At 42.4% G+C, this 72,089-nt stretch overlaps 1 protein-coding gene across 1 annotated transcript; it reads right to left on the bottom strand.

Moving 5' to 3' along the window:
* Nucleotides 1-25,134: 25,134 nt before the first annotated feature.
* LOC139406759 (myosin light chain kinase 3-like) lies at nucleotides 25,135-44,992 on the bottom strand. The gene is made up of 15 exons (XM_071149764.1): nucleotides 44,127-44,992; nucleotides 38,301-38,394; nucleotides 37,681-38,011; nucleotides 37,311-37,537; nucleotides 35,368-35,473; nucleotides 33,828-33,921; nucleotides 33,103-33,212; nucleotides 31,083-31,224; nucleotides 30,256-30,326; nucleotides 30,008-30,136; nucleotides 29,641-29,793; nucleotides 29,437-29,515; nucleotides 29,223-29,273; nucleotides 28,974-29,126; nucleotides 25,135-28,086 (listed from the first exon to the last, which is right to left on the bottom strand). The coding sequence occupies exons 1-14, from the start codon at nucleotides 44,781-44,783 to the stop codon at nucleotides 29,061-29,063; spliced, it is 2,310 nt and encodes a 769-aa protein (XP_071005865.1). The 5' UTR covers nucleotides 44,784-44,992; the 3' UTR covers nucleotides 25,135-28,086; nucleotides 28,974-29,060.
* Between the last annotated feature and the right edge of the window lie 27,097 nt (nucleotides 44,993-72,089).

Below are 72,089 nucleotides of genomic sequence, written 5' to 3'. Positions count from 1 at the left end.
TTTCGGAGGACGCATGGCTTTCGACCTTCGTCTCTCCCGAGCCCGTACGGGAGTTGTAGCGATGAGACAATATACTAAAAATTGGATACCACAAAATTGGGGAGAAAAAGGGGTAACATTTTTTTTTAACATTAAAAAAATATATAGTTTGGAGGCAGTTAATTGTAGAGAAATTTATATTCAATTTTCTGGCAAGAGCTCTGGTGGACATTCCTGCAGTCAGCAAACCAATTGCACGCTTCCTTGAGACTGTGGCATTGTGTTGTCTGTTGAGCAGACTTTTACTGTCCCCAGCATAAGGTGTTATGATCATGCTGTTTAATCAGCTTCTTGATATGCCACACCTGTCAGGTGGATGGATTATTTTAGCAAAGGAGAAATGCATTTGAGAGAAATAAGCTTTTTTGTGCGTATGGAAAATGTCTGTGATCTTTTTTTTCAGCTCATGAAACATGGGACCAACACTTTACATGTTCCATTTATATTTTTGTTCAGTGTATATAGATTCCACAAAGCCTGGTCTCGGCTCCACGCCATTGGTGAAGTTCATCATAAACTTCCTTCACCATGGAATGGAGTTTGGTCCTCTAGCTGTTAACACGACTAACCACCGAGCCACGGAGATTTGATGAAAAATGTCTGTATGAACATCAAACACTGCTTTTTATTGCTGACCAGCCAATGTCACTAATGTGCATTGTACAAAAAGCTGAGAGTTTTTTGATGTGGGTACGCAGACCTGCAATCAACTGCGGCCCCTCATGATGAGTTCAGATTTTTTGTGGCCCCCACGCCCATCAAAGTTGCCCATCCCTGTTATAGATTGATATCCACTGATCTCCGAATGCCTGTAGAGAGAAACCTGCTGGTGACTACACACACACGTATGCACACACACAAACACAAACACTTATGGTGACTGTTCCCTAAAGGAGAGCCAAGTGTGTAGCTATGGCCAGTCATCTCACAGGGGATAGCAGCATGTGTGTGTGGCTAAAGTGCATGGATAGATGTAGGCCTACTCTAAATGAGCCAATGAAAACCAATAGAGCCCAACATTACAACAACCCACTCTGGGAAGAATAGTAATGCACTGGAAATAATGCAAGTCAGTAAACGTCTTTGTGTGTGTGTGTGTGTGTGTGTGTGTGTGTGTGTGTGTGTGTGTGTGTGTGTGTGTGTGTGTGTGTGTGTGTGTGTGTGTGTGTGTGTGTGTGTGTGTGTGTGTGTGTGTGTGTAATGTGTCCGGTGATCAAATCCTGTAACAGTGTGTTCCCGGATGCGGCCACAGATTCAGAAACCTTGGCAATAGTAAATCCGTCTGACGACCTATCAGTTATGGGACACTTCATGTTTTGTGGATAGTACTTAAATGCGAGCTCCATTGTTGACAGGCTGATCAGATGAAATTTCAACCACAGAGCTTGATCCTTACAAAAAAAGATTGCAGTTTTGAAACTGCAATAAAAGTAACTGCACTCTGGCTGCAATCTGTTTTCATAAGGGGATTCAATAGCAGTCTCATGGGCTGATAAATCAGGATGCTGCATTGGTGCCTGTTTCATGAGCAAAGTTTCTTGCAAGCATATGATCTCTCAAAGTGCCTCATAGGCTGATGCATATGATCCAGCTCTGCGGCATGCTATTGAATCTGCTCAGCCTGTCAGGAATGGAGCTCACCCACTCTGTAAATTGTAATATTATCCACAAAACAAGAAATGTCTCTTGTAATTATACACATATCAGTTAAGCAAGCTAACAACCAGCATACATAATTTGCTAGCTTGCTAGCTAACTAGTTAGCTAGCTAACAAGAATAGCTAGCCAAGTTAGCATGTTAAGCAGCCCTGCAGTTGCGCTGTTCATGAGATTTGCTCTGGTCTTGTGGTCGGCATGCAGCCTAGGAGGCAGGACTATGTCATGCCTCATTCAGGGCTGAAATACCCCACAAGCGTAAAAAGGTGATGCTATAACTTTCCACCAATATGAAGTTAAGGTTTAGCCTCTCTGGATTGGCTCCAAACAGAACCTTTTTTCTTATTTATTGAGTCCTGTTGGATCTCCAGATAGATCTCATCCCAAGGCAGAATCAGCCTTGGAGGGGCGATCAGGAGCGATTACGAGCAACGGAGGAGAGATCACAGAGGATATGTGCACGGATTCTTAGTTTTATGATTCTTATTCCTGGCATTCCAACAACTCTGTCTCCCTTGTGTGACCACTATTGAATGCAGTCTGTGGAACGGAGGGAGGGGGAGAGGATAGGAGCAGTGTGCAGTGTAGAACTCCAACAAAGAGTTAAGGAGAGAGGTTGTAGGTTGCACATCAAATAGGTTGGGGGTGTATCAAAACACAGTGTTGTTTTCCTAGCAAGACCAGTTAAAGAGAGCAGCGTAGTGGAGTAATACCCTAAACCAAAATAAAGGCCCATTTTACTGCTGACTAGAGAAGAGGGGGGGGGGGGCTGAATCAGGCCTTTTAAGTCCTCACCTTCCTCCCCCTCCCTGTCCTGATACTAAGACAGCCAGCAGAGAACAGAGCACAGAGTGGTCCCCCAGCTCTTTGACTCCTGCAGCTCAACCAACCACAGTAAGCGGATCCTGAGGCCACCACAAGACAAGCAGCCTAACGTATCTGCCCAGTCACTATTTTTTAACGGTAGTTGGCCTGGCGATTTATGGTATCCCCTCTACCTATCACCACACTGGTGTTAGAGAGCCACCCCCTGAGTCTGAGATGGTATATCCAGATGGTATATTCCTGTATGGAAATTCAACAGCAGGGACTAAGGGCCTCAGCATTCTACTGCTTTGTTAGGGGGGAGATATATCAAAGAGAAAGAAGGGCAAAATGTATAACACTGGAGAGAGGGAGGGGGAAGAGGGAGAGGGAGAGAGACAGTGGGGGGGAAGAGAGCCAAGGGAGAATGCCACAGGAGTAATCTGGTGTTCCGAGCAGAGGGTGGCATGTGAGAGGTTGGAAATTACTTTTCAATATCAGGGAATGGTTAATGGGATGGCTCTGTCTCCAGGGAGGGCTTCTATAAAGGAATATCTGGGCCAGATGACATGTTAGTTTGTTCTCTCTCTCTCTCTCTCTCTCTCTCTCTGCTAATAACCCATCCGCAACTACCCGACTATATGTGAGACCCACACCCGACCTTAACCAATAAATATAGAAAATGTGCTGTAGGCTACAGTCAGAGAAGACATAACCATTTTTGGGGGGTGCCTAATTTAGATATTCTGCTTATAATATCCAACATCTTGCCCTAGGGCCTTCGACTCTACAAGGTGCCAAAAGTGTTCCACAGGGATGCAGGCCCATGTTGACTTCAATGCTTTCCACAGTTGTGTCAAGTTGACTGGATGTACACTACAGTTCAAAAGTTTGAGGTCACTTAGAAATGTCTTTGTTTCTGAAAGAAAGCACATTTTTTTGTCCATTAAAATAACATCAAATTGATCATAAATACAGTGTAGACATTGTTAATGTTGTAAATGACTATTGTAGCTGGAAATGGCAGATTTTTTATGGAATATCTACATAGGAGTACAAAGGCCCATAATCAGCAAACATCACTCCTGTGTTCCAATGGCACATTGTGTTAGCTAATCCAAGTTTATCATTTAAAAGGCTAATTGATCATTAGAAAACCATTTTGCAATTATGTTAGCGCAGCTGAAAACTGTTGTACTGATTAAAGAATCAATAAAACTGGCCTTCTTTAGACTTGTTGAGTATCTGGAGAATCAGCATTTGTGGGTTCGATTACAGGCTCAAGATGGCCAGAAACAAAAAACTTTATTTTGAAACTCGTCAGCCTATTCTTGTTCTTAGAAAGGAATGCTATTCCATGCGAGAAATTGCCAAGAAACTGAATATCTCGTACAACGCTGTGTACTACTCCCTTCACAGAACAGGGCAAACTGGCTCTAACCAGAGGTTCTTTCACGGAGCAAAGATCTTTAAAGATTTTCTGTGCAAAATGTCCAAATTACATACATTTGACTGATTGTAAGGGAGTGTGTAATTGGCATGCTGACTGCAGGAATGTCCACCGGAGCTGTTGCCAGAGAATTTGATGTTTAGATAATTTGGCAGTATTTCCAACCGGCCTCACACGTGTATGGTATTGTGCGGGCGAATGGATTGCTGATGTCAACGTTGAGAACAGAATGTCCCATTGTGGTGGTGCGGTTATGGTATAGGCAGGTAGGCAGGCAGGCAGGCATAACTTAGGGATAGTGGCATGTGTCAAGATCACAGATTTTAGAGAAACAAAAAATGTTGGTACATATAAAAGTGTCTTATATCGGCTGAAAGCTTAATTTCTTGTTAATATAACTGCACTGTCCAATTTACAGTAGCTATTAGTGCAAAATAATGCCATACTATTGTTTGAGGAGAGCTCAAAACAACAAAACACTTTTTTCAACGCAATAGGTTTGATAAATTCACCTCTGAAGGTGAAATGTGAACTTACACTCTGAAATCTTGCTCTGATTTATCTTCCAAAGGGTCCGAGAGATAACATGAAGTGTCATTTTGTTAGATAAAATCCTTTCTCATATCCTAAAAAGGTCCATATAGCATGCATGATCGATTTTGTATTTCCACTCGTTCAATTTGCAAAGAAAGGAATCTGTGAAAATCGAACCCTAAACGTTGTTTCAACCAGTCAAATCATGTTTGTATTTATTCCTCAGAGATCCTAGAATGTAACCAGACTTCACTATATCATTAAGGGTGTAGTATATCCTATAGGACACCAAATTTGGTCAGAGAGCGATGCCTTCATGGCACGCCGATGACGTGGGCGGTCTTCACCTGATTGATTGTAACTTTGTCAAATAAGCACCAATCGGGGTCAAACAAAGCTAGCTAGATAGCAAATGAGCCGGGCTTTATGGGAGTATCGGGAAACCCCGTGTCTGTCACAATATGTAGCCTCTAACCTTGTGCGACAGCAAGCCTTTCCTTTTGGACAAAAATTGAGAGTTATGAAGTTATGAAAACTGAGTATTTTACAAATGTTGAACTAATAATATGGCTACCTATACTGGAAAAGCTAAATCAAAGTCCAAGTTTACAGATTTGACTAAATTCTTCCAGAAAAATGTAATGTGAATGTAAATGTCTCCTTCACGATTTGCCCAAATGTACCTAGGTCACACTAAATGTCATGCAGTTTGCCCATACTTCAAGTTATCCGTCTGAAACGTTGCACATACACTGCTGCCATCTTGCGGACACCATCAGAATTGCAACCAGAGTGATGGCTAAATTTGGGATTTCAAAGATGGTGGTGGAAAAACAATTGTTGTATTTTTCTTTGTATTTTCTTCAACCAGATATATTGTGTTATATTCTCCAACATTTAATTCGCATTTCCACAAACTTCTAAATGTTTCCTTTCAAATGGTACCAAGAATATGCATGTCCTTGCTTCAGGGCCTGAGCTACAGGCAGTTAGATTTGGGTATGTCATTATAGGTGAAAATTGAAAAAAGAGGGCTATCCCTAAGATATGGACAATGAACATAATTGCATGTTATCGATGTCAATTTGAATGCACAGAGATACTGTGATGAGATTCTGAGGCCCATTGGCGTGCCATTCATCGGCCGTTCATTATATTTCAGCATGATAATGCACAGCCCCATGCCGCAAGGACATGTCGCTGACCCTGTACACAATTCCGGGATGCAGAAAAAGTCCCAGTTCTTCAATGGCCTACATACTCACCAGACATGTCACCCATTGAGCAGGTTTGGGATGCTCTGGATCAACATGAAAGACAGCGTGTTCCAGTTCCAGCCAATATCAAGCAACTTTCCACAGGCATTGAAGAGGAGTGGGACAACATAACCATTCCAACTCTATACAAAGGATAAGATATATATATCTGTACTCCCAGGCATGTGAAATCAATAGATTAGGGCCTAATGAATTTATTTCAATTGAAAGATTTCCTTATATGAACTGTAACTTAGTAAAATATTTTTTATATATATATTGCATTTATATTTTTGTCAGAAAAGAACACATTGATAATATCATAAACCATTCCTCCTTCACCACTTTGTAGGAGTTTTAAGAACATACATTCAAGCCATATGGAATCAAAGGCTTCTTGAAAGTTTATAAAAAAGTAAAATATTTCACCTTTGTGTTTTTTGAACAAGGTGTCTAGGGTACATACAGTGGGGCAAAAAAAGTATTTAGTCAGCCACCAATTGTGCAAGTTCTCCCACTTAAAATGATGAGAGAGGCCTGTCATTTTAATCATAGGTACACTTTAACTATGACAGACAAAATGAGAAAAGAAAATCCAGAAAATCACATTGTAGGATTTTTTATGAATATATTTGCAAATTATGGTGGAAAATAAGTATTTGGTCAATAACAAAAGTTTATCTCAATAATTTGTTCTATACCCTTTGTTGGCAATGACAGGGGTCAAACGTTTTCTGTTGCTGTTATTTTGGCCCATTCCTCCATGCAGATCTCCTCTAGAGCAGTGATGTTTTGGGGCTGTTGCTGGGAAACACGGACTTTCAACTCCCTCCAAAGTATGTTCCATGGGGTTGAGATCTGGAGACTGGCTAGGCCACTCCAGGACCTTGAAATGCTTCTTACGAAGTCACTCCTTCGTTGCCCGGGCGGTGTGTTTGGGATCATTGTCATGCTGAAAGACCCAGCCACGTTTCATCTTCAATGCCCTTGGTGATGGAAGGAGGTTTTCACTCAAAATCTCACGATACATGGCCCCATTCATTCTTTCCTTTACACGGATCAGTCGTCCTGGTCCCTTTGCAGAAAAACAGCCCCAAAGCATGATGTTTCCACCCCATGCTTCACAGTAGGTATGGTGTTCTTTGGATGCAACTCAGCATTTTTTGTCCTCCAAACACGACTAGTAGAGTTTTTACCAAAAAGTTATATTTTGGTTTCATCTGACCATATGACATTCTCCCAATCTTCTTCTGGATCATCCAAATGCTATCTAGCAAACTTCAGACGGGCCTGGACATGTACTGGCTTAAGCACGGGGACACGTCTGGCACTGCAGGATTTGAGTCCCTGGCGGCGTAGTGTGTTACTGATGGTAGGCTTTGTTACTTTGGTCCCAGCTCTCTGCAGGTCATTCACTAGGTCCCCCCGTGTGGTCCTGGGATTTTTGCTGACTGTTCTTGTAATCATTTTGACCCCATGGGGTGAGATCTTGCGTGGAGCCCCAGATCGAGGGAGATTATCAGTGGTCTTGTATGTCTTCCATTTCCTAATAATTGCTCCCACAGTTGATTTCTTCAAACCAAGCTGCTTACCTATTGCAGATTCAGTCTTCCCAGCCTGGTGCAGGTCTACAATTTTCTTTCTGGTGTCCTTTGACAGCTCTTTGGTCTTGGCCATAGTGGAGTTTGGAGTGTGACTGTTTGAGGTTGTGGACAGGTGTCTTTTATACAGATAACACGTTCAAACAGGTGCCATTAATACAGGTAACGAGTGGAGGACAGAGGAGCCTTTTAAAGAAGAAGTTACAGGTCTGTGAGAGCCAGAAATCTTGCTTGTTTGTAGGTGACCAAATATTTATTTTCCACCATAATTTGCAAATAAATTCATTAAAAATCCTACAATGTGATTTAACCCTGGATTTTTTTAAATAATTTTGTCTGTCATAGTTGAAGTGTACCTATGATGAAAATTACAGGCCTCTCTCATATTTTTAAGTGGGAGAACTTGCACAATTGGTGGCTGACTAAATACTTTTTTGCCCCACTGTATACAGTTCCAGTCAAAAGTTTGAACATACCTACTCATTCCGGGGCTTTCTACATTGTAGAATAATATTGAAGACATCAAAACAATGAAATAACACAAATGGAATCATGTAGTAACCCAAAAAGTATTAAACAAATCAAAATATATTTAACATTTTAGATTCTTCCAAGTAGCCACCCTTTGTCTTGATGACAGCTTTGCACGCTCTTGGCATTCTCTCAGCCAGCTTCATGAGGTAGTCACTTGGAATGCACTTAATTTAACTAGTGTGCCTTGTTAAAAGTTAATTTGCTGAATTTCTTTCCTTCTTAATCAGTGTGAGCCAATCAGTTGTGTTGTGACAAGGTAGGGGTGGTATACAGAAGATAGCCCTATTTTGTAAAAGACCAAGTCCATATTATGGCAGGAACATTTCAAATAAGCAAAGAGAAATGATAGTCCATCATTAATTTAAGACATGAAGGTCAGTCAATGCAGAAAATTTCAAGAACTTTGAAAGTTTCTTCAAGTGCAGTTGCAAATACCATCAAGCGCTATGATGAAATTGTCTCTCATGTGGACCGCCATAGGAAAGGAAGAGTTACCTCTGCTGCAGAGGATAAGTTCATAAGAGCTACCAGCCTCAGAAATTGCAGCCCAAATAAACTCTTCACAGAGTTCAGACATCAACTGTTCAGGGGAGACTGTGTGAATCAGGCCTTCATTGTCAAATTGCTGCAAAGAAACCACCACTAAATGACACCTATAAGAAGAATAGATGTGCTTGGGCCAAGAAACACGAGCAATGGACATTAGACTGGTGAAAATCTGTCCTTTGGTCTGATGAGTCCAAATGTGATATTTTTGGTTCCAACCTCCATGGCTTTGTGAGACGCAGAGTATGTGAACGGATGATCTCTGCATGTGCAATTGGGTCCTGAACTTTCTGACGGGCCGCCCCCAGGTGGTGAAGGTAGGAAACAACATCTCCACTTCGCTGACCCTCAACACTGGGGCCCCACAAGGGTGCGTGCTCAGCCTCCTCCTATGTTCCCTGTTCACCCACGACTGCATGGCCATTCAATCCTCCAACTCAAGCATCAAGTTTGCAGACGACACAACAGTAGTGGGCTTGATTACCAACGGCAAGACAGCCTACAGGGAGGAGGTGAGGGCACTCGGAGTGTGGTGGTCAGGAAAACAACCTCTCACTCAACGTCAACAAAACAAAGGAGATGATCATAGAGACTTCAGGAAACAGCAGAGGAAGCACCCCACTATCCACATCGAAGCGACAGCAGTAGAGAAGGTGGAAAGTTTTAAGTTCTACGGCGTACACATCACAGACAAACTGAAATGGTCCTCTCACACAGACAGTGTGGTGAAGAAGGCGCAGCAGCACCTCTTCAACCTCAGGAGGCTGAAGAAATTTGTCTTGACAAACTTTTACAGATGCACAATTGTGAGAATCCTGTCGGGCTGTATCACAGCCTGGTTATCGGAAACTGCACTGCCCTCAACCGCAAGGCTATCCAGAGGGTGGTGCGGTCTGCACAACGCATCACCGGGGGAAAACTACCTGCCCTCCATGACGCCTACAGCACCCGATGTCACAGGAAAGCCAAAAAGATCATCAAGGACATCAACCACCCGAGCCACTGCTTGTTCACACCACTACCATCCAGAAGGTGAGGTCAGTACAGGTGTGTCAAAGCTGGGACTGAGAGACTGAAAAACAGCTTCTACCTCAAGGCCATCATACTTTTAAACAGTAATCAGTAACTCCGAGAGGCTGCTGCCTACATTGAGACTCAATCACTGGCCACTTTAATAAATGGATCACTAGTCACTTTATACAATGCACTCTATGTAATGGCACTTTAATAATGTTTACATATCTTACATTACTCATATCACATGTATGTACTGTATTTTATACCATCTATTGCACATTGCCTATGCGTTTCGGAGGACGCATGGCTTTCGACCTTCGTCTCTCCCGAGCCCGTACGGGTGTTGTAGCGATGAGACAATATACTAAAAATTGGATACCACAAAATTGGGGAGAAAAAGGGGTAACATTTTTTTTTAACATTAAAAAAATATATAGTTTGGAGGCAGTTAATTGTAGAGACATTTACATTCAATTTTCTGGCAAGAGCTCTGGTGGACATTCCTGCAGTCAGCAAACCAATTGCACGCTTCCTTGAGACTGTGGCATTGTGTTGTGTGACAAAACTGCGCATTTTTGAGCAGACTTTTACTGTCCCCAGCACAAGGTGTTATGATCATGCTGTTTAATCAGCTTCTTGATATGCCACACCTGTCAGGTGGATGGATTATTTTAGCAAAGGAGAAATGCATTTGAGAGAAATATGCTTTTTTGTGCGTATGGAAAATGTCTGTGATCTTTTTTTTCAGCTCATGAAACATGGGACCAACACTTTACATGTTCCATTTATATTTTTGTTCAGTGTATATAGATTCCACAAAGCCTGGTCTCGGCTCCACGCCATTGGTGAAGTTCATCATAAACTTCCTTCACCATGGAATGGAGTTTGGTCCTCTAGCTGTTAACACGACTAACCACCGAGCCACGGAGATTTGATTAAAAATGTCTGTATGAACATCAAACACTGCTTTTTATTGCTGACCAGCCAATGTCACTAATGTGCATTGTACAAAAAGCTGAGAGTTTTTTGATGTGGGTACGCAGACCTGCAATCAACTGCGGCCCCTCATGATGAGTTCAGATTTTTTGTGGCCCCCACGCCCATCAAAGTTGCCCATCCCTGTTATAGATTGATATCCACTGATCTCCGAATGCCTGTAGAGAGAAACCTGCTGGTGACTACACACACACGTATGCACACACACAAACACAAACACTTATGGTGACTGTTCCCTAAAGGAGAGCCAAGTGTGTAGCTATGGCCAGTCATCTCACAGGGGATGGCAGCATGTGTGTGTGGCTAAAGTGCATGGATAGATGTAGGCCTACTCTAAATGAGCCAATGAAAACCAATAGAGCCCAACATTACAACAACCCACTCTGGGAAGAATAGTAATGCACTGGAAATAATGCAAGTCAGTAAACGTCTTTGTGTGTGTGTGTGTGTGTGTGTGTGTGTGTGTGTGTGTGTGTGTGTGTGTGTGTGTGTGTGTGTGTGTGTGTGTGTGTGTGTGTGTGTGTGTGTGTGTGTAATGTGTCCGGTGATCAAATCCTGTAACAGTGTGTTCCCGGATGCGGCCACAGATTCAGAAACCTTGGCAATAGTAAATCCGTCTGACGACCCTCTTCTCGGCAAACCGTCTGGCATAACAATAGTTCCCGGCAGCGTTGAGCATGAGCAAACATCTGGTCAGTTACGGAAACTACCCAGTAAGGGCCAGGCACGGCAATATTGACACAGTGCTTTATTGATCGAGATCAGGTATTCCCAAAATGGGGTACCCCCAAGGGGTGCACGCAATGCCGTCGGGGGTACGAGCAATTCCGTCGGGGGTACGCCAAATAAAAATGTGATTCTCATTTGTTTTTTTTTATTTGTACTTTTTTCACATTTCCAAACGGCTATACATTTGGGTGAGTTTTTTTCTCGCCTGAGTAGCGTCGTTTCACTGGCAAAAAAAATATTAAACTATCTAGTGTTCAGGGAAATAACAGCACAATGTCAAATACAGGTAGCCTCGTCAAATAATGAACATCCAATCAAATTAACCGTTATTCTCTCACGGGAATTTCACTAAGTAGCCAAATGTAGCTGCTGCTCATGTTGGTATCTATACTGATGGAGCAAAAGCCATGACATGGAGTCATAGTGGAGTGGTAACGCGCGTGCAAGCAGTTGCTCCCGACGCCACTTGGGTACACTGCAGCATCCACCAAGAGTCCCTTGCTGCCAAGGGAAAGCCAGACAGCTTGAAAGACGTTTTGGACACTACAGTGAAAATGGTTAACTTTGTTAAAGCAAGGGCTTTTAACTCTCGTGTATATGTACTATGCAATGATATTGGCAGCTACCATGTAACACTTTTACAGCATACAGAAGTGCGCTGGTTATCAAGGGGCAAAGTATTGACACGTTTTTTTTAAATTGAGAGACAAGCTTAAAGTTTTCTTTCCTGACCATAATTTTCACTTGTCTGACCGCTTGCATGATGACAAGTTTCTCACACGACTGGCCTCTCTGGCTGATGTTTTTTCTCCCCTGTATGATCGTAATAAACTATTTCAGGGACTCTCTGCAACTATATTCAACGTGCGGGACAAAATTGAGGCTATGATTAAGAAGTTGGAGCTCCTCTCTGTCTGCATTAACAAGGACAACACACAGGTCTTTCCATCATTGTATGATTGTTTTGTGTGCAAATGAACTCAAGCTTACGGACAATGTTAAATGTGATATAGTAAAGCACCTGAGTGAGTTGGGTGCGCAATTACGCAGGTACTTTCCCGAAACGGACGACACAAACAACTGGATTCGTTATCCCATTCATGCCCTGTCCACTTACCGATATCTGAACAAGAGAGCCTCATCGAAATTGCAACAAGTGATTCTGTGAAAATTTTATTTAATCAGAAGCCACTGCCAGATTTCTGGAGTGGGCTGTGCTCAGAGTATCCTGCCTTGGCACATCACGCTGATAAGAAACTGATGCCCTTTGAAATCACGTACCTATATGAGATGAAAACTAAATATAGGCACTGACTGTGTGTGGAAAATGATTTGAGACTGAGACTCCAACACAACCCAACATTGCAGAGTTATGTGTATCCTTTCCTCACACCCTTCCCATTAACCTGTGGTGAGTTATTCACAATTTTTGATGAACAAATAGGGTTTTATATGTAAGATGGTTAAATAAAGAGCAAAATGATTGATTATTATAATTTGTGCCCTGGTCCTATAAGAGGTCTTTGTCATTTCCCACGAGCCGGGTTGTGACCAAAACTCACACTCCTGCTTATGTTTAATAAATGTATAAATGTACAGTGTGTGTGTGGCAGGCTTACAATTATTGCAAAAAAACAACAGTTGAGAGTACGCTGACTCTGGTGCTAGAGGGGGTACGCAGATGGAGGTTGAATGTTTGAAGGGGTACGGGACTATAAAAAGTTTGGGAACCACTGATCTAGATCAACACATTCAGAACACATCTAAAGGACAGCAGACGACTGAGTCAACATTGTCTTAACACGGTTCAGATAAGTATTTTTAGCTGAGTGTTTCACCTGTTGTGTACTGCTTAGATTTGGAGTCAATTCCCTTTCAATTCAAGGTCCAGGGTTTTCCATTCAGGCTTCTTATCAAGCACTGAGTGTGAAATATACAGGCTTCTTATCAAGCACTGAGTGTGAAATATACAGGCTTCTTATCAAGCACTGAGTGTGAAATATACAGGCTTCTTATCAAGCACTGAGTGTGAAATATACAGGCTTCTTATCAAGCACTGAGTGTGAAATATACAGGCTTCTTATCAAGCACTGAGTGTGAAATATACAGGCTTCTTATCAAGCACTGAGTGTGAAATATGAGTGTGAAATACACACACACACACACACACACACACACACACACACAGCCTTCAGAAAGTATTCACAACCCTTGACTTTTTCCACATTTTGTTGTGTTACAGCCTACATTTTAAATTGATTACATTTAGCATTTGTGTCACTGGCCTACACACAATAATGTCAAAATGTAATTATGCTTTTAGAAATGTTTAGAAATTAATTCAAAATGAAAAGCTGAAATGTCTGCAGGAAATAAGTAGGGCCTATACTACCCCTTTGTTATGGCAGGCCTAAATAAGTTCAGGAGTATACGTTTGCTTAACAAGTCACATACTAAGTGTCATGGACTCACTCTGTGTGCAATAATAGTGTTTAACGTCATTTTTGAATGACTGCATCATCTCTGTACCCCACACATACAATTATCTGTAAGATCCCTCAGTCAAGCAGTGAATTTCAAGTACAGATTCAACCACAAACACCAGGTTTTCCAATGCCTCGCAAAGAAGGGCACTATTAGCAGATGCTTAAAAGTAAAAAAGATGACATTAAATATCCCTTTGAGCATGGTGAAGTTATTAATTCCACTTTGGATGGTGTATAAATATACCAAGTCGCAACAAAGTTACAGGCATCCTTCCTAACTCAGTTACCAGAGAGGAAGGAAGCGGCTCAGGGATTTCACCATGAGGCCAATGGTGACTTTCAGTATCAGAGTTTAATGGCTCAGATAACTGAGGATGGATCAACAAAATTGTAGTTACCTCCACAATACTAATTGACAGAGTGAAAAGAAGGAAGCCTGCACACAATACACATATTCCAAAACACGCATCCTGTTTGCAATAAGCCACTAAAGTAAACTGCAAAAGATGTGGCAAAGAAATGAACTTTATGTCCTGAATACAAAGTGTTATGTTCGGGGAAAACACAACACATCACTGAGTACCACTCTTCCTATTTTCAAGCATGATGGTGGCTGCATCATGGGTATGCTTGTCATTGGCAAGGACTAGGGAGTTTGTTTTTTTATATATATAAAAAGAGACGAAATAGAGCTAAGCACAGGCAAAATCCTGGATGAAAACCTGGTTCAATCTGCTTTCCAACAGACACTGGGAGACTAATTCACATTTCAGCAGGTCAATAACCTAAAACACAGTGGTGGAAAAAGTGCACTATTGTCATACCCAGTAAAAAAACTACTTGAGTAAAAGTCCAAAAGTATTTGGTTTTAAAAATACTTAAGTGTCAAAGGTAAATGCAATTGCTAAAATATCAAATGTAAAAGTATAAATAATTTCAAATTCCTTATATTAAGCAAGCCAGATGTTACAATTGTATTGTTTTTTGTTAGCTTGCAGATAGCTAGGGGCACACTCCAACACTAAGTTACAAAGCATTTGTGTTAATGAGTCCACCAGATCTGAGGCAGTAGGGATGATCAGGGATGTTCTCTTGATAAGTGGGTGAATTGGACCATTTTCCTGTCCTGCTAAGCAATCAAAATGTAACAAGTACTTTGGGTGTCAGGGGAAATACATGGAGTGAAAAGTACTTTTATTTTCTTTAGGAATGTAGTGAAGTAAAAGTAGTTAAATATAGAAATAGTAAAGTACAGATACCCCCAAAAAAATACAACAGTAGTACTTTAAATTATTTTTACACCACTGCTAAAAAACAATGCCAAATATGCACTAGAGTTGCTTACCAAGACGACATTAAATGTTCCTGAGTGTCCTAGTTGACTTACATCGGCTTGAAAATCTATGGCCAGACTTGAACATGGCTGTCTAGCAATGATCAACAACCAACATCTTTATCCTCCTCGTAGGGACATTTATTTTGCAGCACAGACTAATCCCATGAGACCATTTCTGCATTCCAAATGGAACCTTATTACCTGCATACGGGATTCTACAGAAGTTATGCAAATTGGAGGTTGTAAAAAAAAGCATCAGCACACGTCTTGCAGTATGTCAGATAGACGTATCTACTTCTCACACACTTTGCTTGTATTGTATCCTTGAAATATTTACCTGAACTCCTTACCACCCCACTAAATACGGGCAATAGGTTACATCACCTCATTCTGCATCAGAAAGTAGGCTGGCCCTCTCTTCTTGTAGATCAACGCACTGCTCTCTTTTTTGTTTATAAGGCCCTCTTGTGCAAACTTGCCTCATACCTTACTTGATTGTTAAATTGCAGACATGCGAGTCAACAGACCTTATCACAGGGAAGGCTACAGTGCCTTGCGAAAGTATTCGGCCCTCTTGAACTTTGCGACCTTTTGCCACATTTCAGGCTTCAAACATAAAGATATAAAACTGTAATTTGTTGTGAAGAATCAACAACAAGTGGGACACAATCATGAAGTGGAACAACGTTTATTGCATATTTCAAAATTTTTTAACAAATCAAAAACTTAAAAATTGGGCGTGCAAAATTATTCAGCCCCCTTAAGTTAATACTTTGTAGCGCCACCTTTTGCTGCGATTACAGCTGTAAGTCGCTTGGGGTATGTCTCTATCAGTTTTGCACATCGAGAGACTGACATTTTTTCCCATTCCTCCTTGCAAAACAGCTCGAGCTCAGTGAGGTTGGATGGAGAGCATTTGTGAACAGCAATTTTCAGTTCTTTCCACAGATTCTCGATTGGATTCAGGTCTGGGCTTTGACTTGGCCATTCCAACACCTGGATATGTTTATTTTTGAACCATTCCATTGTAGATTTTGCTTTATGTTTTGGATCATTGTCTTTTTGGAAGACAAATCTCCGTCCCAGTCTCAGGTCTTTTGCAGACTCCATCAGGTTTTCTTCCAGAATGGTCCTGTATTTGGCTCCATCCATCTTTCCATCAATTTTAACCATCTTCCCTGTCCCTGCTGAAGAAAAGCAGGCCCAAACCATGATGCTGCCACCACCATGTTTGACAGTGGGGATGGTGTGTTCAGCTGTGTTGCTTTTACGCCAAACCTAACGTTTTGCATTGTTGCCAAAAAGTTCAATTTTGGTTTCATCTGACCAGAGCACCTTCTTCCACATGTTTGGTGTGTCTCCCAGGTTGCTTGTGGCAAACTTTAAACAACACTTTTTATGCATATCTTTAAGAAATAGCTTTCTTCTTGCCACTCTTCCATAAAGGCCAGATTTGTGCAATATATGACTGATTGTTGTCCTATGGACAGAGTCTCCCACCTCAGCTGTAGATCTCTGCAGTTCATCCAGAGTGATCATGGGCCTCTTGGCTGCATCTCTGATCAGTCTTCTCCTTGTATGAGCTGAAAGTTTAGACGGACGGCCAGGTCTTGGTAGATTTGCAGTGTTCTGATACTCCTTCCATTTCAATATTATCGCTTGCACAGTGCTCCTTGGGATGTTTAAAGCTTGGGAAATCTTTTTGTATCCAAATCCGGCTTTAAACTTCTTCACAACAGTATCTCGGACCTGCCTGGTGTGTTCCTTGTTCTTCATGATGCTCTCTGCGCTTTTAACGGACCTCTGAGACTATCACAGTACAGGTGCATTTATACGGAGACTTGATTACACACAGGTGGATTGTATTTATCATCATTAGTCATTTAGGTCAACATTGGATCATTCAGAGATCCTCACTGAACTTCTGGAGAGAGTTTGCTGCACTGAAAGTAAAGGGGCTGAATAATTTTGCACGCCCAATTTTTCAGTTTTTGATTTGTTAAAAAAGTTTGAAATATCCAATAAATGTCATTCCACTTCATGATTGTGTCCCACTTGTTGTTGATTCTTCACAAAAAAATACAGTTTTATATCTTTATGTTTGAAGCCTGAAATGTGGAATAAGGTCGCAAAGTTCAAGGGGGCCGAATACTTTCGCAAGGCACTGTATCTCTGGAGATCCCTTCCATCTCCACTGAGTTAGGTAGATTTGCTTTAATTCCACCTCACATGTGGAATGAACTCCAAAGCACTCCAACATTTGAGAAATTGATGCCCCTAGGGCAGGGGTATTCAACTATTATCCTATAAGGTCTGGAACCTGCTAGTTTTGTGTTCTACCTGATAAGTTTCCCATTTAATTGGAACATTTGGGGTGACAGAAAATACCTTACAGGGCAATCAAATACACTGAGCAAATATCATATCCCTTATTCATCTGAGTAAAATGTGACCTTGTCTGAAAACGTGACCTTGTCTGAAAAACGTCCAAAATGATAACCTATTTAGTGCACTGCTCTGGTCAAAAGTACCACATAGGGAATAGGGTGCAACAGTTTGCAGGATGCAACCTCAGTCTGTCGGTAATATTATGAAAGCGCTCACTCTGACTTCCCCGAGTGCATTGCACAGCGTGATGACCGATAAAATTCCATTACACCTAAATGTAAACAGCGTCTCATTGGCTTTCCAAATAAAAACCACCTGCCTGGGGTCCTGAGAACAACAGACGCTGTCCATCCACCCTTTCCGATCAAAAGGGAAAAGCTTAGAGCATTCATTTTTCCTGTGGTTTGATCTTTTCATCTCACTTCCTGCCTGTGTGTGTCTCACTGTGTGTGGCTAGGTATGTGAACCTCACTGTGTGTGTTTCATTGTATATCTGTTGGTATGTGAGTCTCACTGTGTGTGTGTCTTGCTGAGGAGAGGAGAGAAGCCCTTAACACCCTTACACCCTTGTGTGTGTGTGTGTGTGTGTGTGTGTGTGTGTGTGTGTGTGTGTGTGTGTGTGTGTGTGTGTGTGTGTGTGTGTGTGTGTGTGTGTGTGTGTGTGTGTGTGTGTGTGTGTGCGTGTGCGCGTGCATGTTTGTTTGTGTTTGTAACTGTGTTGGCCACCCAAGTCTTCAGGCAGATAACCGCCCTCAGCTTCCTAACCGCCCTCAGCTGCTAAAATATTTACAACCCTCACCTCATATCAGACATATGATAAACTACCACGTATACTCACATTTTCAGCTCAAATCAATTCATGCTAACTTTAATGAACAAAATATCAATAATTCTAGTGCTAAAAATGCTGCACAAGAGGGGGTGCTGCTATTGGTAATGACATGTGACAAGCACGCCCATGTTCTGTGGTGGTCTCTCTCTGTCTCCTTCAGAGAGAATCCCCATGCTCTCTGTTTGTTGTGTTAAGCTCCAGCAAGTCCAGCTGGTTTTGATTCCACTCTCTAAGATCGCAGAGTGAAAGAGTGTGTGTGCACGTGCGTGTGTGTGGGGGTAGAGGATCTCTCTTTTTCTCTCGGGTCTCAAATGTAGTTTCTCACCAATTTGGCGTTGGGCCCCTGACAAGTGCTGGGTGTGGGTGTTCTGGGCGGCTGTCACACAGATATCCAGTAAGCCCTGCCCCCTAAAGCCTCAGACTCCTGGGGGCCGATGAGAGAAGAGAGATGAGAGGGGAGGGGAGTAGATATGTGCTGTACTGACATGAATGCGCAATACCCCACTGTGCACTCCACACCATTTCAGCATGGAAATGTGGGTCATATTTGGTAGAGGCGTTGATCAATGAGATTTCATGTTTTATTCATTGTCACATACAGTGACAGTGCAGTAAAATGTGTTATTTTACAGGGTCAGCCATAGTAGTACGGCGCCCCTCGAGCAAATGAGGGTTAAGTGGCTTGCTCAAGGGCACATTGATCGATTTTTCACCTTTTTATTCACCCACTAAAAAAGACAGCGAGAGGAATGTTGAATTTTTTGGTTTAGTTGTCATCAACACGTGTTGTCACTGCGCTTTCAACCAATACACTTTGATTTTGTTTTGATTTAAAAGCTTAGCAAAGGCCTAGATCAGATCAAGAGTTAACAGACGATAGCCGACACCCGCATAGCTGGTACTTTGGTGGTGTGGGAGGTGTAACAGCTGTCAAATCAGAGCGGCTGCTCGTGTGGTCATTGCCATAAAGCCACGCCCGCCCCAATCCCAGCCACTTGTGTTAAAAGTTCCGAATGAGAAAGTGTAGGCTATATAGAAATAATGATGCTCAAATTGGAAGTCATTAAACAAAATAATGAGGATTTCTGTCAGGCTAATCGGGGGTGTAGATTGATGTAGATCTGTTCGAACTTGCAAATAAAATCAAACAAAATCAAATTGTATTTGTATTTGTCAGAAATACAACAGTGAAATGCTTACTTACAAGCCCTTAACCAACAATGCAGTTTTAAGAAAGAATAAGCGTTGGGACAGTATTTACTGTAAAAAAATTTACTGTAAAGAAACTGTAAAGAAACTGTAAACAATCAATTTAAATTTAAATTTAAAAAATATTTTTTTTGGGAAAAATAACAAAAAACTAGAGCGCAACAATAAAATAATAGTAACGAGGCTATATACAGGGGGTACCGTTACAGAGTCAATGTGCGGGGGCACAGGTTAGTCGAGGTAATTGAGGTAATATGTACATGTAAGTAGAGGTAGAGTAACTATGCATAGTGTTTGGACCATGACAGTTTGTTGGTGATGTGGAAACCAAGGAACTTAAAACTCTCAACCTGCTCCACTACAGCCCCATCGATGGGAGTGCTCGGTCCACCTTTTCCTGTAGTCCACAATCATTTCCTTTGTCTTGATCACGTTGAGGTCTCTGACCTCCTCCCATTAGGCTGTCTCATCGTTGTCGGTGATCAGGCCTACTACCACTGTTGTGTCATCTGCAAACTTAATGATGGTGTTGGATTAGTGCTTGGCCACGCAGTCAAGGGTGAACAGGGAGTACAGGGAGGGACTGTGCACACACCCCCGAGGGGACCCCGTGTTGAGGATCAGCGTGGCAGATGTGTTGTTACATACCCTTACCACCTGGGGGCGGCCCGTCAGGAAGTCCAGGATCCAGTTGCAAAGAGAAGTGTTTAATCCCAGGGTCCTTAGTTTATTGATGAGCTTTGAGGGCACTATGGTGTTGAACGCTGAACTGTAGTCAATTAATACATTCTCACGTAGATGTTCTTTTTGTCCAGGTGGGAAAGGGCAGTGTGGAGTGCAATAGAGATTGCATCATCTGTGGATCTGTTAGGACGGTATGCAAATTGCAGTTGGTCTAGGGTTTCTGGGATAATGATAATGATAATGGTGTAAATAAGGCTGCATGGGATTTCTCTTAATACGACTCTGTGCAGCCAATGCCAATGTCTACATTAGGTATAACGCTGGCAGACTCTCTAAAGCAGTTCCACCTCAGACACCATCAAATCAACCGTTATTCGGGTGTCGGGTTAGCACGGATCTGATACAATCTAGCCCAAAGTTCAAATGAGAAGACAATGTCAGATATTTTGTATTTATACAACAACGTAATGCTATCGCTGTACTTCATCTAATAGCACAACAAAACCCGGATTGCAGTTGAGATCACATGAAAAGTACATAGTGCAAGTGATCAATTCTGTTTGAGATTCTGGGCATATTATAATAGAAATGGTGGTGATCTCTTTTGCATTCTATCTCGAACATGCATACTTTATATGATAACATAAGAAGACATTACAGTTACAGTAACCTCAAAATGTGAGTGTGTCACTATTTCCAAGGTTGAATAAATACTGTTACATTAGTTTGCAAGATAGCCTTCATGTTAGGCAATTTACTGTATATCACAAGTAGTAATTCATTGTGTTTGGTTGAGAACACAACCAACAATCTAAATGTAGAAAATAAGACAAAATCAAATGAAACTTCCTTTAAAGTGAATTTAAAGCTTGATTTGATTTAGTATTATTCTTGAACTTAGATTTTTGGTTGAGATGATGATGTGAATCCAACATACCAGACTGGGTCATTGGCACAGATGGAACTATCCAAGCAGAAGATGCATCTCCTTCAAATGTTGACATTTGGTTGTATTGACAACCAAACACAATTCAACACCCAGTTTGTCTACAAAAAATAATAACTAATATGATGGATTGGCATCATATATATATATTTTTCTTCTTCCATCAATCTACACACAATACACCACAATGACAAAGCAAAAACTGGTGATTTTTTTGTTTTTGCTACAAGCTTGGCACACCATGCGTTATAACTGTTTATGCTTTGTCATTATGGGGTATTGTGTGTAGATTGATGAAAAAAAATAAAAAATCGAATCCATTTTAGGACAAGGCTGTATCGTAACAAATGTGGAAAAAGTCAAAGGGTCTGAATACTTTCAGAATGCACCGTATGAGTTGTTGTTGGTGGTAACATTTCATTTGGTCCGTTAAACCGACCCTTTGGAATGACTTCAATAGCAACAGTGAATGTTATTACTATACTATTATTATAGAGTAGTCAGTCACAAATTTCAAAGCTAAGCAAGGCTTGGCTAAAACCTTGGCTGGGAAATCAAATGAATAGCTCTAGAAAGATCAACTCTGCAGTAGGCATTGCTGCCCAGCCTATTGTTTCTTTTTCTGATATTGTATGTAACGTTGAAAATCTGACTTTGTTTCAAAGGTACAAATTGAACATACACCTTACTGCTATTAACCCATACAACACATTGAATCACATTTTCCCCGCAAGACATGTAAAAACAGATCGCACCATAGACAGTTAGTGAGTTTCACGTTTGGGGAAGCTTACAATTTATCCCACTATTTCAACCTATCTGCGTGCCAGTTACGATTATTTTTATATGCCTATGTCCATGGAACACTCATTTCAATATTAGCGTTTTCTTTTCTCTAAAGCATTATTGTCTCGTGTAGGTAGTAGGCCTATAACTTCTCTCCTCATCTAAGTAAAATACATAGGCCTAAAGCTGACAAATTAAAAACAGTATAAAATATTCTGACGAAAATGCAGGTTCCTTCAATCACATTAATCTCTCTAAACCCCTTTCTATCGGCAACATTATATCAATTTAGCAGATTGGGGTGCTCACGCGCTCCCTCGACTGTATCAGGGCTGAGAAACCAGACACATGCGCATCAATTTACTTTAGGGGAAGCCAGAATCCGAACAGTGCGCTGTGCACCCGCCAACTTTCCTTTCCAATTCGCAAAGGTCCGAAACCAAAGATCCTTATGTTATGACGAGATTGTTTCTATTTCCACCCTAACAATGCGAGTCATTGTCCCAAAGCCAGGTGACAAGTTTAGGTCTGCATATTATGCCCATAGAAACACATTGGGTTTATTCAGGACAGAATTTGGCGAGAGTGAGAGCTCTAGATTCGCCTCTTCCTCTTTGCTGAAACTGTGGAGAAAAACAGCGCCCCTCTGTCTTACCATATGTAACCCATGTATCTGACGCTTTCTGTCCAGATAAAGTATGACATGCCATACTCCTTTTGTCCAGACAGCATCAGATACATGGTCTACACATACGGGAGGCGCTGTTTCGCTCACTCGGATGATTTATCTGAGATTGATGCGTCTTTCTCTCGGTGCGCACCTCGGTCAAATGATCAATATTTCATTATTTTATTTGGACAAGCAAGGAGGTATGGTAGGGCGGGCCAGGCCCCCTAAGGACAGCCCCCCCCCCCCCCCCCCCCCCCACTACTGTACAAACCGACAATCGGTTTGGTGATTTTTCTCCTTGCCTGTCAGGAGTGACTCCTACCTGGCTGACCTCACGGAAAGTAATGCACACCAGGTGAAACGCAGTGAGAAAGAAGGAGGCAGAAAGAAAAAAAGAACAGAGGACAAAAGAAAGGAGTGGTGGTTCTTTTGTCCTACAGACCCTGGAACTAAATGTGAGTGTAGGTACAACATGTGATTTCTTTGGCTTCTCCTGAGTCCTCTTCTCACCCTGAAGCAGCTGCTGTGTGTAAAGCCCCGCTATATCAGGCTGGACACTCATTATACATTAATAAACACATCAGGTAGATTTCATTAAAATCAATTAGAGTTCATTTGTTTATGTTTCAAGGGTGACTGGTTTCGTTTTTGATGTCGGTAGAAATGGATCAGATTCCACAGTTTAGCTATAGGCATATTGGAACCTCTCACACTGCTGGTTGACCACAGGGTGACCGACCAGCTCTGTTCTATTCTTTGACCTACCAAATATACACACACACTCTCTCTCTCTCGCTCTCTCTACATGATCAAAACGCCCCCATCAATCCGGCCATCCCTTCAGAGTTTATTTGTTCAGGTGAGCGTAGTGAAGTGAATATATTGGCTTCTCAGTTGGAGGGCCTAATTACGTCTAGAACCTGCTGCTTTCATCTTGCTCTGCGTGACACGCATATCCCGCCGCCGCATCGCTCAGGGCCTGGTTTTAAGGTAAATACCTGGAGGCAGGGCACAAGGAGCACTAGCAGCACACCCATGGTAAGAAGTCAGGTCCTGTGGTCTAATCATGAGCCCACCACAGGCATCAAGCAGAGGTTAGACCTGTAGGTTTGTTGTATAGGATCGTGTACTGTAGGCCTAATAGAAAGATATAGTCTAGCCACCATCTCACTTTTGTCCTATTGGACCAGCATCAGGTCTGACCAGCCAAGACATTTACCCCTTAGGCCAGGTTTTCCCAAACTCGGTCCTGGGGCCCCCTTGGGTGCACGTTTTGGTTTTTGTCCTAGCACTACACAGATGTGACAAATAACCAGCTTCTCATCAAGCTTTGAATATTTGAACCAGCTGCGTAGTGCTAGGGCAAAAAAAACTAAACGTGTACCCAGGAGTGGCCCCGGGACCGAGTTTGGGAAACTATATGTTTCACAATGATTACGTCTGTTGGGTGAATAAAAAAAGGTACATCTAAATAGGCATTGAAGAAGTAGTGTTAATGGTTTTGTTATAGCCCCTATCCAGAGAATATGTATAGGGTCCATAAACAGCCCATCCAACTACCTCATCCCCATACTGTATTTATTTATTTATCTTGCTCCTTTGCACCCCAGTCTCTCTACTTGCACATTAATATTCTGCACATCTGCCATTCCAGTGTTTAATTGCTATATTGTAATTACTTCTCCACCATGGCCTATTTATTGCCTTACCTCCCTTGTCTTACCTCATTTGCACTCACTGTATATATACTTTTATTTTTTCTACTGTATTATTGACTGTATGTTTGTTTATTCCAGGTGTAACTCTGTTGTTGTATGTGTCGAACTGCTGTGCTTTATCTTGACCAGGTCGCAGTTGTAAATGAGAACTTGTTCTCAACTAGCCTACCTGGTTAAATAAAGGTGAAATAAAATACCATTTTAAAAATGTGTTTTCTCCATATTTAGGCAACTATGTCGTCTTCAAAAAGAGATATAAAATACTAGAAATATGGTGTTGATTCACCAGGGACTATCAAAGCAATATGATGTGGACCTTAAACAAATCAAGCATGAGCTTGAAATATGGGGCTGCCTCAGTCAGTATGAGTGTTGATTGTTGCCGTCTAATACTGCTCTCTGGTGGCCAGTATGAGACATAAACAAAAGTCTCCAAATGATTACCGATTGATATGCCCTGTACAACAGGGATCCCACAGGGCTACAAAAGAGGGGACATTTGGTTGTGATTCAGCAGTTTTTCTCTTGTTATTTCAGTCACTCAAATAGCCCATGTCAGCAAAACATTTTTAGATTCATAAATTAGTCTAGCGGCCAGCTATCTGAACTTGGTCAAATTACCGACCATGGGCCCCCATTGATTTTTTTACTCACTCAAATATCCTATTAAAAACTGTAAACGTTTCCCTCAACCCTATGGCAAAATTTGCAAAATTGCAGGAAATTAACTCTAAACCTATATTTTTTCTCTCCGCTGTTAAAAGGGGGATGCTAAAATGTTTTGCTCGCAAGGTGGGGGAAACACAAGTTGCCCATCCCTGCTGTAGAAAATAGGAGGATTCTACTGCCTCACGATTTTCCATAACTCCTTTCAATGAACTTTCTCTATACTGTCAATTAAAGTATTGTTCACATTGTAGAGTAAAACCAGGAATAAATCATGTCAGGATTTTTATTTATTTATCTTTCTACATTTCTATCTAGGAATCATCACAGGAAAACAAACTTGTAAAAACAAATCACATATTTTGTAACAATTCACAACGCTTTTCCACTTTGAAAGGGTATGAAGAGAACAACTTGATATCATGGAGGGCACATCTGACCAAGAAATAATCTGACAATCAATCAATATCTGACCAAATAATAATCAAGCCACTATCCATAGGTTGAGAATAGCGAGGCAATAATACACACATTGTTATTTTATTTAGATCTACAGTAGAATTCCTTCAAATGTAATCAGTAGAACACAAATAAATGAATAAACTCTTCTTTTATGTGTTTTATTCTCTCCTGGGTCTAATATACTACTATATACCCTTCTCATGGACGCTAAGCCTTGCGTTTCAAGTTAAATCTGTTTAGGAACCAAGACAACTCATGAACATAAATTCTAACTTCATAGCCTGGTCCCAGATCAGTTTGTGCTCTTGCCAACTTCATTGCTGTCAGTGTCAAGCTACTTATAATTGACATGACAATGAGTGACAAGAAGTTGGTGTGAGAGCACAAATAGACTGGCACTGGTTGAATCAGCGTTGTTTCCATGTAATTTCAACCCCAAAAATCTATGTGATGATGTTGAATCAACATGTAAAACTATATGGAACAAAAATATAAACGCAACGTGCAAAAAATGTCAACAATTTCACTGATTTACAGTCCCTATAGGGAAGTAAGTTAATTGAAAATAATAAATTCAACCCTAATCTATGTATTTCACATGACTGGGCAGGGGCGCAGCCATGGGTGGGCCTGGGAGGGCATAGGCCCGCCCACTGGGGAGTCAGGCCCAGCCAATCAGAATTAGTTTTTCCCCACAAAAGGCCATTATTAAAGACAGAAATACTCCTTAGTTTCATCAGCTGTCTGTGTGGCTGTTCCCAAACAATCCCGCAGGTGAGGAAGCCAGATGTGGAGGTCCTTGACTGTTACATGTGGTCTGCGGTTTTAAGACCGGTTGGACATACTGCCAAATTCTCTAAAACGACGTTGGATGTGGTCATGGTAGAGAAATTAACATTCAGTTCTCTGGCAACAGCTCTGGTGGACATTCCTGCACTCAGCATGCCAATTGCACGCTTCCTCAAAACGTGAGACATATGTGGCATCGTGTTGTGTGACAAAACTGCAAATTTTAGAGTGGCCATTTACTGTCCCTAGCACAAGGTGCACCTATTTTAGAACTTGTTTTCAGTTGGATTAACATTCCTAACAGCCTACCCGACCGCTCGGAGGCGACTGCATGGTCCTAAAGCACACCGTTGCCTGTTTAGTATCACATTCCAATGATAAAACTGGGGGGGACAAAAATGCAATTTCAGAATGTGGGGGGGACATGTCCCTTGTTTCAGCTCATGAAACATGGGACCAACACTTTACATGTTGTGTAAATATTTTTGTTCAGTATAATTGGATTTGTTGTCAACATGAGGGCATTTCGTCTTTTTTTCACCCAACTTTTAACATAAATATTTTAATCTAAATAATTATTGAATTCACGTTAGTTGACAACTGAACCAAATGTAAATCAAAAGTCGAACTGACATCTGTGCCCAGTGGATGGCGACTAACTTCAGTGATAAACATGAATTATTCAAACATATAGGTAGTGTTCAGTAGTATGCCTTCATGGAAGGTGAGAGGGCTACTCCAAATGGCCAAAGCAAAGCAGGGTCAAAGGTCAAGCCAACAGCATGCAAGCACAGAGGTGGTTTTATAGTAAATTCACACCTGTGGTGCCAGGAGAAAGTAACGTTAGCAGCAATGGGAAGAGCAAATACTAAGGAATAATCTGTTAATGTTCCAATTTCAATCAATTAATACAACAAACTTCAATGGGGCAAATGAAGAAGAAATGGACAGTATTGTCAAATGTAAAGAAGAAAAAAAAGCACTCCTAACTCTAGAAACTATGCTAGGAAAATACGAGGAAAATAAATGCTCCCACACCAGACTTTAATTCAAAACCTCTCAAATAAATAAAAAAAAGCACTGGCATGACAAGACTTGGTAAACTAGACCTATGATAAGGTATTTCACATCCACAGTATGCTGAAAATGTACATAAATAATATGATGGGGGTTCCGTTTGTACTCGATAGTGATCCATTAAAGTTCAGGGCATGATGCTTATAACATGTGACTGTGCAAAATACCTTGATTAATTACACAAAACTGTTATGACGGTAGCCATCATATTAACACATACGTTTCTTTATCAAGTAATGTCAAGTTTTAGGTAACCGTTACACCACATTCATTGCAATATGATAAATACTACATCAATACTGGATACAATTTCTACTGGGGGAAAACGGGCACTTTGCTATTTCACGCCACGCCTCATCTTTCATTCAGCAGGATGATGCCTTACTGGGTCCGAGGGGCTGTGCATGATGTCCTCTCAGACTAGAAGCCCTCCTACTAAACCTCATCCCGGGGGCTGCACATGTCCGCTCTGTCCCAACGGGGTTCTTTCAGTTACCCAACTGAAGCTAAGAGAGCAATACACTGGCCCATAAGGGACATTCAGCTGCTGAACAAACAGTTGTTGGCCACCCCACCTGCAATCCCCTCTTCCCTTGTCATGGCAAAGGTTCCTTCTTCTTGTGCTTGCAGGACTGAATGATCGCATGGTGAACCGCACGCCACTGTGGACATTGTTAGCTGGGTTTGTTAGCTGAGAGTCTTTGGTGATGTTGTGACCAGAGTAACAGAGTGGGAGGGGGCTGGGGTTGGAGGTAGAAATGTAACCCTAAACTTCCTGCCGGCCTCACACCCTCCCATCTGTGGCGAGAGCTATAGCGAGCCGCGGTGCAAAGATAACGAATGCGAGGATGTGAGGCAGTGCAGAGAGTAGTGATGTGGTCATCCTGTCTGGGTTGGCGCCCCCCCCCCCTTGGGTTGTGCCGTGGCGGAGGTCTTTGTGGGCTATACTCAGCCTTGTCTCAGGATGGTAAGTTGGTGGTTGAAGATATCCCTCTAGTGTTGTGGGGGCTGTGCTTTGGCAAAGTGGGTGGGGTTATATCCTTCCTGTTTGGCCCTGTCCGGGGGTGTCCTCGGATGGGGCCACAGTGTCTCCTGACCCCTCCTGTCTCAGCCTCCAGTATTTATGCTGCAGTAGTTTATGTGTCGGGGGGCTAGGGTCAGTTTGTTATATCTGGAGTACTTCTCCTGTCCTATTCGGTGTCCTGTGTGAATCTAAGTGTGCGTTCTCTAATTCTCTCCTTCTCTCTTTCTCTCTCTCGGAGGACCTGAGCCCTAGGACCATGCCCCAGGACTACCTGACATGATGACTCCTTGCTGTCCCCAGTCCACCTGGCTGTGCTGCTGCTCCAGTTTCAACTGACCTGAGCCATAGGACCATGCCCCAGGAATACCTGACATGATGACTCCTTGCTGTCCCCAGTCCACCTGACTGTGCTGCTGCTCCAGTTTCAACTATTCTGCCTTATTATAATTCGACCATGCTGGTCATTTATGAACATTTGAACATCTTGACCATGTTTTGTTATAATCTCCACCCGGCACAGCCAGAAGAGGACTGGCCACCCCACATAGCCTGGTTCCTCTCTAGGTTTCTTCCTAGGTTTTGGCCTTTCTAGGGAGTTTTTCCTAGCCACCGTGCTTCTACACCTGCATTGCTTGCTGTTTGGGGTTTTAGGCTGGGTTTCTGTACAGCACTTTGAGATATCAGCTGATGTACGAAGGGCTATATAAATAAATTTGATTTGATTTGATTTGATTTGATCGAGTAGCCATACAGGTACAGCAGTGTTGGTCCAGGTTGGGCCCCGCCCCTGGCCCCAGTGTCAACAATAGGCACCTGCCCGTGTCATCATAAGGTGCCCACAGGGTCTTGGGAGTCCTTTTGGAGGGGAGAAAAGAAAGACTGAATGAGCCCCTGATGTTTGGCACCTACAGTATATTTGTTAATATAGATGAAAGGAAAGTCAATAAGGTTTGTGAGCTGGTTGTCTGGGTGGTTTTGAGGGCTTACCGGTCTAGATTTTCGGGGAGGGTGAGGGTGCGTTGAGTGGCACTTATTTTTCTGTAAGAAAATGTCCAGTGTGTTTACCATGTTAGTGTACTGTGATACAAATGGGTTAAATGCATCATACCAGACAAATCTCAAGGATGGAAAGTAGTGTGTGTGTGTGTGTGTGTGTGTGTGTGTGTGTGTGTGTGTGTGTGTGTGTGTGTGTGTGTTTTACCTTCTGATGCAGGCGGTAGTGAAGATTACGGTCTGACAGCCAGGAATGTTTCAGTGACTGTGAGGCACTCATCCTCCAACTAGGGAACACACCCACAAACACGCATGATTGAAACACACACTATCGCAGGGATAAACAGGTCTACAATTGAATAATAATACAACCTTAGACAGCGCACACAAAGTAACACACAGTAACTTTTACCTATTGCTCTTGATCAGCAGGCGCGCAATGAAGTCTTTGGCCTCCTCAGAGATGTCGGTGAACTCCTCCTCCTCAAAGTTCCACTGACAGGCAAGGATGTTGTTCAGTGTCTCGTTGTCATCGTCACCAAGGAATGGAGACAGACCAGTCAGCCTGGAGGCACAGCGAGAGGTGAGCCACAGTGATGACATTGAGGATAAGTGATCACAAAAGCTCTGACAAAGGCTAGGAGGCTGAAACGTTAGCTATTAATACCATGCAAGCTCCGTTGCGCGGGAGCTTGTTTCCTTTGAATAGTGTTATTTAGGTGTCAGCACATTGAATTAAAACCATGTCGCTGGAAATGTTATTGGTTATGAGGACTCACAGCATGTATGCGATGACCCCCAGACTCCACATGTCTGTGGGGAATGAGACAAATTCATAGTTGATGACTTCCGGAGCTAGGAATTCCGGCGTTCCAAAATTAACCCTCAACTTTTCCCTGGGCTTATACCTGAGACAGGGATGGAGGAGGGAATGAAGCGAGAAGAGTGTTAATAAGAACATGTAGAGAATGCCCCTGAAGAGAGACAGAGAAATAGACCATATATACTGTAGATATGTGTATCTTACCTTCTTGCAAGCCCAAAGTCTATTATTTTGATCTTGTTCGTAGCTCTGCTCACACACAGAATGTTCTCCGGCTAGGAAAGGACACAAAAGAGTGAGACAAAGAAACTAGCTACCTATTCTAAGACAATGACCGAAAGGTGGTGATACAGGCAAGGTCTTCAATAAAGATAAATAGAGAGAAGTGCACAGGTGGAGGAGAAAATGGGAAAGAGATGGATCCTCAAAAAGTTCTACAGCTGCACCATCGAGAACATCCTGACCGGTTGCATCACCACCTGGTATGGCAACTGCTCGGCATCCGACCGTAAGGCGCTACAGAGGGTAGTGTGTACCTCACAGTACATCACTGGGGCCAAGCTTCCTGCCATCCAGAACCTATATAATGGGCGTGTCAGAGGAAGGCCCAAAAAATTGTTAAAGACTCCAGTCACCCAAGTCATAGACTGTTCTCTCTGCTACCGCATGGCAAGCGGTACCGGAAAGCCGAGTTTAGGTCCAAAAAGCTCCTTAACAGCTTCTACCCACAAACCCATAAGACTGCTGACCAATTAATCAAATGGCCACCCAGACTATTTACATTTACCCCCCTCCCCCATATACAGCCTCGCTATTGTAAACTTATTGTGTTACTTTTTATTTTATTTAGTACTTCAGTTTATTTAGTAAATATTTTCAAAACTAGATTTCTTGAACTGCGCTGTTGGTTAAGGGCTCGTAAGTAGGCAGTTCGCAGTAACTTCTACACCTGTTGCATTCGGGCGCATGTGACAAATAAAATGGGATTCGATTTGAATGGCAAACAAAGACCTAAAGTGTGTGTCATATACCTTGAGGTCGAGATGTAAGATGTACATCTTGTGCATGTACTGTAATCCCTCACAGATCTGTCTGATGAACAGCACCGTGTCCAGCTCTGTCAGGTTGTAGTTCTCGTCGATGATCCGGTCAAACAGCTCCCCTCCATCCACACTGTGTAGAGGTGAGAAATACAGTCAGGCACATTCTGGATGGTAGAGCGGAGAGAGATCCCGTCACACACAGGAATATAGACCGGTGATATATGGTGTAGCGCAAAGAGGAGAAACACACACACTTTAGATACTTTATTTGAATCTTCAAAATCACACTACAAACGGAAGGATTCAAACATTTCAAAGGACACAGATACAAACTCATATACAGTGCCTTGCGAAAGTATTCGGCCCCCTTGAACTTTGCGACCTTTTGCCACATTTCAGGCTTCAAACATAAAGATATAAAACTGTATTTTTTTGTGAAGAATCAACAACAAGTGGGACACAATCATGAAGTGGAACGACATTTATTGGATATTTCAAACTTTTTTAACAAATCAAAAACTGAAAAATTGGGCGTGCAAAATTATTCAGCCCCCTTAAGTTAATACTTTGTAGCGCCACCTTTTGCTGCGATTACAGCTGTAAGTGGCTTGGGGTATGTCTCTATCAGTTTTGCACATCGAGAGACTGACATTTTTTCCCATTCCTCCTTGCAAAACAGCTCGAGCTCAGTGAGGTTGGATGGAGAACATTTGTGAACAGCAGTTTTCAGTTCTTTCCACATTCTGGATTGGATTCAGGTCTGGACTTTGACTTGGCCATTCTAACACCTGGATATGTTTATTTTTGAACCATTCCATTGTAGATTTTGCTTTATGTTTTGGATCATCGTCTTGTTGGAAGACAAATCTCCGTCCCAGTCTCAGGTCTTTTGCAGACTCCATCAGGTTTTCTTCCAGAATGGTCCTGTATTTGGCTCCATCCATCTTCCCATCAATTTTAACCATCTTCCCTGTCCCTGCTGAAGAAAAGCAGGCCCAAACCACGATGCTGCCACCACCATGTTTGACAGTGGGGATGGTGTGTTCAGCTGTGTTGCTTTTACGCCAAACATAACGTTTTGCATTGTTGCCAAAAAGTTCAATTTTGGTTTCATCTGACCAGAGCACCTTCTTCCACATGTTTGGTGTGTCTCCCAGGTGGTTTGTGGCAAACTTTAAACGACACTTTTTATGGATATCTTTAAGAAATGGCTTTCTTCTTGCCACTCTTCCATAAAGGCCAGATTTGTGCAATATACGACTGATTGTTGTCCTATGGACAAAGTCTCCCACCTCAGCTGTAGATCTCTGCAGTTCATCCAGAGTGATCATGGGCCTCTTGGCTGCATCTCTGATCAGTCTTCTCCTTGTATGAGCTGAAAGTTTAGAGGGACGGCCAGGTCTTGGTAGATTTGCAGTGGTCTGATACTCCTTCCATTTCAATATTATCGCTTGCACAGTGCTCCTTGGGATGTTTAAAGCTTGGGAAATATTTTTGTATCCAAATCCGGCTTTAAACTTCTTCACAACAGTATCTCGGACCTGCCTGGTGTGTTCCTTGTTCTTCATGATGCTCTCTGCGCTTTTAACGGACCTCTGAGACTATCACAGTGCAGGTGCATTTATACGGAGACTTGATTACACACAGGTGGATTGTATTTATCATCATTAGTCATTTAGGTCAACATTGGATCATTCAGAGATCCTCACTGAACTTCTGGAGAGAGTTTGCTGCACTGAAAGTAAAGGGGCTGAATAATTTTGCACGCCCAATTTTTCAGTTTTTGATTTGTTAAAAAAGTTTGAAATATCCAATAAATGTCGTTCCACTTCATGATTGTGTCCCATTTGTTGTTGATTCTTCACAAAAAAATACAGTTTTATATCTTTATGTTTGAAGCCTGAAATGTGGCAAAAGGTCGCAAAGTTCAAGGGGGCCGAATACTTTCGCAAGGCACTGTATATACCTGTATATATACAGAGAATAAGAGAGAGAGAGGGAGACCCACTATTCCATGACGAGGATGATGTCGTGGTGTGACTCGAAGGCAGCGTAGAGCTGGATCAGGTTGGCGTGATTGAGTTGGTTCATCACCTGGATCTCATTCTTCACCACGTCCTGGGAAACAGGCCAATACTTTAGACACAGACAGACAGAGAGACAGAGAGACAGAGAGACAGACAGACAGACCCAACAAGGTCCGTTTTTGAGACCTACAGCACCACACAGAAACTTGAGCCAGCTACGGCTTTGAGCCTGGTTAACTACACTTTATGAATATCTGAAATGACAACGTAGCCATTCAGCGATGCACTGCAACAGACATCTATCTGATGGCTATCTCATCTCACATGTCACACTAAGCTGAGATGAGACTGACTCATGTGCCGTGAGTATTAGGGGGGATTAAGCTATATCTATTTAAAAATGTTTCTCTATTCTTTATGGCGTTGTGCTATTATAAAATATCCTTCCATCTTCATGGAGGGGACATTGGACACATACTGTACAATTGACATAATGGCCCCTTTCCAAATGGCACTGTACTCCCTATGTAGAGCATTGCTTTTGACCAGGGCCCTGATCACAAGTAGTGCACTAGATAGGGAATGGGGTGTCATTTAGGACATACGAATTCTTTACAACATATGCCATCGATTTCTGAAATATATACCTGGGAGGCCTCTATTAAAGTATCTGTTTCAGGTCTAATATTTAGATCAAGGTCTTTACCTTCTCTTTCTGGCTCCTGGCTTTGATAATCTTGGCAGCCAGCATCAGTCCAGAAGAGTTCTCTACGCATTTATGGACTTGTCCAAAACGTCCCCTATGGACCCAAAGTCACAAACAGAGAAACACGTTCATAAATAGTGATGACACCCTGTTCTTTTTGTCTAGGCTAAGGATAGTACAGTAATAACCTTATAGTAATGTTTATTTTCTATATCAGGCTTTTGGGGTTGTCATTGTAGGGCGTAGGCACGGCAAACACACTCTCTCTCTCTCTCTCTGTAATGACGTCAATCAGTAATATAAATTATGTGTCACTATTGCAGCTATCTGGGAGATGTGTTAGCGTGCAGAGCAGTAATACAGTATTCAGCAGATACAGAGCCTGGTTTTAACACTGGCTGACTGGCTGGTTGCATCAGAAAGGCCTGTCTCACACACATGCACACTGGTTTTAACACTGGCTGACTGGCTGGTTGCATCAGAGAGGCCTGTCACACACACACACTGGTTTTAACACTGGCTGACTGGCTGGTTGCATCAGAGAGGCCTGTCACACACACACACACACACACACACTTACTTTAACACTGGCTGGCTGCATCAGACACCCCTGTCACACACACACACACAGTGGTGTAAAAACACACACACACACACACACACACACACACACTGGCTTTAACACTGGCTGGTTGCATCAGACACCCCTGTCACACACACACACAGTGGTGTAAAGTCCTTAAGTAAAACTACTTTAAAGTACTACTTAAGTCATTTTGGCGGGGTACCTGTACTTTACTATTATATTTTTGATTACTTGTACTTTTACGTCACTACATTCCTAATGACAATAATGTATTTTTTACTCCATACATTTTCCCTGACACCCAAAGTACTCGTTAAATTTTGAACGCTTATAAAAATGCTTCATTTGTAAATTATGTTTGAGTCTTGGAGTGTGCCCCTGGCTAACCGTAATTTTAAAAAACATTGTGATGTCTGACATGCATAATATTAAGGAATTTAAATTATTTACACTTTTACTTTTAATACTTAAGTATATGTAAAACCAAATAATTGTATACTTTTACTCAAGTAGTGTAGTTGGTGACTTTCACTTTTACTTGAGTTATTTTCGATTAAGGTATCTTAAATGTTTCTCAAGTATGACAATTGGGTACTTTTTCTACCGCTGCCTGCACGTACTCACACACACTCTGTCATTGCGTAATAAATGCCCCCTGGGCCGTCTAATCATCTGCCATTGAGAAGGCATTTAAAACAGCTCTGGAAAATACTGTAACTGGCCCCACCACAAGTGTGAGATTTCCCCTGATTTCATTCCAACTGGGGGGGTTGTTTCACATACTGTGGAGTAAAAATAAATGGCCTGACTGTGATGTTGTGAGAGCGGAGGTTGGGGGTTTCAGTGTAGTGTGTGTTTGTGGGTCTAATTGAACTGTGAGTGTATTATGGATTCACTGCCTGGGCCTGCCATCCTTTCTCTCTCCATGTCTCTCTCTCTCTCCTCCCAACTCACCCTCCAAGGACCTCCTCTCTGTTAATGGCGTAGAAGGTAGTAACCTGGTGAGGTTTCGGAGTCACGATGCGGTGGTCAAAGGGGGCTGCTGGCGGAGGGCTAGAGTCTGGAGAGAAGAGAGAGAGAGATGGAGGAAAGGGATAAGGGATATCATGGACATGGGGAGAAAGGGTGTGAGGGGACAGAAGTGAGGATAGGGAGGAGCATACAGAAGACAGATTCCTTTCTTAGTAACCAAACAGATCATATGGCGTAATGCCAGCATTTCATAATCCAATATGCCAGCTGTGTCATGTGTGTGAAGTTCATACATGCATGGTGTTAAAGGGATACCTTGGGAATTTGGCAATCCATTTCCCCAGAGTCAGATGAACTCGTGGATACCATTTTTATACCTCTGCTTGCAGCTTGGAGGAAGTTGCTAACTAGCATTAGTGTATAGTCTGGAAGTCTACAGGTACAGTTGAAGTCAGAAGTTTACATACACTGAGGTTAGAGTCATTAAAACTCGTTTTTCAACCACCACAAATTTCTTGTTAACAAACTATTGTTTTGGCAAGTCGGATAGGACATCTACTTTGTGCATGACACAAGTAATTTTTCCAACAATTGTTTCCAGACAGAATATTTCACTTATAATTCACTATCACAATTCCAGTGGGTCAGAAGTTGACATACACATAACCTGAAAGGCCACTCAGCAAGGAAGAAGCCACTGCTCCAAAACCGCCATAAAAAACCCAGACTAGCGTATCGTAATTTTTGGAGAAATGTCCTCTGGTCTGATGAAACAAAAATAGAACTGTTGGGCCATAATGACCATTGTTATGTTTGGAGGAAAAAGGGGGAAGCTTGCAAGCCGAAGAACACCATCCCAACCGTGAAGCACGGAGGTGGCAGCATCATGTTGTGGCGGTGCTTTGCTGCAGGAGGGACTGGTGCACTTCACAAAATAGATGGCATCATGAGGTAGGAAAATTATTTGGATATATTAAAGCAACATCTCAAGACATCAGTCAAGAAGTTAAAGCTTGGTTGCAAATGGGTCTTCCAAATGGACAATGACCCCAAGCACACTTCCAAAGTTGTGGCAAAATAGCTTAAGGAGAACATAGTCAAGGTATTGGAGTGGCCATCACAAAGCCCTGACCTCAATCCTATAGAACATTTGTGGGCAGATCTGAAAAAGCATGTGCAAGCAAGGAGGCCTACAAACCTGACCCAGTTACACCAGCTCTGTCAGGAGGAATGGGCCAAAATTCACCCAACTTATTGTGGGAAGCTTGTGGAAGGTCACCCAAAACGTTTGACCCAAGTTAAACAATTTAAAGGCAATACTACCAAAAACTAATTGAGTGTATGTAAACTGAGAATGTGATTTAAGAAATAGAAGCTGAAATAAATCACTCACTATTATTATTCTGTTATTTATGACATGTCACATTCTTAAAATAAAGTGGTGATCCTAACTGACCTAAGACAGGAAACCTTTACTAGGATTAAATGTCAGGAATTGTGAAAAACTGAGTTTAAATGTATTTGGCTAAGGTGAATGTAAACTTCTGACTTCAACTGTATCTACTAGCATAGGCTATTGAAATTTCCTTTAATTTCCTGTATTCTGGGCACGGAGACATTAACATGTTATACACAAGTTAATCTGGCTCTGGGAAAGTAGTCAGAAGTAACCCTTTAATGTAATGTGATCTGTGGGTTGAGTGACTGAAAGTCTAAGTCTAATGTCCCTAACTAGAAAGTTTCTGAATGTTTATCAGACTGCTTGCCCATCCAGGGTAATATCAAGATACTTAACTTAATTTACAGAAAATATCTCACTACCCTATTTTATTTTAGGAATGTTGCCAGAATGACAACAAAAGTCCAAATTAGCTTTGTTTTCAAACATTTGCCAGTTTCCCATTCTGAAAAATGATGAACCTTACCAATGATATACTCTTTTGGCTGTCCATCATCCACCTCCTCTTCCTTCTCCGTCTTCTCTGCCTCTGATTGGGCAGCCTGAAGCTCTGAACCCTCAGGAACTCCTTCTTCCTCCTCTCCCCCCTCTTTCCTTTCCTCCACTCGACTCTTTTTCAAGTTATCTTTCACCCAATACTCCTCTTTGATTCCACGTTTACTGCTGGCAGCCACCTCACCTAACTCCGCAGAACTAAATAACAAACAAACATCAAAACAACTATCAATTGTGTTAAGCAAGTAACTGCCAGTAGTTATTTTGGTAAGCGAATACAGAAGTTGAGATTTACAGTCATAGTAGTAATGTCATAAGATGGGTTGAGTGTCGAAAGGTACCTTCCTAGAGGTTCTGATGACTCTTTCTCCCCTCCTTCCCCTCTCTTCTCCCCGTCTTCCTCTTGAACGTGCTCCACCTTAATCTTCAGTGCCTCTCCCTCTCTTCCCTCCTCTTCCTCGGGGTCAGATTCACCAAATATATCCCCCTCCCCTTCTTCTCTGGCCCTCTGCTCTTCCTCCTGCTCAGGGGTTTTCCTCTTCTCCTCCTCTTCCATGTATTGGACAACAGGGATGTGGGGCATGTCCAGAACCACCCCATTACCATGGGAACGCTCAGCATTCTGCCTGTTGAGCTTCTCTACCTGGTCTAGAAGGAGGGCCTCTACAGAGTCTGAGGAGGGACAAACAGAGCAGACAACATCATGCTTTGGGGTAGATTCACCCCATCAACATCTTTATTTTCCTGAAACAATCATCCTTACTTTCAAAGAGCAGCCTTCATTGGATGTGTATTACCAAAGAGCACTCCTGCTCTAGTTCATTTATATTTATTTGACTTCATTGTATGTGTCTTGCCAAAGAGCACTCCTGCTCTAGTTCATTTATATTTATTTGACTTCATTTATTCTGCTTCATTGTGTTAAAAGTTGAGGTGAAGTTTGTGTGTCTATCTCTGCTACCTGATGCATCTGGAGGCTTCTTCTTCTGGGCTTTCAGGCACTTCAGGCTGAGCTTGGCCTTGTCCTTCCCATCCCTCATCCCATTGCCCTTCAGCTGACAGGGAGATAGGAGGAGACATAGAAACATTAAACTCTCATAGCAAACCGAAGAAATCCCCATGAAAAGCTGTCCGTTTAAGCTAGATATATTTGTTTTTTTGCATGGGCTGCGTTTCAATCCCCCACATCCTCCAATGTCGGCCTTCTGCATCTTAGCTAGAAGGTGGCCGAGCTACAGCTGTGTTTGTCAGACCAGAAGACATGTCCGAACGGTTTGGCCTACAAACTAATAGGGAAAGGTGAGACTCTCATGGACTCTTACATGTCACCTGTTTTTCTCAAGAACACCAACAAGCATCACGCGACTCCTCTGAAGTCGGTACCGCCGATCTGCCAACTTCTGTTTGTATCGTCCGAACAGTATGGGCTACATACTAATATGACCCCTCTATGGAAAAGGTGAGTCTCGTTTTGCTCTAGAACACCCACCAGCCTCAAGACTCGCCTGAAGGCAGCCTGGTACCACTAAACAAAACACGTGCGAAGTATACAGCGCCTTCAGAAAGTATTCACACTTCTTGACTTTTTCCACAGTTTGTTGTGTTAAAAAGTAGGATTCAAATGGATTTAATTGCCGTTTAATTTTTTTCGTCGATGTTCTATACAAAATGCTCTGTAAAGTCAAAGTGGACAAAAAATAGGAACATTTGTGAAAAAAATCATGAAACATAAAACACTAATATATCTTAGTTAATGCTATGAAGTATTCAACCCGCTGAGTCAATACATGTTAGAATCACCTTTGGCAGCGATTACAGATGTGGGTCTTTCTGGGTAAGTCTCCAAGAGCTTTCCACACCTGGATTGTGGAACATTTCCCCATTTCTAATTTTCAAAATGTTTCAAGCTCTGTCAAATTGGTCATTGCTAGACAACCTTTTTTCAGGTCTTGACATAGATTTTCAAGCAAAGTTAACTATGTGACTGTTTTAAAAAGTCACCATTGGCCTCATGGTGAAATCCCTGAGTGGTTTCCTTCCTCTCCGGCAACTGAGTTAGGAAGGACGCCTGAATCTTTGTGGTGACTGGATGTATTGATACACCATTCAAAGTGTAATTAATAACTCATAACTTCATGCTCAAAGGGATATTCAATGACTGCTTTTTTTTTTTTACCCATCTACCAATAGATGCCTTTCTTTGCGAGTCATTGGACTCCCTGGTTTTTGTGGGTGAAAAAAATTCACTGCTCGACTGAGGGACCTTACAAATAATTGTATGTGTGTGTGGTACAGAGATGAGGTAGTCATCAACAAGTAATGTTAAACCCTGTTAGTGCACACAGGTTGAGTCCATACAACGTATTATGTGACTTGTTAATGCTATGATAGTGAATGTAAAGAGAAGGGAGTGATGGAAAGAAATTTAGAAGGGAAAGATTTGAGACTCCAAAAGTGTTGGCACATTCGTTTCCACCTCCCATTACCAACAATTTGCACATATGGCCAGGGTGCTTTAATTATCTGTGAAAGCTATTAGTTCAGATTCCATGCATGTATTATATAACAGAGTGTGCATACAGCAGCACATTTCTGTTAGCAACAGTTAAGTTGTATCTTTCACTACTCATAAACATATGCAGGTGTTTGTAGCCTTTGCTACGGTTGCCATCATAACTGAAGCATGGTTGTCATGTCGGACAGATCCTCTCCTCGACAGGAACAGTACAGGGCTATCATGTCATCTCAGTGTGTGTGTGTGTGTGTGTGTGTGTGTGTGTGTGTGTGTGTGTGTGTGTGTGGCGTGTCTAACTAGACTTATGGGGACCAGAAGTCCCCACAAGAATAATTAACAAACAAAAACTGGAAAGGGTTAAGGTTATGTTTTGAGTTAGGGTTAGAGGTTAGGGGAAATAGTATTTTGAATGGGAATCAATTGTGTGTCCCCACAAGGTTAGTTAAGCAAGACTGTGTGTATGTTTGTGTGTGTCAAATGTTATTTTATTTTATTCGTCACATGCGTCGAAAACCAACAGGTGTAGACTAGCAGTGAAATGCTTCACTCTGGTCCTCCCCAACAATGCAGAGAGAAAGAAAATAGAGAAATAATAGAAAAGTAAATACGTAATAATAAAAAAACAAAAAATGCAATATGAGTAATGAGAACATGAATACAGTGCCTTGCGAAAGTATTCGGCCCCCTTGAACTTTGCGACCTTTTGCCACATTTCAGGCTTCAAACATAAAGATATAAAACTGTATTTTTTTGTGAAGAATCAACAACAAGTGGGACACAATCATGAAGTGGAACGACATTTATTGGATATTTAAAACTTTTTTAACAAATCAAAAACTGAAAAATTGGGTGTGCAAAATTATTAAGCAGTTTAGCAGTTACACCAGCGGGCCCCGGTGGAAGTAAATTAGTAAAACAAAAGCTTACCTTGACTTGGAAGAGTTCCAGTGTTGGATAGTCATAGCCAGATAGCTAACATAGCATCCCGTCTGTTTGAGCCGGGTGTTTCAATATTCTAAACTAGCAAGCTGCATTAGCTAGCTAAGAAAATGAAAGTGGAAAAAAATATTGCTAGCACCCTCTTGCTCTCGCGCTCTCTCATCTTCTTAATTTCTGAAGAAATTGATTTGTTCAAAACTATTCAACTATTCTCTCTCTCTCTCTGAGTCAACTACTCACCACATTTTATGCACTGCTAGCTAGCTATAGCTTATGATTTCAGTACTAGATACATTTTCTGATCCTATGATTGAGTGAACAACATGTCAGTTCATGCTGCAAGATCTCTGATAGGTTGGAGGACGTCATCCGGAAGTTGTCATAATTACTGGGTAAGTTTATGGAATGGGGGGAGAACCATGAGCATCCTAGGTTTTGTATTGAAGTCCATGTACCCAGAGGAGGACGGAAGCTAGCTGTCCTACGGCTACACCATGGTGCTACCCTACAGAGTGCTGTTGTGGCTACTGTAGACCTTCATTCAGCTCTTTTGTCTTGCTGACGCTGAGGGAGAGGCTGGGATGATGGTGTTGATGTGAGCCCTGACTTTCAAAGCATTTCATGGCTACAGATGTGATTGCTATGGGGCAATAGTAATTTAGACAGTGTACCATGGCATTCTTGGGAACAGGGACTATGGTGGTCTGCTTGAAACATGTAGGTATTACAGACTTGGTCAGAGAGAGTTTGAAAATGTCAGCGAAGATACTTTCCAGCTGGTCAGCGCATACTCTGAGTACATGTCCTGGCAATCCATCTGGCCCTGCAGCCTTGTGTATGTTAACCTGTTTAAAAGGTCTAACTCACATCGGCAATGAGCATGATCACACAGTCACCCGGAACAGCTGGTGCTCTCATGCATGGTTCAGTGTTTCTTGCTTCAAAGCGAGCATGAAGGCATTTAGCTCGTCTGGTATGCTCACGTCACTGGGCAGCTTGTGTCTGGGTTTGCCTTTGTAATTTGTGATAGTTTGCAAGCCCTGCCACATCTGACAAGAGTCAGAGCCGATGTAGTAAGATTCAATCTTTGTCCTGTATTGACGCTTTGTCTACATGATGGTTTGTCGGAGCATGTAGCAGGATTTCTTATAAGCTTCTGTATTAGTGTCCCGCCCCTTGAAATCATCAGCTCTAGCCTTTAACTCGGTGCTGATGTTACCTGTAATCCATGATTTCTGGTTGGGATATGTATGTATGGTCACTGTGGGGACAACATCGTTGATGCACTTCTTAATGAAGCTGGTGACTGATGTGGTAAACTCCTCAATGACATTGGATCAATCTTGGAACATAGTACTTCCGGTTGGAGTTTTTGCTTGTAAGCAGGAATCAAGAAGATAGAGTTATGGTCAGATTTTCCAAATGGAGTGTGAGGGAGAGCTTTGCATGTGTTTCTATGTGGAGTAAAGGTGAGCTAGGGTTTTTTGCTTCTAGTTGCACAGGTGACATGTTGGTGGAAATGAAGTAAGACGGATTTCAGTTTTCCGTAATTAAGATCACCGGCCACTAGGAGCACCTCTGGATGAGCATTTTCTTGTTTGCTTATGGCCCTATACCACTCATTGTATGCGGTTTTAGTGCCAGAATCAGTTTGGGCAGTGAATAAAAAATGGATGAAAACTCTTGGTAAATAGTATGGTCTACAGCTTAACATGAGGTTTTCCAACTCAGGCGAGCAGTACCTCGAGACTTCCTTAATATTAGAGATTGTGCACCAGCTAATGTTAACAAGGAGACACACACCTCCCCCCTTGAGATTACCCGACGCTGCCGTTCTGTCCTGCCGATGCATAGAAAAACCAGCTAGATGTACAGTATATTAAACACGTCCGTGTTCAGCCATGACTCTGAGAAACATAGGATATTACAGTTCTTCACGTCCAGTTGAGAGGATAGTCTTGAATGAAGTGTGTTCTCCAGTGAGTGTGTGTATGTTTGCCAATAGAACGGAGGGTGGATGCGGTTTATGTACTCGCCAATGTAGTTTTGTCAGGGTGCCTTCACATCGGCCTCTCTAACGCCGCCTTTTTCTCTTCCGAGTCTTGGGGATTAAGGCCTGGTCCCGGGTGAGTAGTATGTCCTGGGCCTCTGATTCGTTGAAGTAGAAATCTTCATCCAAATCATAGCTATTCTGATGCCGAGACGCTCTTTTCGGTCATAGTAAACAGTGTCAGAAACATTATGCCCAAAAATAAAAAATCATGATCAATGCAAAAAAAAAAAAAAATAGCCGAATTGTTCAGGAGCCCGTAAAACGGTTGCTATCAATTACAGGGGTACATGCCATGTCCCAACAAGAGCTACTGAATCTGCAGAAATCAGGTATAAATGATACCGGACTCATGTGTGCACATCACGCACACAGACAGAGTACAGTATTGTTCAGTTCACACAAACTTACAGACACACAACGATAAACACACAATGTAAATATGAAATTAGCCTGAATACATAAGCACAAAGAAAACAGACACATGGTATGCGGTTCGACATTGGTTAAACCTAAAATATGTTGGCTGCTTCTAAAGTGTTAATAAAATCAATACCAGTCATCTAAAAACCCCACGAGCACTCCAGTTGCCTTTAGTCCTAGGTTGGGGCAATATTATCTCAGCCTTGAGAATAGGACTTCCATACAATGGTTGAAGGATAGTTAAATGACTACGCATGGTTGACATGCACAGTGTAATGCTGGATATGTGGAGATGCCTCCACAAAGCCAACTGTCCAACTGGTAGACTGATGAATCATGAGAAGTCATGTCACACATTCAGAGAGTTATCCACTAACACAATTATCCTCTATAAATGTCTGGCTCAGTCTCTGACTTCTAGACTCCTTCACTGGACACTGAATTTAGCTCACATAATGCTAAGGAACCCTAATATTAACTCCCAGAGATCAATCATTTTTTTTCTCATTTCACAGACACTATAGTCCTCTCCAATGCTGTGTAGACGATATGACCAGGGTTGAATATGGACATTCAAAGTTTTGAGTGGTGATTCAAGCTAGCGAAGCCTCAAATGAAGATACAAAGAGGACCAGCAATGGCGTGTGTCAGCCCTGATATTAAGATACAGAGCCCTGGCTTCAATATACAAATGGAGGAAAAAAAGGGTCAGCACTCACGTGATTATGATTTACAATTGAAGCTTTTAAATAATTCTCTTTCATAGCAACGTGTCTTTATACACCGCACACTGGCATGCGTTTCAGCTAACGCCTTCCTCGGGGCGTGTGTGGTGTGTGTAGTGTCCCATACAAACTCACCTTCCTGGCTTGTTTGGCCTTAGCCCCCTTACAGCCTCCAGGCTTGTTAAGCAGCAGCTCAGCCAGCAGAGAGCTCTTCACCACCTCACCGATGAAACCGATGACCTGATGCATTCCCTCCACCAGCCTCTCCACTCCCTCCAGCCTCTTCCCCTGCTGCTCCACTCGCTGGCTGGCCTCCTGCACCACCCCCTGGAGCACCCTACAGGCCGCAGCCACCTCCTGGGCCTGACCCTCCACCTCCACCCCCTGGGTCTGGGTCTTACCCTGGGTCTGGCCCAGACCTCCAGCCGACCCCCAGGCTCCGGACCGGAGAGAGGCCACCTCCCTCCCCACGCCCCCCAGGTCCCGGGACAGGCCGTCCAGCCGGGTGATGACAGTCTCCTGGAGGTTAAGCAGACGCTCCATCTGGCTGCTTAGAGAGTCCATGCGGCTTTCAGTCTCAACGCACCATGTAACAATGACCGGAGAAGAGGAGGAGGAGGAGGAAGAGGGTGAGGACGGTGTCTGGGGTTGTTTGTCAGGTCCAGTGGGTGAACGTATCAGCTTTGTCCCGGCCAGTTTCTGACCATGAAGAGGGTTGGGGTCGTACACCTTGGCAAGAGAGTTGACCAGACTGGAGCTCATGGTGGGTTCCGCAGCAGAGCGGTCAACCATGGTCAATGGCTGGTTAAACCGTAATGTAACCACCTGTGTTCTTCACGCACAGCAGCTACGGTAGGTCTTCCCTGCTCTTCTCAAACACAAGCAACTTCCATCCTTGGTTAAACAACAGTCAATGGTTGGTTGAAATGACATGTAACCCTCCTCGTCCTGTACTTCCTCTAAATGGGAACCCAGGGTGATTGTTCCTTTTCCTTATCTTAAACCAGCACCTCTTTCTGAGTCCAGTCCACTAATTACAAGATGATACTTTTTCACTCCTTCACTCAGCAGCTTGCTCGTCTCTTCCCTGCTCTCCTCAAACACAGAAAACTCCCTCTGTGGTTATAGTCCAACCAGAAAACCGTCAGATCGTCCAACCAATTGACCGTTTGACCACTGAACTCTCTTCACATTGGAATAACGTCTAATAAGTCCAGTTCCAGCTTGTTAATGAAGAACAATGAAATTAAAATAATTTCCTAAAGACAAAAATACAGTCAGAGGAGACTGTGAAGAGAGACAGAGAACAGAGAGAGGTGCCAGTATGTCCTCTTTTCTACACAGCTCAACAGAGGTGGAGTTTTATGAATAGAATGGGGCAGAGAGGGTGTCCTCCGAAATACAGTGCAGCCCGCATCTGACGTCAGGACCTCACAGTGGTGAGTGGCTAGTGATGGGCACTAGAGGCTGGGGGTTGAGCACTGGTGGGTGCGGAGGGGGATGCATGGGATATCTGTGTGACATCTGAGATGCTCCAAAAGCTTCCAGTCAGATGTCACGATCCTGAGAATGTTCTTTTGAAACACAAGCCACGTCTAAAAGACAAATCAGCCAACATCCAAATACAAAAAAATAGAAATACTAACAGCCGCTGCAGTGAAGAGTGAAAAAAGTGAGGGACAGTTCAGACCATTTGAACCCCGTTGGTTTGAACACAGGAAGTTGATTCTTTAATGGCTTGGTTGGTGTGTGAGTTGTTGCTCTCACAGTGTGTGTGTGTGTGTTGAATGCATGTGACAGGTGGGAGTGCATGCAAGGCCACTAAGACTCTATTAACTCTTCTGAACCTGTGTTACAAACACAACACATCGGGAGTATTTCTGAACCTCTCCAAATGCCAACCGGTCATTTCCAGGGTCAAATCTTTCCTGGAGAGCCTGCCTTCCACTGATCTCAGCGCAAGTCTCGAGGCCTAATTCACGTTGACATTAAAAGTTCTCAATTAGCGACTATGATGAGACGAATAGTATAATTGCTGAGTGAATACAAAAATGAATAAGAGACAAGAGGGGTTAAGTAGGTTTCCAACTTCTTTACTTAAAGTGATAGTTCACCCAAATTACAAAATGACGTATTGATTTCCTCAGTTTGTAAGCAGTCTATGGACAAGGTATGACAGTAATCAATGCTTTGGTTTAGTTTCCCTGGCATTGTTTCCACATGCTAACGTTTGAGCATTCGTGGCACAAATCCCACTGTAAGTCAAGCGATGGGTATTAGCATTTTTCGCGTATCATATTCACATGATCTAAAAGTGACTTTGTTAAGCTTCACTGTCAATTTGAGATACTTTTGGATGATTTAGACATGATGTGCGAAAAATGTCATATCGGTCTTGTGACTACAATCGGATTTGTGCCACAAATGCTAAAATGTTAGCATGTGGTAAAAGTGCCAGGGAAACTAAACCAGGGTTACTCATCAACTAAACCAGAAACTACACCAGGGTTGCTCATCAAGACCAAGAGACAAAGTCAATGCACAATGGTTATTTTAATCTAGATCATCTGTATTCTGCACACCATCCTGTAACACTATACACCATCAGCTATCCCCTCAGTCAGCCCACGGTAATAGACTGACTTCACAACATGGGAGGAGGGACTGGGAGCATACCTCAGCCTGAACACAAGGCTACAATAATAGCCTCAGATGAAGAGGAATAGAATTAAGCCGCGCTAGCTAGTCGTGCTAAAATAAAGGTATCTGTTACATTGCATAAAAGGTTCAGACTACACCGTATGAGATAGCTTAGCATAGCCACTGCTACATAATTAGAATTCAGTTTCTGGTTACATATAGGAGATAGTGTAGCATAGCTTAGCCACTAGCTACAAGACATTAATAGCCATTGTAGATTACTTATCAGGTAGATGACTTGTCTAGAATGTGAAGGTAGAGAAGGAGAGACATCCGTAAGAGTGGACAAATTATCAGAATATAAACACACACACATGCCTAACATGTCCTGTACACTAGCCCCCTCAACCCACAGCCCGTCTCTCAAGCCTGACGTTATGTGTCACTGGCTTGTTTTTCTTTGTCACTAGTATGTACCGGTATGTCCTTTCATGGTCACTGGACTGTGTCAGTGACGTCCAGATATGACACGTTCTTCATTCTGAATGACCTCAGAATCTGATTTCGTTGAGAGATTATTGCCATGTAGAGGTAGCTAGTGATGTCAGCTTTGTGAGCTGCTCGCTGACCGACGGGCTACACACTAAATTGGCCACTCATGCCACTCACACACACATTAACACACAAACATAAACACACAACGACCTGTTTCCCAGGATTATATTATGTAACTTTGCTTATGCCTTCAAGACAACTTTTTCGGAAAAGAAGTACCCATAAGCCGGGTTTTCTGGGTAAACGGTGCCTTCTGACCCTGTGGTATGAGCAGTGGGACTGACTTCTCCTCCTAGCCCCGACACATGCATGCACACATGCGCATACACACACAGACCAAAGCCACACTGAGAAGGCCAGGGTGTTAAAAGAATAATAACTCCAGCCATCCTCAGTTACCCCTGGTGAAACTTGAGATACTTAAAAACCAAAACTCATAACAGGATTTAGAAACGTACTGCACATACCTAACTTTACAAACTACCGCCAAGCAGTCCTCAAAGGACAGTCTAATGCAAGTCAGCATACTCGATCCTGGTTCTCACCTGCAAATAAATCTTAAGTGTCAATCAAACAGTAGCTAATTAGCTGGATTAGTCAAGAACCATCACTCATCTTTCGCTCCAACTGGAGTCAGAGAGGGTTACGCAGAATTAGAAGTCAGATTATATTTTAATGGAGATACTCCTGTCCTTCCTTCCCCGACCACTAGAGATCAGGAGAGACACACAAACTCTCCAGGATGCTACAGAACTGGCCTCGTCGGTCACACCGACTGAATCGTTTAAGTACATGGTAATCCATTGGTGTCCCTGGAAATGTTGTTAACTAATCACACATCAGAGGGTTATAGTTGGCTCTGTAGTCACGTGGTTGAATAAGAATAGACTACAAACATCCCACTGGGTACAGACGTCAACATCTAGTTTTGATTTACATTTGGTTGAATTTAAAAGTGAAATTAACAAAAAATGTCACCATGTCATTGGATTTAGGTAAAAAAAAAACTGGGTAAAAAAAATGATAGAATACATGCCCTTGCATTAATGACTTTTTGAAATTCCAATCAGTTTTCCACATTGATTCAATGTCGGCACGTTGAATTTTTAGGTTGAAATAACGTTGAAACAACATTGATTCAACCAGTTTTTTCCCCAGTGGGATCGCTTGTCCATGTTCACTGATGTCTTCTTGTATATCCCTGTCCTCTCTGAATTCTCTCTGTCTCTATCTATCGGTCTGTCTCTTTCAAATCTAGTCGTCTATCCGTCTTTAAAAGCCCAACGCGCTGACAGCCCATAAAGTGGGACTGCAGTAGAATAGCTCTTTAACTACCTACTGTAATCGTGTGTCAGTCAAAAGCTCAATTCAACCGTTTTCTCTCCTCCCTCTCTCTCTGCACTTCCTCCTCCCATCATCCCTCCTCTTTGTCCAGTGCTACATGGGTGATGTAAGAAATAGACACTCTTCTGCCCCTTTGACACTCACCTTCCCTTCCCTCCCTCGAAACCCTCAAAATGTCTCCCTAGCTTCTACTCCTCCCACAATCTCGCCCTCCTTCACACTCACTCGGTATGTTTGCCCATCCTCCATACCTCCCTTCCCATCTCATCTCGCTATCATTGGCCTTAGGGAGACATGGGATGCGGCTGGGCTGGTCACATGACTCCGGGTTGTTGGGGAGACACACACACACACACACATAGACCACAGGCAAGAGCTACTAAACACACTCACTTTCACACACACGAAACACAACTGGCACAGTTTGTAATTTATTGCATGAGATACTGCAAGACTACATACATAGTAAGCGATAGAGGAACCTGTTTCTATGTCTGTGTGTGTATACGATGTCCTGTATGTGCATCTGCACAGGGTGCATCTGTTTGTGCTCTGAGTTCTGACCAAGTGTCAAGCAGCAAGCCAAGTAGGTGCCAGGCTGATCTGCGCTAGTAATGAGTTACACAAACGTCCCATTACCAGACACCAGAGACACACTGGTGTAACACAGTTACTCTGGACCCCCGCAAGGTTGGAGTTCGAGCCCTCCACCCCTCTCCCCCCTCCACAAAGTGTAGACTACCAATCACTGTCTATGGTGCTGAAATTGTGAAATGTCTATGCGGGGGCATATCTATTGAATTGATAATATGGTTTCTTTAGTGCCCGGGCAAGTACAGCTTTTCTTTAGCTAATGGATAAGTGTTGATTAACAGGCCTATTTGGTGGTCATATTCTTATGTTAAGCCTAACATTTCACAAAACTACAGAGACTTGTGTAAGTATTCACCCCCTTCACCCTCACACAGTGTAGGAACATAATTTTTTCACATTGAGGTTTATTTTTCCTTGTATAGTTAAACCGTATCTTATCTAATAGGGAGCAAATAGATTTCGGACTGTCAAGACAAGAGAACACATAAGAGGCTATAGACAAGACTTCAGCTTTAGTCGCTCTAGACAAGACTTCAGCCTTAGTCACCAAAACTCTTCCTTGAATGGACAAATCTCTGCCTCACCATGAGTTGAACTTATTTTTCAATAGCTGAGACAACTGGGGAAAGATTAAAGGTTCTTCAGAGAGAGAGAGAGAGCGAGAGAGCGAGAGAGAGAGAGAGAGCGAGAGAGAGCGAGAGAGAGCGAGAGAGAGAGAGAGAGACCACATACCCACTCAGTCTCTCCGACATACACAGACGCATACCAACCACATACCCACTCAGTCTCTCTGACATACACAGACACATACCAACCACATACCCACTCAGTCTCTCTGACATACACAGACACATACCAACCACATACCCACTCAGTCTCTCTGACATACACAGACACATACCAACCACATACCCACTCAGTCTCTCTGACATACACAGACACGCTCTCCCTTTTTTTTTAACCCTTCAGCTCCTGTCTCTATACTGTAGCTGTTTGCCACCCTTGACAACCCAAATTGGATCTCTCTTTCTTAGAATTCAGCCATCTTTTTGTTGATCACTCTACCTATGACTGTGTCCTTCTTCCTTCCTCGCTCTCATTCATTTCTGAGTAAGCTAAATCAGTCCACCCACTGGGGAGCCAGACCCACCCAATCAGATTGAGCAAAACAATTCAATAAATGTACATCTAATTTATGATTTGCAGATTATATAGAGTCTAAAATATGATCATCATACTGCAGATACAGTGCATTCGTAAAGTATTCAGACCCCTTGACTTTTTCCACATTTTGTGATGTTACAGCCTTAGTCTAAAATTGATTAAATTGTTTTTGCCCCTCAATCTACACACAATACCCCATAATGACAAAGCAATTAAAAAAAAATAAAAAACGGAAAACAGATATACCTTATTTGAGTATTACATTTACATAATTATTCAGACCCTTTACTCAGTACCTTGTTGAAGCACCTTTGACAGCGATTACAGGCTCAAGTCTTCTTGGCACAAGAAGGTACAAGCTTGGCACAACCTGTATTTGGGGAGTTTCTCCCATTCTTCTCTGCAGATCCTCTCAAGCTCTGTCAGGTTGGATGGGTAGCTTTGCTGCACAGCTATTTTCAGGTCTCTCCAGAGTTGTTCAATCGGGTTCAAGTCTGGGCTCTGGCTGGTCCACTCTAGGAAATTCAGAGACTTGTCCCAAAACCACTCCTGCGTTGTCTTGGCTGTGTGCTTAGGGTCGTTGTCCTGTTGGAAGGTGAACCTTCACCCCCAAGTCTGAGGTCCTGAGCGCTCTGGAGCAGTTTTTCATCAAGGATCTGTCTCTGTACATCTTTGCCTCGATCCTGACTAGTCACCCAGTCCCTGCCTCTGAAAAACATCCCCACAGCATGATGCTGCCACCACCATGCTTCACTGTAGGGATGGTGCCAGGTTTCCTACAGACATGGCGCTTGGCATTCAGGCCAAAGAGTTCAATCTTGGTTTCATCAGACCAGATAATCTTGTTTTTCATGGTCTGAGAGTCTTTAGGTGCCTTTTGGCAAACTCTCAGACCAAAAGTGGGCTGTCATGTGTCTTTTATCCGAAGAGTGGCTTCCATCAGGCCACTCTACCATAAAGGCCTGATTGGTGGTGTCTGCAGAGATGGTTATCCTTCCTGAAGGTTTTCCCATCTCCACAGAAGAACTCTAGAGCTCTGTCAGAGTGACTATTGGGTTGGCCACCTCCCTGACCAAGACCCTTCTCCCCCAATTGCTCAGTTTGGCAAGGGTGCCCAGCTCTAGGAAGAGTCTTGATGGTTCCAAACTTCTTCCATTTAAGAATGATGGAGGCCACTGTGTTCTTGGGGACCTTCAATGCTGCAGAAATGTTTTGTTACGCTTCCCCAGATCTGTGCCTCGACAAATTCCTGTCTCTGAGCTAAACGGACAATTCCTTCGACCTCGTTGCTTGGTTTTTGCTTAGACATGCACTGTCAACTGTAGGACCTTAAATAGACAGGTGTGACATTCCAAATAACACAGGTGGACTCCAATCAAGTTGTAGAAACATCTCAAGGATGATCAATGTAAACAGGACGCACATGAGTCTCATCGCAAAGGGTCTGAATACTTATAAGGCAAACATTTCTAAAAAAAACTGTATTGTGTGTAGACTGCTGAGGACTTTTTTTGTATAATCCATTTTAGAATAAGGCTGTAACGTAACAAAATGTGGAAAAAGTCAAGGAGTCTGAATACTTTCCGAAGGCACTGTACGTGTGTGTAGAGTGTGTGTGCTAACGTTTCCTTGTGTGTTTATACCTTGGTGTGTCTCTTCACAGTCCCCACTGTTCCATAACGTGTAGTTTTATCTGTTTTTTTTTTATCTGATTCTACTGCTTGCATCAGTTACCTGATGTGGAATATAGTTCCATGTAATCATGGCTCTATATAGTACTGTGTGCCTCCCATAGTCTGTTCTGGACTAAGGGATTGTGAAGAGAGCTGTGTGCTCGTAGTTTAAACAGGAGAGCTCAGTTCATTGCTTGTCAACACTTCTTACAAAAACAAGTAGAGAGGAATTCAATCTCTCCTCCTCTTTGAGCCATTAGAGATTGACATGCATATCATTCAATTTAGTGCACCATGTACATTTAAGGGCCAGCCGTGCTGCCCTGTTCTGAGCCAAATGTAATTTTCTGAAGTCCCTCTTTGTGGCACCTGACCACATGACTGAACAGTAGTCCAGGTACGACAAAACTAGGGCCTGTAGGACCTGCCTTGTTGATAGTGTTGTTAAGAAGGCAGAGCAGCACTTTTTTATTGACAGACTTCTCCCCATCTTAGCTACTGTTGTATAAACATTTTTTGACGATGACAGTTTACAATCCAGGGTTACTCCATGCAGTTTAGATAATTGCTCAATTTCCACATTATTCATTACAAGATATAGTTGAGGTTTAGGGTTTAGTGAATGATTTAAATGACAATACTTTAAGTTTTTGAAATATTCAGTACTAACTTATTCCTTGCCACCCATTCTGAAACTAACTGCAGCTCTTTGCTAAGTGTTGCAGCCATTTCAGTCGCTGAAATAGCTGAAGTGTGTAGTGTTGAGTCATCCGCATACATAGACACACTGGCTTTGAATGGCTGCAACACTTAAAGTAAAGTAAAGATAGTAAAGATTGAAAAAACTAAGGGGCCTAGACAGCTGCCCTGGGTATTTCCTGATTCTACCTGGATTATGTTGGAGAGGCTTCCATTAAAGAACACCCTTTGTGTTCAGTTAGAAAGGTAGCTCTTTATCTACAATATAACAGGGGGTGTAAAGCCGTAACACATGTTTTTCCAGCAGCAGACTATGATCGATAATGTCAAAAGCCGCACTGAAGTCTAACAAAACAACCCCCACAATCTTTTAATCATCAATTTCTCTCATCCAATCATCAGTCATTTTGTGTAAGTGCTGTGCTTGTTGAATGACCTTCAATATAAGCGTGCTGAAAGACTGTTGTCAATTTGTTTACTATAAAATAGCATTGTATCTGGTCAAACAGAGTTGGTTACTGGCTGATTGGTTGGCTATACTATTCTTAGGTAGCGGAATTACTTTTGCTTCCTTCCAGGCCTGAGCACACACACTTTCTAGTAGTAAGATATGGCAAATAGGAGTGGCAATATTGTCCGCTATTATCAACAGTAATTCTCCATCCAAGTTGTCAGACCCCGCGAGTCTGAGTCAGGTTTATAACTGGGAGCATGTAAACAGTGTGCAGCAACTCCAGTGGCGGTGTTCCGACAACTCTCCATTTGACGTCAATTCATGATTTACTCAAGTTGTGCACACTTACTACCTCTGAATTGGACACAATGTCTTTGTCATGGTTTTGATCCAGATCTGTAGCTGCACCATAGAAGCAGAACCTTTTTTTTTTCAGATCTCTCTGAGAGAAAGCTGTGTGTAACTAAATGCAGCCACTGCCACCCTCAGATCACATGGACATAGTTCAGATGAGAGATGGCCAGGTCTTCTTTCCAGGGCCTGTGACATGATCAATCAAACATATCACAGTCTACCCAGCACGTTGTCTCGCCTGGCAGTTTGGGCATAGTTGTCTTTCCAACATGGTGTCAGAGCATTTTGTATTATTCTGTACGTAAATCTGAGAAACTCCATTTAGTATGATATGTTATATTTCGTATGGTATGTACAGTGGGGCAAAAAAAGTATTTAGTCAGCCACCAATTGTGCAAGTTCTCCCACTTAAAAAGATGAGAGAGGCCTGTAATTTTCATCATAGGTACACTTCAATTATGACAGACAAAATGAGAAAAAAAATCCAGAAAATCACATTGTAGGATTTTTAAATAATATATTAAATTTAGTGGAAAATAAGTATTTGGTCAATAACAAAAGTTTATCTCAATACTTTGTTAAATACCCTTTGTTGGCAATGACAGAGGTCAAACGTTTTCTGTAAGTCACAAGGTTTTCACACACTGTTGCTGGTATTTTGGCCCATTCCTCCATGCAGATCTCCTCTAGAGCAGTGATGTTTTGGGGCTGTTGCTGGGCAACATGGACTTTCAACTCCCTCCAAAGATTTTCTATGGGGTTGAGATCTGGAGACTGGCTAGGCCACTCCAGGACCTTGAAATGCTTCTTACGAAGCCACTCCTTCGTTGCCCAGGCGGTGTGTTTGGGATCATTGTCATGCTGAAAGACCCAGCCACGTTTCCTCTTCAATGCCCTTGCTGATGGAAGGAGGTTTTCACTCAAAATCTCACGATACATGGCCCCATTCATTCTTTCCTTTACACGGATCAGTCGTCCTGGTCCCTTTGCAGAAGAACAGCCCCAAAGCATGATGTTTCCACCCCCATGCTTCACAGTAGGTATGGTGTTCTTTGGATGCAACTCAGCATTCTTTGTCCTCCAAACATGACGAGTTGAGTTTTTACCAAAAAGTTATATTTTGGTTTCATCTGACCATATGACATTCTCCCAATCTTCTTCTGGATCATCCAAATGCTCTCTAGCAAACTTCAGACGGGCCTGGACATGTACTGGCTTAAGCAGGGGGACACGTCTGGCACTGCAGGATTTGAGTCCCTGGCAGCGTAGTGTGTTACTGATGGTAGGCTTTGTTACTTTGGTCCCAGCTCTCTGCAGGTCATTCACTAGGTCCCCCCGTGTGGTTCTGGGATTTTTGCTCACCATTCTTGTGATCATTTTCACCCCACGGGGTGAGATCTTGCGTGGAGCCTCAGATCGAGGGAGATTATCAGTGGTCTTCTAAGTCTTCCATTTCCTAATAATTGCTCCCACAGTTGATTTCTTCAAACCAAGCTGCTTACCTATTGCAGATTCAGTCTTCCCAGCCTGGTGCAGGTCTACAATTTTCTTTCTGGTGTCCTTTGACAGCTCTTTGGTCTTGGCCATAGTGGAGTTTGGAGTGTGACTGTTTGAGGTTGTGGACAGGTGTCTTTTATACTGATAACAAGTTCGAACAGGCGCCATTAATACAGGTAACGAGTGGAGGACAGAGGAGCCTCTTAAAGAAGAAGTTACAGGTCTGTGAGAGCCAGAAATCTTGCTTGTTTGTAGGTGACCAAATACTTATTTTACACCATAATTTGCAAATAAATTCAGAAAAAATCCTACAATGTGATTTTCTGGATTTTTTTTCTCCTTTTGTCTGTTATAGTTGAAGTGTACCTATGATGAAAATTACAGGCCTCTCATCTTTTTAAGTGGGAGAACTTGCACAATTGGTGGCTGACTAAATACTTTTTTGCCCCACTGTATTACTTTGTAGATGTCCATCACCTATTTCGTATGATATGTTACGAATTCAAATTCATATTATACACTAAATGACCAAAAGTATGTGAACACCTGCTCGTCAAACATCTCATTCCAAAATCATGGGCATTAATATGGAGTTGGTCCCCCCTTGGCTGCTATACCAGCCTCCACTCTTCTGGGAAGAATTTCCACTAAATGTTGGGACATTGCTGAGGGAACTTGCTTCCATTCAGCCACAAGAGAATTAGTGAAGTTGAGCACTGATGAGGGGGCGATTAGGCTTGGCTTGCCGTCAGGAAATTCCAAATCATTCAAAAGGTGTTTGATGGGGTTGAGGTCAGGGCTCTGTGCAGGCCAGTCAAGTTCTTCCACACAGATCTCGACAAGCCATTTCTGTGTTGAGCTCGCTTTGTGCCCGGGGCATTGTCATGCTGAAACAGGAAAGGGCCTTCCCCAAACTGTTATCACAAAGTTAGAAGCACAGAATCATCTAGAATGTCATTGTACATCCATTTTATATGCCAACCCAACCACCCTCTTTTCATTTTTGCCTTATATAAACATCTGCCTTATGTAACCATACCAAATGTAACATATCATACTAAATGGAGTATCTCGGATATACATACAGAATAATACAAAATGCTCTGAGACCAGGTTGGTCTTTCCTAGCCATTAGGGCCTAGAATTGTATAAACTGATCCTTCAAAACCAGAGAGCTCCCAAATCCAGCATAGTCCTGGATTTTAAAGCATGCTCAATTGAGAATCTTCATTGAAAGTAATTTTTTTGTCCAGGACTAGGCTTATTCTGTGTACAGGAAACCGGTTCTAAGTCTCTTTCACGTAACGACAAAGACTACAAACTATCACTGTCTTTACACATGTCAAGCCATTTGAGTATGCATTTCAAAGTCACTATGGATTAACATGTCTGTTAAGGTGATAATGTGTCATCTTTCAAGACATCACTTCCTCCTACAGGCCAACTGGTACTCTCACTTTCTGTCTCTCTATCCTCTACCATCTTTGAATTATGACAGGATGATGAAAAACATGAAAACAGCCTGTGTAGAACTTGCTTCACTAGCAAAAATGTCCAAATCTGATGGGTCAAAAGGTGAACAGAAACTCACCTCCGCAAAAAGATTCTACCAGTCACACCTGCACTACCTGAGCATGCACAAAGCCCCGCAATCATGTACCCTTTTTACTCTATCACGCTGACCTAAACTATACCATTTTATTTTTACATTGTCCTCCAGCAACAATAGTGGATGCATAAACCAGCCAGCACAGTTCACTTTGGCTCAGCTCAGTAGTATGAATGAACCCATTAAGACAGCAAACTACTAGTACCTGTATGTCTGGGGAGGGTGTTTCCCTGCCCCTCTTCCTCTTGTAGGTGAATAAATTCCAGATCCGTTGCCATAGGAATGATGCCACCAGACACATGCTGCCTACTATCCAAATATCCTTATCCTTCAGAAAGTTCTCCATGGTAACTGCTGCTCTTCCTCTTCCTCCTGCTCCACTTTATAGTCTCAGCTCAGGGCTGGATTATTTCAATCTGTCGCTCTCTTGTCGATGGCGGCGACGATCGGGTCTCGTGGGGCGATCGGCAGCAGGTTGGGGCTGTTGACATGGAAACCACAGCGGGCGCCAGCAGTTACGAAATAGTGAGGCCTATCTTTGTCGCTCTCTGACTGATCTGATCGCACTGTCATTCAGACACTCCCCCCCACTCAGAACAGAACGACAGGCACATCTCTGTCCAGTCACGCTGTGCCAACCCACCTCCCATTGACCATGTTACCCTGACCCCCGACCCTCCACCCCGCCTGCCAAGGGACCTAAAAGGAGAGAACATGCTGTCTCAGAGACGAGAGGGGGACAGGTGTGTGTGTGCTCCATTGGCTCTGTCCCAAATGGCACCCTATTCCCTGTAGAGTGCATTACTTTTGACCAGAGCCCTTTGGGACGCAACTCATGCCTGGTATCCTTTAACTTTGTCCACAGCACTTCATGCCTGCAGAGTATATTCTCCATACTCTTGCCTACACCCACAAGGCACTAACTATTTCTGTTGTTGTGGAGTCGCTTGCTCCTCGGCTCTATATCTTTCCAAAGAGCATAAATAAGACAGCACTCTTCAGCGTGCAAGGCAATGACAATCAATGTCACAACATTTCAATTGAAGTTAATTTACCAGAGTGCTCTCCTATAGTCTCTGCTCTGACCTGCACTGTCAACTGTGGGACCTTACACAGATAAGCGTGTTTCTTTCTAAATCATGTCCAATCAACTGAATTGGTCACAGGTGGACTCTAATCAAGTTGTAGTGACATCAAGGATGATCAAAGGAAATTGGATGCACCTGAGCTCAATTTGGAGTGTCATGGCAAAGGGGTGCAAGAATGATTGTCTATTGCACAATAGCAAGGGGGGGGGAAGACTTGTGTAAATAAAATAATAAAAAATTCTGAACTGCATTGTTGGTTAAGGGCTTGTAATTAAGCATTTCACGGAAAGGTCTACACCTGTTCTATTTGGCGATTATGTAAAATGTGATATTTCTGTATTTAATTTTCAATCGTTTTGCAAAAATGTCTAAAAACATGTTTTCACTTTGTCATTGTGGGGTATGAATTCAGGCTGTGAGACTACAAATTCTGGAATTAGTGAAGGTGTATCGATACTTTCTGAAGACACTGTAAAACGGTAGGCAAAGCGATGACTTGGGGGACAGCATATTGAGACAGGTCCACTGTCACTGATATCGCCACCCTATCTGGACTGCGGTCTCTGGCACCTATCTGTCTGGCCAGAGGGGATGATTTACGGTCAACCGTGCGACGCCACCTCTACACAGGTCTCCTGGACCTTTAACAGGCAACAGCAGGTGGGAGAGCATAGAGCAGGTGTGCTCCCCACATGACACCCTATGTCCTATATGGTGCACTATTCCCTATGGGTCCTGGTCAAAAGTAGTGCAGTATATAGGGAATAAGGTTCCATTTGGGATATAACCAGGGGTTAGAGAGCAATACCTCTTCGATGTATCCTGGAAAATAATCTGACCTCAGTAAGGAACAGGGGCCTCATTTGTCAAAGGTGCGTGTGCACAAAAAAACTAATACTCTAAACCTAGCATGTGCCTGTTTTCCCACAAAGGTTGGTATTTATAAATTTTGAACTCGCACATATGCGCAACTTCTAGTGGTTGATCAATTGCATTACAAGCATATTGTTCTTTGGGGGGAAATTGAGGTGTTTGATGCATGGGAACAAATATTTGGCAACCATTTATCCACTGCTCCTTCAATAGCCAACCATGCTTGGAAGTAAATAGACTGCTACGGAGGACACTGTCATTTATCTCATAGGCCTAATATTACTGTAGAGCCATAGCCGTGGGTATGTACTGTAGTTTGGGGGTGGAGGGGGCTTTGAGGGGGGTGGTGCGTGGAGGGGGCTTTGACTTTATTTTTTATTTATTTTTCTCCAAAATGCTATTTGGAGAACAGCAACAACAACAAAAATGACCCAGACATAAATTATGACTGCAATATTAGGTTCAAAGGTCTGCAGCATGGCGTGTAAAATGTACTACTCAACCTCATCAGACAGAGGCTCCATTGACTCATTTACTTGTGGAACAGGCATACAGTGCAACATGAAATAGATGCATAAAACACGCTATCAAGGCCGACTTCAAACACCAACCTCAATGTGAATGTAACCAGAGCATAAAACAACTGACTGATTGCAAACGGTGCCAGATAAATCCTACACATGCATTAAAATAAAAGGCATACAAAGGACATACTAAGGCCTACAATTGACAAGGACAAATAAAAACAAACAAATCTGACCAAGGAATACGAAATACAGCTATTTTCAGGTCTCTCCAAAGTCCAGGCTTTGGCTGGGCAGCTCAAGGACATTCAGAGACTTGTTCCGAAGCCACTTCTGCGTTGTCATGGCTGTGTGCTAAGGGTCATTGTCATGTTGGAAGGTAAACCTTCACCCCCAAGTCTGAGGTCCTGAGCGCTCTGGAGCAGTTTTTCATCAAGGATCTCTCTGTACTTTGCTCCGTTCATCTTTCCCTCGATCCTGATTAGCCTCCCAGTGCCTACCGCTGTAAAACATCCCCACAGCATAATGCTGCCACCACCATGCCTCACCGTACTGATGGTGCCAGGTTTCCTCCAGACGTGATGCTTGGCGTTCAGGCCAAAGAGTTCAATCTTGGTTTCATCAGACCAACAAATCTTGTTTCTCATGGTCTTTTGGTGCCTTTTGAGTCTTTTGGTGCCTTTTGGCAAACTCCAAGTGGGCTGTAATGTGCCTTTTTACTGAGGAGTGACTTCTGTCTAGCCACTCTACCATGCTGCAGAGATGGGGGTCTGAATATTTTCTGAATGCTCTGTATCTCCCCTGACGTGGGCATGTTTTCAATACCAACTCCTTTTGTCGTACAGTACTCCATGTAAGGCATCCAGACCTTTTGAGAGTTGCACAGTGTGCCTCTTGTAATAAATCAAATCTAGTGAAACATGACTTTTCTGCAATCTATTGTGACATTGTGGGAGGATAACCAACCATCTAATTAATGGCAAAGCATTTCTCAGCTGCGATAAGTGCAAGGTTACAAAGTCTCTTCTGTCAGTCTCCAGTATCAACATTTCCAAGCAAACAAAAACAGGGAGAAGGGAGAATCTGTACACATGCTGAGATGAAAGAACATACTCTTTGCCCATAATTCAGCCAGTCTTCACAAGACCATAACATATGCAAATATGTCCCCTTTTGTGTTTTTCACCTCCAGCAGAATGACATTTCTGAGTGCATGATATTCAGTATAACTGGCATATAGTATGTTCTATAGATGGTCTTAAACTGCAGTCATTTATGTCTGAGATGATATGAACATGACCGGGCATTCAAACACATCTGTATCCGTTCATCATCATCAATTGTGTCTCCCAGGTCTTCCTCACATCTTTGGTTCACATGTTTTGTGTCATCAGGAAAAGCCTCTATCAAACCTTGATACATTTTGGAAATCAACTTTAGAGGTCTGTCAGACTGCCTTAAAATAGTTTCAATCTTATATCCAGTGTTTTCTGCACAAAGAGACAAAACTGTGTGACAAAACTGCACATCTAATAGTGGCATTTTATTGTCCCCTGCACAAGGTGCACTTGTTTAATGATAATGCACTTGTTTAATGATAATGCACTTGTTTAATGATAATGCACTTGTTTAATGATAATGCACTTGTTGGTATGCCACACCAGCCGGGTGGATGGATTATATAAATGTGTGCACAAAATGTGAGATAGATAAGCGTTTTGTGCATATGATATATTTCTGGGATGTTTTATTTCAGCTCATGAAACATGGGACGTGTGAAGTACTTTAGTAAAACACTTTAAAGTACTACTTAAGTTGTTTTTGAGGGGTATCTGTACTTTACTTTACAACTTACATTTTTGACAACTTTTGCTTTTACTCCACTACATTCCTAAAGAAAATAATGTACTTTTTATTCCATATGTTTTCCCTGACACCAAAAAGCACTTGTTACATTTCAAATGCTCAGGCAAGACAGTAATATGGTCCAATTGTCACGCCCTGACCATAGTAAGCTGTTTATTCTCTATGCTGGTTGAGATAGTGACTAGGGTGGGTCATCTAGGTTTTTTGTACGTCTATGTTGGCCTGACATGGTTCCCAATCAGAGACAGCTGTTTATCGTTGTCTCTGATTGGGGATCATATTTAGGTAGCCTTCTTCCATCAATGTATTTGTGGGCTCTTGTCTACCGGTAGTTGTCTGTGTGCACCAGTAGCGTGCTGGTTCGGTTGTGCTGGTTCGGTTGTGCTGGTTCGGTTGTGCTGGTTCGGTTGTGCTGGTTCGGTTGTGCTGGTTCGGTTGTGCTGGTTCAGTTGTGCTGGTTCAGTTGTGCTGGTTCAGTTGTGCTGGTTCAGTTGTGCTGGTTCAGTTGTGCTGGTTCAGTTGTGCTGGTTCAGTTGTGCTGGTTCAGTTGTGCTGAGTTTCGATTTATAAAAAATATGTGGAACTCTACTCACGCTGCGCCTTGGTCTACTCCTTTCAACGAACGTGACACCAATTCACGCACCTATCAATATAACGCGTTGTCATCCCTAGTGCCTCTGATCTGGCGGACTCACTAAATACAAATACTGTGTTTGTAAATAATGTCTGAGTGTTGGAATGTGCCCCTGGCTGACCATAAATGTAAAAAATTGTGCTGTCTGGTTTGTTTAGAATAAGGAATTGTATGTATAGTATTTACCTTAACTTTACTTTTACTCATGTATGACAATTGAGTTTAAAAAAAGCAAATAATGCAAGCAGAGCAGAATTAAGTCGATACCCGCTAAAATCCAGGAAAGGGAGTTAAATTCTACAATTTAATAGACCACCAAATGCAGATCTGGCTCTCGAGAAGACAGGCTATGTGCCCACTGCCCACAAAATGAGGTGGAAACTGAGCTGCACTTCCTAACCTCGTTCCAAATGTATGACCATTTTAGAGACACATATTTCTCTCAGATTACTCAGACCCACAAAGAATTCCAAAACCAATCCAATTTTGATAAAATCCCTCATCTATTTGGTGAAATACCACAGTATGCAATCACAGCAGTGAGATTTGTGACCTGCTGCCACAAGAAAAGGGCAACCAGTGAATAACAAACACCATTGTAAATTCAACCTATATTTATGTTTATTTATTTTTCCTTTTGTACAATTACAACACTGTATATAGACATATGACATTTGAAATGTCTTTATTCTTTTGGAGCTTTAGTAAATGTAATGTTTACAGTTTAATCTTTTATTGTTTATTTCACTTTTGTTTAACATCTATTTCACTTGCTTTGGCAATGTAAACATATGTTTCCCATGCCAATAAAGCCCCTTAAATTTAAATAGAGAGAGAGAGAGAGCAGTCTGATTTAAATAGCCAGGAATCTTGAGTTACACTTACATGCAGCCCAGAGTCTAATTGGAACCTTTCCCTGGGCTCTCATTGGCTGTTGCTTGGGCAAACAGTGGTATAAATAGAAAATGAAAGCAGAGCACAGTTCATTTGCTGCTCAGCCTGCAAAAGAGAACCCACTTCTGCTGTGGTGCACAAACAGCTATTTTGTAAGGAGATTTTACTTGAAATGATATTAATAATTTTGCCTACTTTAGTTGTATGCACTGACAAAAATACATCGCTGTGATGAGACCACTTCGTTTGTATGTCTGACCTCTTCAAACCCACACTTATGGGCACATGTAAAAAATAAAAAAATAAAAAATCAACACAGATACAGTATAGCGGAAACGCAATTATGGCATGTTCAGTAGCAGCACATTACTGTGGTTTTCTGGTTAACTGTTGTGAAATATTTTACTCAGTCCCTAGACACCACCTTGCGGCTCTAAGTAATTATATGCTGGATTCAGTGGCGTCCTCACCATAGTTCCACTGTAGCGTGTGAGAGGGGCTCTCAATGCAGATTCACAGAGCCATAGCCTCCACTAGTGTTAGAAGTGAGATATTACATCAGCCCGCGTGTGCTGTGTTGCTTGTTTGGCCTGTTCCACATAGCGAACGTTCGTGTAAACTTGTGAGATCAGGCAGCTTGCGAGGCTAGAATAGATCCTGCTACGTCCCAAATTGGTCCATATTCACAACTTTTGACCAGGACCAATCGGGTGCCATTTGGGATGCAAATCCTGCCTGGACTAGAGGAGCTGCTTATTTAAAGCAGCTGGGATCCTACGTCAAACAAGCTGGTGATACTGAAGGTTGTGTAAACGTAGCTCTTAAAAAAACAAATAAAGGAGAGACGCACACTCTAGGAGCTCAGATGCAAAAATGTTCTGTCCAACGTTTCGACAGACAAGCTGTCTTCATCAGGGTAAATGTAGCTGCCATTTTTCACCAACAGAGGGCAGTACAACACCACAGTAAGAAAGCACCTGTGCCTTTACAGTACAGAATACATAGAGAAATAAATGCACACCAGTGGAGGCTGCTGAGGGGAGGACAGTTCAAAATAATGGCTGGAACGGTGTTTGTATCAGTATCAAACCATGTCTTTGATATATTTGATACCATTCCACCTATTCAGCTCCAGCTATACCACAAGCCCGTCCTCCCCAACTAAGGTGCCACCAACTTCCTGTGATGCACACATACACAGAAAAACACACACACACACACACAAACAAACACATACATAACCACAGGCTAAAAAGCGGTTTAATGCTTGTCCTCAACAGGGCCACTTTTAGGCTGTAATGGTGGTGAGGGTGTAAAGATAGGGGTAATAGTCCCAGTGGTTTTGGCAGAAATCCTTTGATTGGCCGTAGGGCCAGACAGATTACTAGGACGTGTACTCCGAGCATGCGCTGACCAACTGGCAACTGTCTTCATTGACATTTTCAACCTGTCCCTTACTGAGTCTGTAAAACCAACATGTTTTAAGCAGACCAACAAAGTCCCTGTGCCCAAGAACACTAAGGTAACCTGCCTAAATGACTACTGACCTGTAGCACTTATGTCTGTAGCCATAAAGTGCTTTGAAAGGCTGGTAATGGCTCACATCATCACCATTATCCCAGAAACCCTAGACCCACTCCCATTTGCATACAACAGAACCACAGATGATGCAATCTGTATTGCACTCCTCACTGCCGATTCCAACCTGGACAAAGGAACACTTATGTGAGAATGCTGTTATTAATTGACTACACTCAGCGTTCAACACCATAGTGTCCTCAAAGCTCATTACTAAGCTAAGGACCATGGGACTAAACACCTCCTTCTGCAACTGGATCCTGGACTTCCTGACGGGCCACCCCCCACAGGGCCCCCTCAGGGGTGCGTGCTCAGTCCCCTCCTGTATTCCCTGTTCACTCATGAATGCATGGCCAGTCATGACTCCAACACCATCATTAAGTTTGCCGATGACACAACAGTGGTATGCCTGATCACCGACAACGATGAGACAGTCTATAGGGAGGATGTCAGAGACCTGGTCGTGTGGTGCCAGGACAACAACCTCTCCCTCAACGTGATCAAGACAAAGGAAATGATTGTGGACTACAGGAAAAGGAGGACCGAGCAGCCCCCCCCATTCTCATTGACGGGGCTGTAGTGGAGCATGTTGAGAGCTTCAAGTTCCTTGGTGTCCACATCCCCAACAAACTATCATGGTCCAAATACACTAACACAGTTGTGAAGAGGGCACGACAAAGCCTATTCCTCCCCAGGAGACTCACAAGATTTGGCATGGGTCCTCAGATTCTCAAAAATGTATACAGCTGCACCATTGAGAGCATCACTGCCTGGTATGGCAACTGCTTGCCCTCAGACCACAAAGCACTACAGAGGGTAGCACGTACGGCCCAGTGCATCACTGGGGCCAAGCTTCCTGCCATCCAGGACCTCTAGCCACACTAGTCATAGACTGTTCTCTCTGCTACCACACGGCAAGTGGTAACGGAGCACCAAGTCTAGGTCTTAACAGCTTTAACCCCCAAGCCATAAGACGCCTGAACAGCTAATTAAATAGCTACCCAGACTATTTGCATTGCGCCCCCCCCCCCTCTTATACTCTGCTGCTTCTCTCTGTTTATTATCTATGCATAGTCACTTTAACTCTACCTACATGTACATATTACCTCGACTAACCGGTGCCGCTGCGCATTGACTCTGTACTGGTACCCCATTTATATAGCCTCGTTATCGTTATTTTACTGATGCTCATAAATAATTTGTTACTATTATTTTTTATATTTTACTCATCTATTTTTGACTTAACACTTATTTTTTCTTAAAACTGCAATGTTGGTTAACTTTTTCAGCATACAGGGCAGTGTTCGGAATTTCGGATGGCTGACATGCCCAAAGTAAAATGCCTGTTACTCAAGCCCAGAAGCTAGGATATGCATATGATTGGTAGCATTGGATACAAAATACTCTGAGGTTTCTAAAACTGTTACAATAATATCTGTGAGTATAAAATAACTGATATGACAGGCAAAAACCAGAGGAAAATCCATCCAGATTTTTATTTTATGAGGTCACAGGCCATTTCAATGCTAGCCTATGGGATATACAAATATATAGGACACAGATTGCGGTTCCTATGGCTTCCACCAAATGTCAACAGTCTTTAGAAGGGGTTTTAGGCTTGTTCTTGAAAAATGAACAAGTAGTTGTAGTTTTTCCAAGGTGTCTCTCATTAGAAAAGTAGTATTGGCGCGTGAATGAGGTGCGCACTCTTCGTTATTTATCTTCCCTATTGAAGATACTATTCTCTGTCTTAAATATTATTGTTTATTTTGATATTAGAGTACTTGAGGATTAATTAGAAACATAGTTTGACTTGTTTGGATGAACTCTACCTGTAACTTTTTGGATTTGTTTGTATGCAAGTTGAACGAGTGGATTACTGAGATCATTGGCGTCAACTAAACTTTTTGGATATAAAGAAGGACTTTATCAAACAAAACGACCATTCATTGTGTAGCTGGGACCCTTGGTATTGCAAACAGAGGAAGATCTTCAAAGGTAAGTGATTTCTGATCCTCAGATAATCGCATGGTATGCTTTCGCCGTAATGCCTTTTTGAAATCTGACAACGCGGTTGGATTAAGAAGAAGTTAGGCAAATAACGTTTGATTTGATTTAGTAGGAAACAACTTTGCCAACATTATCATGTCATCAAATGTACTTTAAACAGATGGAAATGTTACAGTATCATGAGCTATGTTGTTGATGTAAATTGAGAAGAGCGTGGGGCCTAGGATTGAGCCTTGGGGTACTCCCTTGGTGACAGGCAGTGGCTGAGACAGCAGATCTCATACATTGCACTCTTTGAGAGAGGTAGTTAGCAAACCAGGCCAAAGACCCCTCAGAGACACCAATACATCTTAGCCGGTCCACAAGAATGGAATGCTCCACTGTATCAAAAGCCTTGGCCAAGTCAATAAAAATAGCAGCACAACATTACTTAGTATCAAGGGCGATGGTGACATCGTTGAGGACCTTTAAGGTTACAGTGACACATCCATAACCTGAGAGGAAACCAGATTGCATACCAAAGAGAATACTATAGACATCAAGAATGCCGGTCAGTTCATTATTGACACTTTTTTCCAACACTTTTGATAAACAGGGCAAAATAGAAATAGGCATATCACAGTTAGGATCAGCTTGATCTCCCCCTTTAAATAAAGAACGAACTGTGGCTGCCTTCCAAGCAATGGGAACCTCCTCAGAGAGGAGAAACTCTCAAAAGGTCAATCGATAGGTTTGGCGATGATAGGGGCAGCAACCATAAAGAAGAAAGGGTCTAACCATCTGACCAAGATGGTTTTTGGGGCTCAAGTTTAAGGAGCTCCTTTAGCACCTTTAGCACCGTCTGCAGGGTGAAACTTTGTTACTTCTTTGGGAACGGGGGGCAGTATTGAGTAGCTTGTATGAATAAGGTGCCCAGAGTAAACTGCCTGCTAATCAGGCCCAGAAGCTAGAATATGCATATTTGGATAGAAAACACTCTAAAGTTTCCAAAACTGTTAAAATAATGTATGTGAGTATAACAGAACTCATATGGCAGGCAAAAACCTGAGAAAAATCTAACCAGGAAGTGGGAAATCTGAGGTTTGTAGTTTTTTAAGTGATTGCCAATCCAATATACATTGTCTATGGGGTCATCTTCCACTAGATGTCAACAGTCTTTAGAACGTTGTTTCAGGCTTCTACTATGAATGGGGAACGACTAAGAGCTGTTTGAACCAGGGGTCTGGCTGAAAGACATTAGCTAAGTCTCTCGCGCGGCCGTGAGTGCGAGCTCCGTTCCCTTTCATTTCTAAATACAAAGGAATTGTCTGGTTGGAATATTATTGAAGATTTATGATAAAAACATCCTAAAGACAGATTATATACATCGTTTGACATGTTTCTATGAACTGTAATGGAACTTTTTTGACTTTTTGTCTGGACTTAGTGCCCTCTCCTTGTACATTTGGATTACTGGACTAAACGCGCAAACAAAAAGGAGGTATTTGGACATAAAGATTAACTTTATCGAACCAAACAAACATTTATTGTCTAACATGGAGACCTGGGAGTGCCATCAGATGAAGATCATCAAAGGTAAGTGATTCATTTTAAGGGGCAGGGGAAAAAGAGGTAGGAGCATCGGGGCTAGTAGCATTAGAGGAGGTGGGAGAATAGGAACTGTTAGATGGGCAAGGTGGCATGGGTGAGTCAAATAGGAATCCTGACTTAATGAAGTGGTGATTAAAGAGCTCAGCTATGTGCTTTTTGTAAGTAACAACCACATCATCAATATTACAGTGACTTGCGAAAGTATTCACCTGCTTAGCATTTTTCCTATTTTGTTGTCTTACAACCTGGAATTAAAATATATTTCTGGGGGGTTTGTATCATTTGATTTACACAATATGCCTACCACTTTGAAGATGCAAAATACTTTTTCTTGTGAAACAAACAACAAATAAGACAAAACAACGGAATAGTTACACTCAAGTTTTCACAACCCCAAAGTCAATACTTTGTAGAGCCACCTTTTGCAGCAATTACAGCTGCAAGTCTCTTGGGGTATGTCTCTATAAGCTTAGCCACTGGGATTTTGCCCATTCAAGGCAAAACTGCTCCAGCTCCTTCAAATTGGATGGTTTCCACTGGTGCACAGCAATCTTTAAGTCATACCACAGATTCTCAATTGGATTGAGGTCTGGACATTAACTAGGCCATTTCAAGACATTTCAATGTTACCCTTAAACCACTCAACGTGTTGCTTTATCAGTATGCTTAGGGTCATTGTCTTGCTGGAAGGTGAACCTCTGTCCCAGTCTCAAATATTTGGAAGACTGAAACAGAGTTCCCCTGTATTTAGCGCCATCCATCATTCCTTCAATTCTGACCAGTTTCCAAGTCCCTGCAGATAAAAAAAACATCCCCACAGCACCACCATGCTTCACTGTGGGGATATATTTATTGGGGTGATGAGAGGTGCTGGGTTTGTGCCAGACATAGGGTTTTCCTTGATGGCCAAAAAGCTCAATTTTAGACTCATCTGACCATAGTACCTTCTTCCATTTGTTTGGGGAGTCTCCCACATGCCTTTTGGCAAACACCAAACATGTTTGCTAATTTTTTTCTTAGAGTATTGTCTTTTCTTCTGGCCACTCTTCCGTAAAGCCCAGCTCTGTGGAGTGTAGGGCTTAAAGTGGTCATATGGACAGATACTCCATGGAGCTTTGCAGCTCCTTCAGGGTTATCTTTGGTCTCTTTGTTGCCTCTGATTAATGCCCTCCTTGCCTGGTCCGTGAGTTTTGGTGGGCGGGTCTCTCTTGGCAGGTTTGTTGTGGTGCCAAATTCTGTCAATTTTTTAATAATGGATTTAATGGTGCTCTGTGGGACATTCAAAGTTTCAGATATTTTTTTATAACCCAACCGGGATCTGTACTTCTCCACCACTTTGTCCCTGACCGGTTTGGAGAGCTCCTTGGTCTTCATTGTGTCGTTTGCTTGGTGGTGCCCCTTGCTTAGTGGTTTTGAAGACAGGTGTATATATACTGAGATCATGTGACAGATCATGTGACACTTAGATTGCACCCAGGTGGACTTTATTTAACCAATTATGTGACTTCTGAAGGTAATTGGTTGTTATTTAGGGGCTTCATAGCGAAGGGGGTGAATACATATGCACGCAGCACTTTTCCATTTCCATTTTTTTAAACAAGTTATTCTGTTCATTTCACTTCACCAATTTGGACTATTTTGTGTATGTTCATTACATGAAATCCAAATAATAACCTATTTAAATTACAGGTTGTAATGCAACAAAATAGGAAAAACGCAGAGGGGGATGAGTGACTTTGCAAGACACTGTAAGGGACATGGGCAGCTGTGAGGAGGGTTTATTCTCCAGGTCTTTAATCGTTTTCCAGAACTTCTTGGGATTAGACCCACAGGGAGAACTGCTCCTTAAGGTAACTAACTTTGACCTTCCGGATAGCCTGATTGCATTTATTTGTCATTTGCCTGAACGAGAGCCAGTCAGCCTGAGTATGTGTGTGCCGAGCCTTTCGCCAAATGCAATTCTTGAGGTGGAGTATCTCTGCCAGATCACGGTCGAACCAGGAGCTAAACCTGTTTTTAATTCTAATTTTCTTTATGGGGGTGTTTGTTAACAATACCAGTAAAAATATTTTTTTGAAATGTCCAAGCGTCTTCAACAGGGGAGATCAAGCTGATTCTATACCATTTTACAGAGCCCAGTTCATGTAGGAAGGCTTGCTCATCAAAGTTTTTTAGCAAGCGTCTATGACAAATCAGGACAGGTCATTTCACTGAGCAGCCATCACGAGCTGTACAAGCTGTAAAAACAGTGATAACTAAGGTCATTACAGAAAACACCAGACTGATATCTATCAGAATTATTTGGGGTGGCAGGGTGGTTAGAGTGTTGGACTAGTAACCAAAAGGTTGCAAGTTCAAATCCCTGAGCTGACAAGGTACAAATCTGCCGTTCTGCCCCTGAACAGGCAGTTAACTGTTCCTAGGCTGTCATTGAAAATAAAATTTGTTCTTAACTGACGTTTGTGGAAATGTAAATAAAGGTAAAAAAAAAAATAGTGAGGAGTCAATTGGTAATAATCTGAGAAAAATGTAGGGGGTCCCATTGCTTTAGGACTTTAGGTCAGGTGATTCAAACATGTCCCAGTTTAGGTCATCTAGCAGGACAAATTCAGACATGGGGCCAGGAGAGAGCTTAGGGCAGGTTCTGATGGAGGACGATAGCATCCGACAACAGTCAACAAAGAGCTATTTGAAGTTTAATGCTTAAAACCAGCAAATCAAATTGTTTGGAGACAGACTTGGTGGAGACAAACGAGCACTGAAGGTGATCCATGGTAAAGATTGCCACCCCACCTTTTGAAGATCTGTCTTGCTGAAAAAGGTTATAACCAGAAAAATGTGTATTTAAAACATTCCTTAACCATGTTTCAGTAATGACGACACATCTGGATTGGAGGTGTGAACCCACACTTTCAATTGATCAATTTGAGGTAATAATCTTCTAGTTTTAACCTGCAGACAACCCTGCTTTTACGAGAGCAGAAATCAGTAAAGCAGATATCAGAGCACAAGTCAGAATTGGGGCTAGCCACAGTAGATGGGCCAGGGTGTACATGCACATTTCCAGATATCATCAGAAGTAATACAATCAAGGCACGGCAGAGGACAGGGAGAGCTTAGCAGTGTTGATTTATGACATTTGACTGTGCATTAAATGGCAACAAGATCATATTGCAATTTCATCAGGTAACATGAATACAAAGCCGGCGAGAGGTGGTTAGAATAGGATGGGAGAACAAATGTCTGTATAACCAATAGAGAGTCAGAGTCCCGAGTGTAGGAACAAACATAGTCTGTCCCATGGTTGGGTAACAAAGAAAGTTCATAGTCAACAAAGCAGGTAGGAGTCATGAAGCAAATAGAAAAATGTCAGAATGCAATTTATTTTAAATATATAACAACTTGGGGCTAGCCATTGTAAGGTCAGAGTCACTCGCCCCATCAGTGCGTTCGTGCTGGAGGCGAGCGAAAGCTCGGGAGAGAGGGGGGAGTGTGGTGGAGGTACCTGTACCAGACATGGGGAGACAGGCCAGGGCAGATGGTGAACAGATCACCAGGTGGAATCCAAGCAGCAGTGCAGTAGGCAACGGGAGTACGTGTCACACCCTCTTGGGAGAAGCTTTTATTTCTGGAGGCAGATTTCTTGTAGAAAATGCCAGTGGATGGTCTCTGAACAGCGGAAGGGGGCTTCAAAGGCCTCTGGATTTTGGTGGAGCAGGCTACGAGAGACTACTGCCACTTGTTGGGCCCAAAGGCTTCGACACCCCTCACTTCACACCTCAGTGCTAATTGAAGTTGTATATTGTCTGTCCTAGCAAGCCTGGCAGCCTTAAAAGGATCTGACCCTATTTTTAAATTTTAGCCTAAAATGACATACCCATATCTAACTGCCTTTAGCTCAGGACCTAAAGCAAGGATATCTATATTCTTGATGCCATTTGAAAGGAAACACTTTGACGTTTGTGGAAATGTAAAATTAATGTAGGATAATGTAAAACATTAGATCTGGTGAAAGATAATACAAAGGAAAAAACATGTTTTTTTTTCATCATCTTTGATATGCAAGAGAACGGCCATAATGTATTATTTCAGGTTAGGTACAAATTAGCAGTATATGTGCAAAGTTTTAGACTGATCAAATTAATCATTGCATTTATTTTCAAGTCTGCCCAAATGTTCCTAATTGGTTTATTGATAAATTTTTAAGTTAATAAATGTGCAATCTCCTCAAACAATAGCATGGTATTATTTCACTATAATAACTAGATTAACAGTTAGATTTACACAAATTTAAGCTTTCTGACCATATAAGATATGTCTATGTCCTGGAAAGTTTTCTTGTTACTTACAATCTCATGCTATACACATTAGCCTACATTAGCTCAACCATCCCGCGCGGGGGGGGGGGGCACACCGATCCCGTAGAGGAATGTACTTTACTTTATTTTTATTTATTTT

The sequence above is a fragment of the Oncorhynchus clarkii genome, chromosome 4 (assembly GCF_045791955.1).
Source record: "Oncorhynchus clarkii lewisi isolate Uvic-CL-2024 chromosome 4, UVic_Ocla_1.0, whole genome shotgun sequence".
In the NCBI taxonomy this organism is placed as follows: Eukaryota; Metazoa; Chordata; class Actinopteri; order Salmoniformes; family Salmonidae; genus Oncorhynchus; species Oncorhynchus clarkii.
This window is presented reverse-complemented; position numbering and strand designations above follow the sequence as displayed.

What these genes read in the sequence shown, in the direction of transcription:
- LOC139406759 (XM_071149764.1), bottom strand. Translation starts at nt 44,783, where the DNA reads ATGGTTGACCGCTCTGCTGCGGAACCCACCATGAGCTCCAGTCTGGTC. An exon ending in TCATCAGAACCTCTAGGAAG is followed by an intron (nt 37,538 to 37,680) that starts GTACCTTTCGAC and finishes TTTGTTATTTAG; the next exon opens with TTCTGCGGAGTTAGGTGAGG. An exon ending in GGGGTCATCGCATACATGCT is followed by an intron (nt 29,794 to 30,007) that starts GTGAGTCCTCAT and finishes CTGTGCCTCCAG; the next exon opens with GCTGACTGGTCTGTCTCCAT.